This window comes from Gavia stellata, chromosome 2 (genome assembly GCF_030936135.1).
Source record: "Gavia stellata isolate bGavSte3 chromosome 2, bGavSte3.hap2, whole genome shotgun sequence".
In the NCBI taxonomy this organism is placed as follows: Eukaryota; Metazoa; Chordata; class Aves; order Gaviiformes; family Gaviidae; genus Gavia; species Gavia stellata.
The window spans coordinates 86,636,589-86,708,257 of NC_082595.1; the positions used below are offsets into that span (position 1 = coordinate 86,636,589).

Below are 71,669 nucleotides of genomic sequence, written 5' to 3' on the forward strand. Positions count from 1 at the left end.
TTCAGGATGACCTGAGTTGCTCCTTAGGCTTTACTGACTTTATTGGCTAGAGACAAGATTCACACATAAATGTCCAGCACTGGCTAAGCACTGGGAGGGTGTCCTGTATGGCATCCAGCCATCCCAAAAGGACATGGGTTTCCCTTCTGTTGTAAGTGTCAGCCACGTGTCTCGGACTTCTGAAATACTTCAAATGGCACCACCATTTAGGCAACTGAATTGAACCACCGGTCTCCACTGAGCCATTGATCTCCATAGTCAAAACATAGACAGCAAGCATATTTTTATATATACCTACATACAGACATGCTAATTTAAGGGCCTCCACCTTGAACTGAGTTCCACTCCAGATATTACCTATCTTTCTCTGCACTTGAAGATTTCATTGGCTTGAAGTTTTGTTTTGAGGCTGTTGGGTCTTTCAATTGTAGAAGCTCTCACGCTTTGTTTCACTCAACTGAAATACAGTTCAGCAACAGTTCACGTTCTTAAGCTTTAACAGGCTGGTACAGAACAAATACGTGTGCATACAGGTAGCTCAGCATTTAGAGACTGCTTTTGAACCTTCCTAACTCTGGCTTACTTGTGTTTTGCATGTAAGTCCCTGGAAGGCAGCCCTGTGGCCCTTCTTCAGAGTACAGAGGCAAAATAGTTGGGTAGTTATGGGTGAAGCAGGAATGAAAGTATGGGAGAGCACCAGAAAAAGCAGTAAAGTGAGGACAAAGGAATGGTCAGTATTGATAACCGAGGACATGAGTGGAAGCAGTCAGACTGGAAAATGCTGAGGAATGAGTTGTTCATTTACATTGTGACCAGAAGGCCTGTGCTCCCTCAGCAAGAGGATGGCAACAAGGATGTCACATGTGCCATGCTTCCTTCTGCTGTCCCACCAGGAAGATGAAGATACCCAAAGAGAGAAATCATGGACAACACAGAGCAACCTTGCTGGAGATGTATGGAGAATGAAGAGTTTGAGGATGAAATGAGGATCTGGCATTCACTGTTCATCATTCAGTGTAGGACTCTGAACCAAATTCTGAACAGCATTAGCTGGGGAGTGATTTTCCCAGTTCATTTGGTTTGAAGCTTTTCTCCCGGCCTGCATTACTTGTTTTTCCTGGAATGAAACACAAACAAAATCTGCCTGCCATTCGAACTGCGCTGCTGATGAGACACTGACCCACTCCATGGCTTTAAGCAAGCAACTAGCTCACTCACTATCTCAGTTGAGCCTTCTGAAAAACAGGGTAATGAGTTACACTTCGCTGATAATGAAAAAGTGAACATGAATGGAATAGTTCCCAGAAAGTAAATTACTAAATAAATATCCATTAACAAGTGATCCTAAGATGAGAACATGCTTGTGGGAACAACTGCATTTTCACTAAGGCCAGTCTTGAATAATGCCCTGTCTCATGAAATACTGAGAGTCACCGTGACAAAGCACAAGTTGTTACCATGGTTATTAAGTTGATGGTGACTCTTTTCATTCAACGATATCACAGGGATTAGCAGAAGATATGGCCATTTCTGGGGTTTTGTTTCCTCCTGTTGTTGTTGCCCATGGCTGCCCCTCCTGGAGGTGTGGCTCAATCCTGCTTCTCCATCTCCTTCCACAAACAACTGAGTGACTGAGCTTAACCAGGCAACTTTTTAGTGGGGAGTATATTTTAGAGACATTGTCATAACAAGTCCCAGACCCTTCGTTTTAGAAGGAATACCACCAACATTCACACATTCAGGACAGAACCAGTACAGTAAGGTATTCTCATTTATTTACTTGCATTACCATAAATTTTACAGACTCAGGTTTGTTGACTAAGGCTTTTAATGTGCACAACAACAAAACGCTATGACCCAAAGAACTTGGACTGGGAGCCATCAGGTGGAAAGCAACAGGAAACAGAGACAATTGGTCCTAGGCAGCAGTCTCAGCAAAGCAAGCGCTCAACCATCATCAGGACTTCGGCAGGCCTGAGGACTGTCAGAGAAAAGAATGAGGTGGTTCTGAGGTGTTTATAAAGACTTTTTCAGAGAAGAGCAAGTGGCTGTGGGGAAAAACACCAGAAGTGCTTGTTTTATCAAGTTGGAAACGGAAATTTGCATCATAAGCTGATCAGAGGTAGGGCTTGACCTCTAAATGCTGAAAGGGTTATTTTAGAAGTTGTTTTATCTGAGCAGTCACAGCACGCAGAGTTGTGGTGAGCTCATGGGAATAAGCAATTAATTCTGTGAGCAGTAAATCTGGTGAAGCCTTGTTTATTTTGAACTAGTGTCTTTATTTTCTTACCCACCCAACACAATAATCCTGACAGCTCGCCTGACCCTAAAGCTCTGTATGACTTTCTCCTCATCTCAGCAGCACAATCATCTTCTTCTCACGTCCCCTAAATACCAGCTAGGTGAAGGGCAGCATGAGCTCCCTCCGCTTCCCGACAAGGGACATGTGCTGGCTGGCAGCCTGATACCCACGGTGATTGGCCCCACCACTGCTGGTGAGCACACACTTCAGCTTTTTTCTCATTAAATTTCCTTTCCTATCCAGGGCCAGTCTTCAGAAGTCATGTAGAAAATTCCACTGTTCCACTATTCTTCATCTCAGCCAATAACCCTAACTAAGCAGTAAAGAGAGAAAGGCACTCTTAGTCCATGATTCATCCCATCCCAAAATAGACATCTAAATCAGGTCACTTGAATCATGGTTAAAGTGCCAGCTGGTCTCCACTAACTATAAGGACAACCTAAGGTGACTATCATCTCAGATTAAGACATTGATACTATAGAAGTCTAAACTTAGGTGAAATGAATCCTACCCTAATGCCTTTGAGCTGTGTGTCATACTACTGCATGAAGTGTGGCAGTTGGTTTAAAACTTACTGGAGTGAGACAGATGGATGGACGTTGTGATCACCAAAGCCTTCCTTCGTCTGGATGCTAGGCTGAAAAATCAAAAAGTATTGGGGAAGAGTGAGAAAATAAAAATATATTTGTGCACATTTCCACAGAGGAAGATGCTACATTCAATGAATAAACTATTTGTTGTGTCATTCAGTCTGTTCTAGATTCCAAGCCTGTACATCAGGTTTAAATATTTAAGGTCTGATCTCCCACCTAATAAACTGCATAAAGCTGGACCCAATAGTTCCTACATAAAATTCACAGCTGCACATTAAAGTAGAGAATATATGGAAAAAGATAGCAAATCTCAAATTGAGACAATTTTTTTATTTGAAAAAATGAATTCAGAAAATTACATTTATCCCTTTAACACCTTAAAAAAATTGAACTTCTATACAGCAGGTTTTTCAGTCTTCAAGCCATTCTCTGCCTCTTTTTGAGCTCTCTCCATCTGCTCAACAGCCCCTGTATGCGTGAGTGGTTAGAACAAGGCACCCCAGTGCTGGTGTCACCACCGTCTTCCCAGCAGTTAAAACCACCACACATTTTTTGACAGCAAGTACCAACAAGTTGACCTATTCTACAAAGGTGAAGGTAGTTCACTTACCTTTTTTCTTTTGCAAGCTTTTCCAGGAATTAATGTATATTTTTCCAGTCACATATAAAGAAAGAAGGTGATGAAAGAAAGAAGATGAAAGAGAAGTCACACAAGACATATTGGTTCCAACAAGATGAGAGTATTTAGTTGTTCTGTGTTGGAAAACAGAAAAAAACAGCCATTAACTTGTAAAGGACCTTGAAACTTTCTCTTGCATGCCCCCTTTTGAGGACAGTCCGAGTTTCCACATGCCTCTGTTTCTCCAAGCCTGGAGCTAGGCTGCAAAATCCCCATTAAGGGCTACCATGCAGATGCAGAAGTGCTCCACAACTCTGAATTGGTTTCTCAACACAAAAAAAGTCTCTTTTGTGCAACTTCATTGTGAAAAGGTACCCTGAAACACACAGTTGCACAATAAATGCTCACCACTTACCTCAGGAGTGAAATCCCAGGACAGCTGGGGTGGGGGCACCTCCCAGTGTCTCCTACACACCACTTCACATACGCATCCCAGGTTGCCACATGTCCATCTCCACAATTTTGGCATCCACTTGGCGCTCATGCGTGTGCCGTCCCTGCAAGGGGGAAGTGAGGATCAGAAAGATTTCACCAAGACTCACAAATTCCTGGTGGAGTTGAGAAGTAACAGCCATCCCCAGGCTCGGCCATCTCACGTAACCTCACCCTGTGAGGAAGCGCAAGCCCCCAGAGCCAGCAGAAGAGACCACCTTGCATCCTCCTCCCCAGTCCCCCCCAGAGGCAGCTCTCTCCATCCTCTCCAGCTCTGCCTCCCACTGGCACATGTGTCCATGCGGCTGGATGGAAAATCACATCACGACCCTGAGCCAGATTACAGCTTGTGGTTTTTTCCCGTTGGCTGAGATTTCAGCTGGATCAATTCCTCTGTTGTTCAGACCAGGCTTGTGCAAACTCAAAGGGAGAGGGTAGGAATGAGCAGGTGAGGGAGGCAGCGCTACAACTTTTAGCATGGATTCTGGGTAATGTCAGCTTGAAAATATAATTCCTACCCCTGAACCAACTTCTCAGCCCTAGCAGAGCAGTCCTTTTCAGCTTTTTCTCCATGAATGCGGAGGGCACGTGACTGCTGCTGTAACTGGGCCATGCAAGTCATACAGTTTGCAAATAGCAGCGGTTGTTTTGAACTGGAATGCAAACTGAAAATACCAGGAGAGCAGACTCTGAAAGTATTTGCTTCAGAAATGTCACCAGGTTTTTGAAAAGCTAAGCGAAGCAGTCAGCTGCCCGCATTGTATGGGGACTCCTCCTGGCAGCCCCCAGAGCACACGGGCTGTTCTCTGGTGGGACTGGCAGGCAGAGGGTGAGCCATAGCAGCCGAGCGCACAGGCTGGCCCCTCTGGATCCAAGCACAGACCTGCCAAAGCTTCTTGAAAGCTGGGGAGCTCATGCTTTCCACTCTTCCAGCTCTGCTGCAGAAAGCCTGAGCTGCCAGCTCACGGGCAGCCAGTGCGGCAAGGCTGTGTCCTGCCCACCACCCCAGCACAGCAGCCGAGTGACCTGCCACATTCCCGGGGGACCCCTCTGGTTTGAAGCATTGGTCAAAACTGGTGTGTGCCTATGAAACATTTCCAATGAATCTGCAGTTCCCCAGGAAAGCTCAATCTTTCAGAAAATTCCCCCGGCTGCATCCCCCAGAGCCCCAGCCCAGTGGCCAGGGTTTCTGTTCATGGAGGGATGAATGGGAGAGGGGAAAGCTTCAGTGATTCTCCAGCATCAGAGGGCCGCAGTGCCAAAGGAGCATCTTCTAAATCCTGGAGAACTGGCCCACAGAAATCCAGTTCAAGTTGCTGGGTCCACTAAGAGTTGCAGAAAACTGGCATTTTGTGGCAGTTAAGATTAAGGATTTCAAGAAGTTTAAACAGAAAAAAAGTAGAAAAAATGAGTGCATTCCTTATACTGTGTTAGAAAGACATGCAGTTTAATAAAATCAAGACTTTCTTCAATGTCTTCGGTACTGTTTCTTATTAGCCTGGTGAAGGAGTGTCAGTTTTCTTCTGCTGATAGCATAGCAGAGTTGTGCAATGAGGGTCTGTCCCAGTGCCACATGGCTCTAGGTGTTTCATGCTCAGTATATCGTGCAAATACAAAGTTACTGGTTTGCTAGCAAGTTTGCTCATGTGGAACGGGGCCAACAGAGGATGACTGGACAGAAATTATAGGGACCTTTCACATCATAGAAAGGCACATGGTACATGAGACGCACCATAGCGTGAGACCAGGGACACTCAGCAAATCTAGAGTCACGTTACAAACAAATTATGTTTTCAAATTTAAATTAAATTACCCTGAATTTTTATTTTTTGGAGAGGACTGTTGTTATTACATGTATAACAGCATATAGGGCTTTTTGCGCCATTATTTTAATTATGCTTCAAGTTGGTAGTGACTAAGCAACTTAACAAATTCTCTTTCCCCCCTCTGCAAAATGAAGTAGCAGATTTGGGATGTATCAGACCATGACACGTGTAAAAGGCACCTCCGTGTGTGCTGCTCATTGACATGGGCAGGAAAGACCCAGACAAGCCACTCCTCCTCTGAGAGGGCTCCTGGGCCAGCCTGGCCCCACGCTGGTGAACTCATGGGGAATGACGCCGCTACACTGCAACCTCCCCACAAGCACTTTGAAGGCTGCTGCCTCCTCTGGCTGTACACCCCCTCTCCCCACAAAGAGAAATGCACTTCAAAAAGAAAGTCACCTGAGTTTAATTACTGAAACTATTTTTTCTCCTGAAACTATTGTGCAAGCTGTGCTCCCTGGAAATACCAAAAACTGTTTACAGCTGCATTTTCCACTTGAAGCTTTTGGAAATAATTTACAGTGCAGAGGATTAAAATAAACCAACTCACTAGCCAGAAGAGAAAATATCAGTTGTCACAATTATCCCTTTTTCTGTTTTAGATTGTTTCCTATCAGTCTTGGTAAGAAAGTGGCAAAGTTGGTGGCAAATTTGGGCTATCAATCCAAATGAGGAATTAAAGTCATTGAGGAAGAACGGGTGCCATCTGGAAAACAAGCAGAGAGCTTAAAAATAATTAAAGCTAAATGTATTCATTTATTCGTATTCCAGAAGGCTGCCCTTTGGACTCTCCTGAAGTTAATACATTAACATTAGGATGAAATGTTGGCATGCTGTCCAAAATTTTCACCTGATATTCAAAGAATCACAGAATCAGTAAGGTTGGAAAAGACCTGTAAGATCATCAAGTCCAACCATCAACCAACACCACCACGCCCATTAAACCATGTCCCACAATGCCACGTCCACACATTCCTTGAACACCTCCAGTGATGGTGACTCCACCACTTCCCTGGGTAGCTTTATATCAGTGTCTCACCACTCTCTCATTAAAGAAATTTATCCTAATATCCAGTCTAAACCTCCCCTGGCGCAACTTGAGGCCATTTCCTCTTGTCCTATCACTAGTCACTTCGGAGAAGAGACCAACACCCACCTCTCTACAACCCCCTTTCAGGTAGTTGTAGAGAGCGATGAGGTCTCCCATCAGCCTCCTCTTCTCCAGACTGAACAATCCCAGTTCCCTCAGCCGCTCCTCATAAGACTTGTGCTCCAGACCCCTCACCAGCTTCGTCGCCCTTCTCTGGACACGCTCCAGCACCTCAATGTCCTTCTTGTAGTGAGGGGCCCAAAGCTGAACACAGGATTCGAGGTGCGGCCTCACCAGCGCCGAGTACAGAGGCACGATCACCTCCCTGGTCCTGCTGGCCACACTATTTCTGACACAGGCCAGGATGCCGTTGGCCTTCTTGGCCACCTGGGCACACTGCTGGCTCATATTCAGCCGGCTGTCAATCAACACCCCCAGGTCCTTTTCTGCGGGGCAGCTTTCCAGCCACTCATCCCCAAGCCTGTAGCGTTGCCTGGGGTTGTTGTGACCCAAGTGCAGGACCCGGCACTTGGCCTTGTTGAACCTCATACAATTGGCCTCGGCCCATCGATCCAGCCTGTCCAGATCCCTCGAGTTACAAGCTACAGATGCTGAGTCACTGATATTTTTATTAGCTCAGAGAAATAACATGACATTGCTTGATGATGGAGACCAGCCTAAGTTTTACAAAGATAAGAAATGGATGAATTTCCTCCCAAAAGAAGTCCGTATCTTTCGGCTTCATTTGGTGATACGTCAGCAGAAAAACAAAATGAACTGATAAAAAGGATCTGCGCATTTGTTTTCTTAAAGAAGATCTGATCTTTATAGATGATTCCAAATAGCATCATATTGGGTCTCTGACTACCAAGGAATTGAGGACCTGATTTTCATAGCACTGCTGCCACGTAGTGACGTAGCTTACCATGATAAACATGCCATATTGATTATATATATACCATAGTATGGCCAAACAACAACTACAAAGAAATGCATCCACAAATTTTAATTGTTTTCAACTCCAAGCGGTCCAAGATGGAAGCAGAAAGCTGAGATTTTAGGGGAGCAAAAGAACAGTTATTTGGTTTGGATGGAATTTGTCAGGTTGCCAGAAGTAACAGGGAACATGGCCTGTGTTTGCTAAAAGACAGCAGCTTATGGGATTGTTATGAAATAGCAGTGTTAAACTTTCAGAAGCAAAGATCCTACTGATGCGTCAGTAATTAAAGCATAGTTTGATCCAGGAGAGCTCCTCTATTTGGTCAGTGCTTGCTGGAAAGCAACTAAATATCTCCGTGGATTTTTGGCAATTACAATTACTTTTGGTACCATACCCACAAATAACAATGTTCCCTTTCAAAGCTGCTGTGTCTACTTGTAGATCTAGGATTTCAAAAGAATATTTAAAATAGACTACATCATTAGTGCAGTCAAGCAAACATTTCCCCATCAACTAGGACAGCTTCTGTCTTCTGATTCCTCTCTCATGTTTAATTCGATTTTGGATTCAGCTACTGATCGGCTGTGTGGGTCTTGGAGAAGTCAGTGTGCAAGTGGGACAAATTATCAAATGCAGAAATATGAGATGCGAAACTTGCTTCCTTCACAAATACAAGTGTAATATGCTATTGAATAGCAGCTATTATCTTTATTTTACAGTGGGGAAAATGAAGTAATAAACCTTACAGAAAAAGAACATTTCAATGATAAAATTGGGACAGAAACCAACAATTTCTGACTGAGTTCTGTTCAGTGTTTTCTGACTGGTACCATACACAGAACTGGCAACAGCATTTACACAAAGGGTGTTCAGCAGTTCACATCTGAAGATCCTCATCTGACTTTGCAAAACTTTCATACAGCTAAAAGTTTTTACCCTTGGTATCACTAAGAGTGCTCGTCATTAGAAAATGTTGACAAAAATGGTTGTCATTGCTGAGAATCAGGCAAGACATGAAATACGCCTTCTTTTTTTTTTGGTTCAGTCACTGTTGAGAACATGACCAGGTGGGGAACATGTCATGTTTCCTAGGTTAACAAAATCACAGTTGATCCTTCAGGAAGCTCTTCAGAGGCTACAAATTTGATGGGGAATCTCCCATTTGGAGAGGTGAGGGTTGTACTATATGAGAAACTCCTCAAATTCCAAGCACGCAACAAGTGTAGGTTGGAAGAGCTCAGGAGACCCTGCTACTCCAGTCTGTGGAGAACATTTCTGAACTCAGTGGGGTTTGATGGATGTGTCGTCCCCACGCAGCACCGCTGCAGCTCCTCCGGCTGGGCCAACCTCACACTCTTGTGAAGGCTCCAAGGTGAGGATCAGCACAAGGAGCCAACGGGCTGGCACAAGATACACATTTATCACAAAGAAATGATGAAAAGTGAATAGCCGGACAGTTCTGTGTTCAGTTAATCTCAACTTCTTCTGAAGCCGGGAATAAACAGATTTCTTTTATCAGCATATAATCTGTGAAAGGCAGTGAGAACACACATGTCTTAGCATCATTTTGGGACTGACTCCCTGGGGAGGACAGCCTATCTCTTAGTGCACAGGTTCAAAGGGCAGAGGTCAGTGCTGTGAATCAAAAACATCTTAACTTGCTGATGAATGCATAAGTGTCAACATGCATGGTGTATACACAGGAGGTCTGCATTTTCACCTTCCCTTTTGTAAACCTGGGAGGTTATCCACACACACCCCCCCAGCAAACATGGGCCTGCGCTGAAAGAAAATTATTATTGCAAAGTCAGTCCCTCTAATGTCATAAAATGCCAGAATTAAGCTTGCCTTTAATGCGGCACCCTGTTGTGTATATATTATGATACACTTTTTTAATGATACAACTGCATCATGCTCCTTTCAAGAGATCCCTGCTTCATTCAGTACACAGGAACAGCTGAGATTTCTTAATGAGAATCTAGGCAGGATTTTTATTAGCACTGTCCTTCTGCACCCTCTTTTGTTTACTGAACTCGTTCCCAGTACAGCTCTGAATAGAAAATTAAAAATGTAGTATTTTATGTCATTATTCTGAAAGTTCAACTCAGCTGCAGCTGAGTGCTAAGACTCAGTAGTCCAAGACAGGAAACCAAAAAATGCAGACTAAGCAAGCTGTGAAAATGTAGTTTGCAGGTCTTGTGTCCCCCAGGTTGTGTGACACAGCTGCATTCACTGTGGCACTACTCCTGCCCTCCTTCAAAGTTCCCCACTCAACCCTAAAAGCCAACCACATTCTGCAGCAAACACAGCAGAGACCTTTCAGAGAGCAGCATGTTTCGTCCCAACCCCATAAAATATGCATCTTTTACTCTTGCTAGGCACAGTTATGCCAATGTCCTCAAGCTGACTGACTGTAGGATATGTTTGCACAGTACAGAATCCTACAGAATACCTGAAGGTATCATAGGGAAATGTGAAGTTGAAAACCTGAAATTCCCTCTGATCTATCCCAGAATTCACCACCATATCCAATGCCTGCATGCACGCACACGGAAGAACAGACTCCTCTCTTCAATCCCAAAGGTGGACAGATTGACCAAAACTCACAGTATAAGGCAAAGCACCCATTCCTCCTGTCTCCCAAGAGGCAACATGAGTGATGCATTTGTGGCACCAGGAGCACTGGGCTGAGAGCTGCCTGTAAGGCAGTGGCAACTGCAACATGGGACCCCCCCACCTTCAGACTGCCAAGAGGTCCAATATGCTATGCCAAAGTAAAAAGCAACACAAATAGCCTGTTTCTCAAAAAGAAGCTAAAGTGGAAACCCATAATCCATTTAAAGGCTTCAGAGAATCTGTTCAGGAAAACCAGCAAGTATGCTCTCTGTGTGGGTTAGGTCTTTCACCCATGACTTCTTAACATACCAGATCTAGGGGATCTTCAACAAGATGCAGGTTTTCATATGTAGATGCCCTCTTGAGTACTCTAGGATATCCCACCCAGCCTCCAGCCACCAATGCAGAGGGCATGGGAGTCCAGTAAGTCCTATGTTGTACCTGCAGCACTCTGTGGATGTCTCGGCTACCCTCGGTAGCTTATGTCCAGGCATCTGCCTTGCTCCCCAACAGCTGAGATTGTCAGTGTTTTGGCATTCATAGCCCATTTGCTGCCATACAGCCGATGCTCCCACATACCTGCCAGCGGCACCTGCCTGGCCAAAGCAGGGTGCCAAAGGCAACAGTGAGTCATTGCGGTGTTCACCCCAAGATGCTGGAACACGGGTTGTTCTTGCTGTGTTTTGTTTTTAATGGGGCTGAAGCTGTACTTCCCACAGAGCTTAAAAAGTAGAAAAGAAAGCCTTAGGTGACCTTTCAAGGGAGGATAGCTTGGAAGGTGCCTTTTCTTTTAAACTAACCTCAGCAAAAGAATGAGGAAAGAGTCAGATAGGTGTTAAAATGAATGACGAATCCACACATCAGATAACTGACCCAGTTTTGAAATAATACCATACTTTATTATTTTAGATTGAAAAAGAGAACTGTTCAAAACTTAAGAGATTAAAACTGCTCCAACTACAGCCAATGGAAATACTATCTTCGACTTCAACAGAAACAGAAAATGTCTTGAGTTAATCTCCAAAAACTTTGCAACACTAGAGTGATTACTAGTTGCTACCAATCATTAGCTTTCCTCCTTTTCCTCCAACTGACTGATGTTAAATCTTTCGTAGGCAGTACATTTCATTACCATTTATTTATTTGCTGTCTAGCTTCATAGTTTCTCTACAGATTTTTGAGAGGAAGATGAAAAGTTGATCTGTTTCCAGAATCTATGACAGGAAAAATCCCAGCTAAACAAACAAACAATCAACAAACGGAGAAAGAGAGCCTACCTAGGTCCTACAGAGATGGCAAAAGAGATTGCTGTTATCTCTTGGAGGGAGCTGAGAGACGAGCTTACAAAATATGCAGTTATTACATATTACAGTATATTAAATATTACATATTACATATTACAGTATATTACACTGCTGCTGTCTCACTGGCTAATCTGTAATATTGCAGTCCCAGCTTTATCCACTTATACTCACTCTGTGAAAGACAAATCCATAATGACAAATAAAAGTAACACGTATAGTCAGGATGATGCTAAAGGTGGACTGTGCATGAACAGAACTTGGTTGTTTGTTATTCAGGGGTAGTGGTGCTTTACCTGAAAGTGGATTAACCATCTCGCCACTGCTATAAAGATCTTGTTTCCTTTTCCTCCTCTTCCTTTCCCTAGACCCAGACCCAGTCACACAATCCTATCCCGTCCTTTGCATTAGCTTTGGTGCTCTCTAGTATGTTCACGGTTTGAGTCAACTCCATAAGCCATCACAAACAATTCACCTTTGTATTGGGTTTGCGTGGCAGTGCTTTGGTAGCAGGGGGGGCTACAGGGGTGGCTTCTGCGAGAACCTGCTAGAAGCTTCTCCTATGTCTGATAGAGCCAATGCCAGCCGACTCCAAGACGTATCTGCCACTGGCTAAGGCTGAGCTAATCAGCAACAGTGGTAGCGCCTCTGTGATAACATATTTAAGAAGGGGGAAAAACCGGGAAGCGGCAGCCGGAGAAGAAAGGAGTGAGAATATGTGAGAGAAACAACTCTGCAGACACCAAGGTCAGTGAAGAAGGAGGGGGAGGAGGTGCTCCAGGCACCGGAGCAGAGATTCCCCTGCAGCCCGTGGTGAAGAGCATGGTGAGGCAGGCTGTGCCCCTGCAGCCCATGGAGGTCCACAGTGGAGCAGATATCCACCTGCAGCCCGTGGAGGACCTCACGCTGGAGCAGGTGGATGCCTGAAGGAGGCTGTGATCCTGTGGGAAGCCCATGCTGGAGCAGGCTCCTGCCAGGACCTGTGGAGCCGTGGAGAGAGGAGCCCACGCTGGAGTAGGTTTGCTAGCAGGACTTGCGATCCCGCGGGGTACCCACGCTGGAGCAGTCTGTTCCTGAAGGACTGCACCCCGTGGAACGGACCCATGCTGGAGCAGTTCGTGAAGAACTGCAGCCCGTGGGAAGAACCCACGTTGGAGAAGTTCGTGGAGAACTGTCTCCTGTGGGAGGGATCCCACGCTGGAGCAGGGGAAGAGTGTGAGGAGGAAGGAGCGGCAGAAACAACGTGTGATGAACTGACCGCAACCCCCATTCCCTGTCCCCCTGCGCCGCTCAGGGGGAAGAGGTAGAGAAAATCGGGAGTGAAGTTGAGCCCGGGAAGAAGGGAGGGGTGGGGGGAAGGTGTTGTTTTTTTAAGATTTGGTTTTACTTCTCATTATCCTACTCTGATTTTGATTGGTAATAAATTAAACTAATTTCCCCAAGTCAAGTCTATTTTGCCCATGATGGTGGTTGGTGAGTGATCTCCCTATGTCCTTATCTCGACCTACGAGCCTTTTCCTCATATTTTCTCTCTCCTGTCCAGCTGAGGAAGGGGAGTGAGTGAGCAGCTGTGTGGTGATTAGTCCGGCTGGGCTTAAACCACAACAACCTTTTTTCCAGTTTAATATTCTTCTTGATTCCAGTAAATTTAATTGGCTTGGTGCAGGGTCAGAAAACACAAGCCAGTGCACGTGAGGGGAGGAGGCCCAAGGCAGGAGGAGAGCAGGGAGAAGGGCACACAGCCTCTTCCTTTGTGTGGAAATGAGCTGTTAGACCATCTCAAGCCCAAACGCATAACTTCACCTGTGGCAACTTCACTGCAGACACTTTAATTCTTTGTTATGTGCCCTGTAGACTTGTCTTAACAGCCATCTGCAGCCTGTCAGTAATTACAGAGCCTGGCTCAGAGGATTGAGCAACACTGTAATATACAGTGAACATAAAGAACTCAGAGAGAAAACTATCTTGGAGACCAGATATTAAATATGTTTAGAGGCCTAAAATATAGAGTAGCATCTACTGAGGTGTTTCCAAAGCACTTAGCTATCCCTTGAGAGCTGTCTTTCTAGTTGTAGCATCTTTGTCTCCGAGCCCAGAGAGTTGTAGTGAATGGGGTGAAATCCAGCTGGCGGCCGGTCACAAGCGGAGTCCCCCAGGGCTCAGTTTTGGGACCGGTCTTGTTTAATGTCTTTATTGATGATCTGGATGAGGGGATAGAGTGCTCCCTCAGCAAGTTTGCTGACGACACCAAGTTGGGAGGGAGTGTTGATCTGCTTGAGGGTAGGAAGGCTCTGCAGAGGGATCTGGACAGGCTGGATCGATGGGCTGAGGCCAACCGGATGAAGTTCAATAAGGCCAAGTGCCGGGTTCTACACTTCGGCCACAACAACCCCAGGCAACGCTACAGGCTTGGGGATGAGTGGCTGGAAAGCTGCCCCGCAGAAAAGGACCTGGGGGTGTTGATTGACAGCCGGCTGAATATGAGCCAGCAGTGTGCCCAGGTGGCCAAGAAGGCCAATGGCATCCTGGCCTGTATCAGAAATGGTGTGGCCAGCAGGAGTAGGGAGGTGATCGTGCCTCTGTACTCAGCTCTGGTGAGGCCGCACCTCGAATACTGTGTTCAGTTTTGGGCCCCTCACTACAAGAAGGACATTGAGGTGCTGGAGCGTGTCCAGAGAAGGGCGACGAAGCTGGTGAGGGGTCTGGAGCACAAGTCTTATGAGGAGCGGCTGAGGGAGCTGGGGTTGTTCAGTCTGGAGAAGAGGAGGCTGAGGGGAGACCTCATCGCTCTCAACAACTACCTGAAAGGGGGTTGCAGAGAGGTGGGTGCTGGTCTCTTCTCCCAAGTGACTAGTGACAGGACTAGAGGAAATGGCCTCAAGTTGCGCCAGGGGAGGTTCAGGCTGGATATTAGGAAAAAGTTCTTTACTGAGAGAGTAGTGAAACATTGGAACAGGCTGCCCAGGGAGGTGGTAGAGTCACCCTCCCTGGAGGTATTCAAGAAGCGTGTGGATGTGGCATTGTTGCATGTAGCTTGATGGGCATGGAGCTGTGTGGTGTGTGGGGTGTGTTTGTGGTTTTTTTTTTTTTTTTTTTTTGGTTGGACTTGATGATCTTACAGGTCTTTTCCAACCTTAGTGATTCTGTGATTCTGTGAGAACCTGGCCCTCACCTCCACACAACTCCTCAGTCATTTAGGACCATGTCTTGCTTTCTGCCAGACAGTCTGAGAAACAAGTGTGGTAACACCACCAAAGACCCTGCAGCCCATGGTCCATGGCTAGTTCTTCCAATAGCAGTATTTACAGTGTGTGGGAGCAGTGGTGAGACAGCATCTGGCAGAGCTGTTCCCTCACACAACAGGGTTTCTCACAGGGAGAAAGCAGAGCTATTGAGTTCATGTTCCACCCATTCTTCAGGACCTGAAGTTCTATCCAGGAATACAAACTGCCAAAGAAAGATACAGGTGGGACATAAAATTACTTGACCACCTGAACTACTCAATGGAAGGCCAACATTTCCTTTTTTGATATAGTTGGTCTATTTGCAAATTGGCATTTCAGCTTCATTAGTATTTGCTGAGCTAGGTAACAGTGTGTTTTACTCTTGAGATGCCTGGAACACGCTTAGACTTATTAATAAATTTAATCTTCTGTTACATATAGTAATAAGCAGGTTTATACTTGGGATTTTGAACAACTATTACATGACTTAGTTAAAGACTTTTCCTTGGTGGAGTGCCACAGAATTATACAGCTCTTATGAAAAGGAAGATTAGAGCAGACTGGTGGAACTGTAGTCATGAGAAATTTGGGAAGAACAAAGGTTTCTCATGGGATGATCCATATGACCAAGAACTGCACACCTGCATACACTAAAAGGGAGGTTATAAGATACCATAAATCCCGTATCAAAGCCCCTCATAAAAATAACTAGCATTAAACTGAATTATTTTGAGCATGCGGTCTTTTGGCTGTATCTGCTGTTCTTCCTTCTAGCTCTGCTGCTATACGACTAGAACAGCCTGGGCTGAGCAAACCTTGCAGCCTTCTCTGCCCCTTTGCACCGTGCACGGATCCATGCAGGGCACAAACCCCGCCAGCAACGCTGCCTTGGCGCTGGTACTCTATGACCCTAGTTTTGGAAAGAACCAGCTGGCAGCAGCTAATCCCGTGGGAAAAACCCGGGAATCCTGGTGTCAGTGCCACGGAGCGTGGGAGCGCTGCAGGTTTGGCAGGCGGATGGTTGCTTTTATACAAACTGTGCAAAGTACAGTTCTTGTGATAAAACATTACAGTACATTACAGGTTATTTTGGGCAAGGGTTACATTTCCCCTAGTCTTATCTTGGTGCCTGATGCTTTCTTTGGCAGAAATGGGGATTTGGACAAAGATTAAAGAAGGTATGGATGTGAACAACTGGGTTACCACATGGAGGCTGTATTACTGTTACTGGCAGTATTAGCAAGGGTTAGAAATGTGAGGCATATAATCATTTACAGGCACAGGAGAGAAACCAGGCAGTTATTTTCTATAAACCTCAAATACTAGAACAATGGAGCCTTAGGGGATTTAATAATGTGAAGCATGGTTTGGGTTCCAACTCTTACCTCACCTGCTCAGCTTTAACTATTTCTTCATACTTTAAGTAAAAATCTTCCTGAATGCCACATGAAAGGCATATATATATTACAGAGCCTGAGCTGAAACAAGGAATATAAACAACTGAAATATGAACCTTGTGCAAAGCAAGGTTATAAACACAGACTTGATTATATAAATGTGTAGCACTATTTTAAAAGCTTTTTGCATATCTTTATTATTTTATGACCACAGCTTTAGTATCAGCTGTTGAATGGCCAGAAGAATATGGTTTGTCAACCCTCCCAAGGGAGCGAGTCTGAAAAGGGGTGAGGACACAGTACACACTTCATTTACCCACTCCTCCGACCTTCTGCAAGGGGAAATCAGTAGGTCACCAGGCCTCTCCGAGTCCCACGTGAGGGGTTTGCCAGGCAATATACAGCTCAGACCAATGGGTCCCTCAGCAGTCCTGACCTTTTCAACAGTCCTTTTTGACCCGGTGCTCTCCCCTGCACTTCCCACTCACTGGTGCTTCTGTCTTAAACTCCTTTCTGAGTTACAGCCCACCAAGGACACAGTTTCATGAGCGCTTAAAGGCTGGCTTAGGGCAGGGACGCCACTAACCAGTTCCTGGCTCCTGTTAGCTACCCAGATGCAAGCAGAGGGTACAGGATGAGACACCGTGTCTGGTGAATCACTGCCCGATTCACTGCCTGGGGGGCCTTGCTCAAAGCAGGTCATGGCAGTGTAGGCATGGCAGGGAGGGAAGCTGCGTGCTCTGCCTCTGAGCGCTCTGCATCCTGCAGGCAGCCTCTCCTCACGGGCAGGCTTGTCACCCTCCGCTGCCGGCATCCACGGGGTGCTGTCACTACTCTTTCTTACGCGGTCATTTCATGGCAGACCTTATGGGAAACTGAGCCTCTTACTAACTGGATAGCTGGATCAACCCCTGGAGCTGGGGGCCTACAGTTAAGGTAAGCAATAATTATTCTAGGTACTTATATTAAGCATCCTGTATCCCACCCAAAGCTCCTTGACATCTCTGCTCCTCAGCTTGTCTACCTGTACATTGGACCACCTACCAGCTCCTCAGAGGTGCTGTAAATAACAAAAACATATTAAAAAGTACTATAACTCTAAGTGCTAGGGCAACTTTTAAAATTGTATCAATTAGACCTCTTAGAGAAATTTCACAAAAGGCATTTTCAAAATCTTTTGTTTGACTGACTTCTCTTTGAAATGGGGTCTCCAAAACATTTCTAACTTCCCTCTGGAAGAGAGACCCTGAGAAGTACTTGTCTGGTGGAAACACCTTGGAGGTATGAATGGTGATACCAGTTACCTACAAAAAATATGTTTTAACAACTACTGACTTTCTCTCTCAAAGTTCTCCTTTTTCAAGGTTTCTTCTTACTATTTTGATTTTGCACTGATCTCTGTCTAAAACCTTTAGAAAATCACCAAACCACCAATTTCATCAAAGAGAAATTCTCCTTGGAGAATGCATTTCCAATATTTTTCCACTTTTCAGCAGAACTTTATACTCCATATAAAGTAGGTTATACACAATATACAATATGAAGTAGATGAGATGAAAATACTTTGTAATTAAAGATTTGGAGATAACCTTGCAACTGAGGAAGGCGTAATTGATCTCTGGAGACTATTCAGTGTGTGATTACTAGCAGACTATTTTCTCCACTCCTGCTACTTAATGTATCCTGGTATTTTCGATATATTCCTGAACAAAATACTTTGGTGTAATATTATGTCTGAAAATAGATTAGTCTCCACTAACTATCAAAAGCCAGAGGAACTAAGGTATGGCACTCAGTAGAAGTTTGAGATTGCTTTTCAATAGTTTTATAATGGCCGTTGCTAAGTAGTACTATCATATAAAAGTCTGGAAGTTATTATTTTTCTTGCCATGTGAAGAGTGGGTTAGTCTTTAAGGAAAATGATGTCCTGGTTATTAGAAAAGTACCAAAGGGTATTTGCTGACTGCCTCAATCTTTCTAACTAGATGCAGTTCTTGAGATTAAAGCTACTGTCTGGGACTTAGTACTTTGGACAAAAATCAATAGAAGAAAACTTACATGTAACCTTTTTGTGATCATCCCTGCTTCAAATTGACAAAAAGATTAAGTGTTCAAATCAGATCGGGTTTTGAGACTCTGGACTTACTTAGGGGTTTGGAAAGCTTTCACTATAGTTTTTGAAAAACTCTTTATCAAATCCTACTCTGCTATCTCGTTTTCTTCCTGAAGGTTAGGTTGTTTCCTGCTGCTGTTTTATCTAAGGTACAAACACCTGTATGTATGGCCATTTAAAAGGCAAGAGGATTATTCCCGTTTGCTTCATTGTCACATAACCAAAAGCCTACAGAATGAGCAATCTTGTAAATATTGACTACTCCCACCAGGAATCAATCCACCATAACTTGCACCGCAGTAACAATATTGAATGATGAAAGGAGATGGAACTGCAACACACAAAAAGCTGCCAGGCAATGAACAAAGTGGGGAAAAAACATATCCTGTCTTGGGAAATTTGTGATATTTCCAGCTCTGCAGATCTAATACTGTGGCAGTTCAGTATCTGAGCTGGACCTCAGCTGAATGCATGTGGGTACAGAAGAATTGGAGATTCATCTTAGGTATCTACATACATACCAGACGTCTGCTTTCTCTGGCAGGAAGACTTCACTACATGAGGACACATCAAACTGCTCCCAGGATGGGAAAAGCCTGTGGCTCTAGGTTGCTGCTGGGCAGCGGAACATACCTCCAAGTGGGACTGTGGAGTCCAGGCCACTCGCCATAGCCCACCCCAAGGCAGGAGGGCAGCATGCTGCTACAGCCACTTTGCCCCTCGGTGACCTGGGGTGTACCTGGCACAGCAGCTCACTGGCTCTGCTTTTATTTCCCTGTCTGGAAAACACTTGGCGCTGAAAATTGGTGTTAAAACCAAGGTAAGAGCTGCTGCTAACGCATCTTACTTAGGAATTCTGCTTTTTTTTTCCACTACAGATCAGTATTCTAGCATTAGCTGCTAAACTTCGCTGTATAAAATAAAAATGCTACAGTTTGTGTATGGCAAGAAAGATGAGGCAGTTGCTAGAGAGAAAAATATGATTCATTTATTTATTCTGCTTTTCAAATGACTTTTGAATGCTCCAACTAATAATCAACTAGTATTTGGGGGTTTGTGGGTTATTTTTGGGAGAAGTTGATCATGGAGTTAGGACTTTTTGGTGTATCCTCTTTCAGTGCAAGAAAAGCGCACAGACCTACACTCCTGCCTGTGGTGGGAATCCAAGTAACCAAGGAATTCAGTTGCTTTGTTAAGCTGCAAACATGTCCAAATTCAGTCCTTTGTAAAGCTTAGCCGTCAACAAAGTCTTTGGAAGGACTTTGCACACAGCCCCCGCTTCAGGTCATGCCTCTATTGTTTCTCCTATTTTATGCCTAAAAAGGAATTTTTTGCTTCTGATACTCATGATGAATAAAATGACATGTTAGAGAAAACAACTTGGCATGCAGAGAGGATGAGAAGGTAGTTGGTCTTCTGCTTTGTTATCGAGCACCTGGCATTCTTCTATTTTATGTTACACAGTTGTTATCTACTAAGAAAAAAGCCAATTAGGTCAGTCTGTGGAAAAGAATGTAAAGCTAATCCTACAATATAGACTCTCCAGCTTAGAAGATGCTGGGAAGAGATAAACTGGGAAATAATTTGGAAGTTCTTAACTTTCTTTGGAAGAACTTTGTATCTTGTGGGCATCACCAAAGAAGAGCCTCTTTAGCAGAGATCAGGACACAGTGACAGGTAAATTGGTAGAAGAGGGCATCTCCAAGGGAACAGGTAGGAGAAAAGGTGAACAGGATGCAACGGGTGTCAATCACCACACTAGACTACTCTGAGAGGTAGCGGCTCTGCAATTTGCGCACAGCAAAACTCATACACTGCAACCTCTGCTATTACCACCAACAGCATTCATGACATGATTAGAAATGCCAGAGTCAATCAAGGCACCATAATCATGTATTGTGCACAGTCACAGCAAAAGAATATGTGGGCTACTAAGAAACTAGAAATTCCAGTTCTTTGCAAAAGGAACATGCTGATACAGACCAAAGTGATAAAAAAGCAATGATTTTCACTTTTGAGATAAACACATGAAACTTTATAGACTGAAATGCACAATTCATCCTTACTGAAGTAAGTAAAAAACTCCAACCCTGAAAACCAATTATTTCATGAATGAGAAATCCCACAAAAAAACCTACAAATGCCCCACTCAGACTCAAGACAGAACTTAATCCTACTACAGTCATTTCCACACATCAAGCGACAGCAAAAAAGAAGTTTTAAAGCAATACTGAGAAATCATAACAGTCTTTCATACACTAATTGAGAAGTTAGCTTGGAGAGGAATCAGCATTATAACTTTGACAGGAAGTCTCTGTTAGTCATCTTCCTCACTGCAGAGCAGGAAGACCTTCACTTGAAGATCCTTCAGAAGATCCTTCGCTTCAATCTTTTCAGTGTCGTGACTCCACACTCCCCTCAAACAGAATATTTAATCCAAGTTGCCAGTCGGCAAGACTTTCTGCATCAAGAAATAATTTCCTGAGCACAGATCTCTCCAGTGCCTCAGGAAATGCCCAGAGGCCTCCTCGCTCAAAAGGAAGCAGTTATCACATCTGCTGCTCACCTGAGTCAATTATACTGGACACAGGTGCACACCACTAATTATAGACCTGGAAGCATAAAAATTTGATCAAAAAAAAGACAATGATCTTTTTTTCTACCACACATACCATTCCAAAACTTTTAAAGTGGATTTTTCCATCTGAAGTCTTTTCATTTTATTCAGAGAACAACACAATATTCAGCAATGTCAGCTCAACAATCACCTTGAACAACGCTGCTTTAAAAATTTTTGCAGATGATTCATGAAGAAAAACAAACCTTTCTTTCTTCCCTGTAACAACAGCCTCATCACAAGACATCTACTTTTTACTCATTACTTCTAATGACAGCCAGTAAAAGAAAGGATTCTGTAGGAGTAGTCTCACCCATGAGTCTACACATCTTTCATCTCTCCCAGCAGGTATATTCTCAAAGTGCCAAGCTACTCGATTTAGATTTAGTGGCAGCTGATGTGAATAGCTTTGCAGATACACAAAAGACGAAGTGAGTTATCCTCTGTGGAGGAAGGCAGGAACATGTGAACCTTAAGGGCAGCTCTTCACTTTTGCAGGTGCCATGTCATATATTCTCCTCCCACCAACTTACTGTCTCCAACTTAAAAGTACATGGGCCTTCTCCCTCAACTATTCCAACTGTAAAGCATTTCCAGATCCCTACCGGTCTTTATCTAAATTCTAACAGCTGATGGCTTTCTAATGGTTTTCAAGGCAAGGATCAGTAAGATCTCCTACGATTTCGTAACTTCAGTACATCTTTATTTCTTAAAAAATTTTTGTTTCCTAGCACAGACATTTCTGGGCATTGTCATGCTGCATCAACACTATTGTAAACAAATAGCTGAATCTCACCTGGAAACAATTTTTCCATCTCTGTAAAAAATAAATACTGTTTCCTTTTTACAACTTGATGCAGACAATTTGTGATCCTTTTCATACAAGGAAAGGCTTCTCCATTAAGTTTCTGTTCTAAAACAAAGCAGGGAGGAGAACAAAAAAGAAAAGCTGGTATTTGTTTAACTGGTCATACAATTTAATTAGAGAAATTATTCTAATTGCTTCAACTGAACACAAAGTTTAAAAAAAAAGAAAACAAAAAAACCCCCAACAGATTTGAAAATGTACTAAAGTCACACCCCCTGGTCACATTTCCCAAATAAATGCTGATTTGCTCTGTGATCGGTGGATACTACTTCAGGAATGGGGAATAGTCCCTACCTGGGACTGAAAAGCAGCTACTCAAGAGATAACGAAATAATAAAGTGGCGTAGTTATAAAACAGATCTTGCTGGAGCAAAGGGAGGGTTTAAGGGGAATTTGGGCTAAGCCTACTCTTATAAAAGTTCCACCTTGCTAAGTTTAGGCAAAGGATGTTTTTCAGGAGGAAATACTTCTTATCCACAAAATGCTTTTCTAGCAAGTATTTTTTTTTTCCAAGTTGAATCCAGAAGATTTTCCTTTGGACTGTCTGGAGAAACTAGTCAAGTCTTGGGGCTGAGGATGTTGGTATGGAGCTAAACTAATAATGCCATCCAAAGTACTGCTGTATGTTTAGAGAAGCTTTTTTTCATATTAAGTGTGCTGGAAGTAATTATACATGATACTAAGTGTACTGGAAATAATTATACAACATTATGCATGTAGGCAGATATACAATGGTGGTTTGTCTTGAAGTCATATTTTATGTGATGCACAAATAAACGCTTCTGCATGTGATGCTGTCAGCCTTAGAATGGCTTGTACTCCTCCGTGCCATAGTTCCCTGCAAAGGAAAAAGACTATAGATAGCCCCCACACTGCCAGAACACATACATTAGAACTGAAGGGAAAAAGCCTGAAGACAGTAAACACCTCATAACAGAGCTGACTTGTCATGCTGTTATGCAAAAGATTACAACGTGAGAAAACAGAGTTCACGTTTTTATCAGTTTTACTGGTGCAGAAGGAAAATATCTTGGATTTCTGTTACAAACAATATACTAGCTCTATAGTTGATAAGACTAAGTATGCAGGACTGGAAATAGAGCAGATAGTGGCACTGAAGTAACACAAAAATGAGCTGCGTTTAAATGTGTAGAAAGACAGACACTGAAAATGTGCTCTTGAATTTCAGATCAAAGAGTAGCATTAGCGGTCAGCTGAAGAGAAAGGACTGTGTAATAGCAGCCTGCTTTATAATAAACCTAATCTTAGTTTGGAAATTTTGTGTATGTTGCTGGAAATGTTTACAGTCAATTATACATAGCAGCACACTCAAAGCAGCTGGGATCATACCAAATACCCAATTCTTTCAAGAACGTCTCTCAGCAACACAACTCTCACTATCAGCCAAGTGAACTGGGAGCATGGATCCTAAATAACCCAGAGAGGTTTGCCCAGATTCATAAGATAACAATGTTAAGTTTGCTCTGACATAATAATGTTTGCTCCAAAACCAGGCTCGACTGCTCCAAGAGAAGGAAAGAGGCTAACACAGCTGGCAGAAAAGCCATTAGGTGCTACTTGGCCACATTTGTCACTGCTGGGGCTCCTCAGCTGCTCCAGCTTGAACTTAAAGCTGTGGAAAACCTGAACTTGGGGGCAGTGTGGCGGCATCAACGTTGAATCTTGATGTTCTGGTGCAACTGTCCTCAAATATGCAGGGTGGTGCAGGAAGTCTCTTTGTCCTCTCAGATCTGAAGCACAACTCGGCTTTCGCATGAGGGATACGCCTCATCAGACTCTGTTGCCAAGCGTGAGATTTTTTTGACCTCCTGATTTTTCAAAAAGGAAAAAGGCTGTGGGATTTTTTTAACTAAAAGAAAAGATTGCTTTCTTCTCCCTCAAACTAACCCAACAGGCCTTCTCCAGATCTACAACAGTACCAACAACAGCATTGCTTTCAGTTAGATCAGCCATTAAAATTTCAGCCAAAAACACGAGTTTTAAAAAAGTCATGAGCCCCTAAAACCAGCATATTATAAATTAAATGTTTGTAATTTTAATTATAATGGTCACTGCTTGTTCTTGTTCTGTCAATGCTGCCCTTTGTGTACAAATTTAGGTCATTAAAAAAATAAACAAGATATAAAACATTTCACTTTTGAGTGGTTTTACTTTAATATTTGATATTTTCCACTAATGCATTTTAGATTTATTATTCTAATGTGTTGGGCGCTTGTCCTATTCTTGAGGCACCTCATATCCTGGAAGAAAGACAATTAGGCAGTTCTTGTCAGTATAGTCATTCAGTTAATGAAATATCTAATAATACAGTTCATCCATTAGTGGGCTATACCACAATTTAAATATTCTACTAATTCTCAAACCCTTAGCTATGCAATCCTACTGTATACCAGCCGCGCTTGTCCCCGAGGCCCAAGAAGAAAGAGGTCTGTGAACATCACGAAAATGAGGGTCCACGCATAATGAACTTCAGCTTCTCAGAAGTGAGAGCCTTTCTCTTCATGTTAACGTTGTTCATTATTTTTCTCTCTTCATTTAGAAAACACTTTAAGTAGGACTGATAGGCCTTCCTTCTATTTGCATCAAATGTCAAATGAACACAACATGCCCCTGCTTCCTCCTTCTGGAGATGAAGGCTGTTCCAATTCCCTCCAGGACAACTCCCAGGTAACTAACTCATTTTTAACATCTTCATGAGCTAGGCCTTTTCCTGGCACAGCAGGGTGGGCTCTACAGCCTGAGCAGAGATGAGGGGTATCGCCCTGGAGTCTCACCCCACCCGCTCAAAGCATCTGTAGGCACCTCATTTTTTTCAGATGTGTGCTCTGTCTACAATAAATACACAACAGCTTTCAGTCAGGACCTTCCAGCTATGAGCCTTTATTTAGGCACTCTTAGTCACACCTTCGTCACACAAGGGTCCCTTCCCGGCAGGAACACCAGACCAGCAGCCGCGACGCCAGCGGACGCCGCCTCCTGCCCCGGCCGACCCCTCTGCTCCCACATCCCGGGGCGCGGTGAGGGCTGGAGTCGGGACCCAGGAGGACGCTTTGCCGCCGCCATTTCAGCGGGCCTTCCGCAGGAAAGGGACGCCTCCTCCCCCCGGCGTTTGGGGCGTGCTCCGGGAAAGTCGCGGGGCAGCGGCGCTGACACACACACGCGCGGCGGTCTGCCCGCCGTTTGCTTTTCCACAGGCGCCTCCTGCCCCCCGCCAGCTCCCGCGGCCGCCGGGGGCGCTGAGGAGAAGCCGCCGCCGCAGACCGCCAAGCCGGCGGCAGCCCCGGCCGCGCCCCGCCGAGGCCGGCTGCCGCCGGGGCCGCCCCGCCGCTAGGCAGCGCCCCAGCCCGCCCGCAGCGAGCCGCGGCCGGGGGGCGGGGCCTGCCGGCGGAAAGTGCTGAGTCACGGCCTGACGCGCCGCCGCCGTCACGTGTGGCGCCGGGCTCGGCTCCCGCCGCGGTCGCGGCGCAGAGCGCAGCGTGCGCCGTGTAGGCTCCGCTCACCTCCCCTCCCCTTCCCGGCGCCGCCGCCGCTGCTCCGCTCCGGGCCGGCATGGGGCTGCTGTCGCAGGGCTCGCCGCTGAGCTGGGAGGAGACGCGGCGGCACGCGGAGCACGTGCGGAAGCACGGCATCCTCCAGTTCCTCCACATCTACCGCGCCGTGCGCGACCGCCACAAGGACGTCCTCAAGTGGGGCGACGAGGTGAGACACCGGCGCGGCCTGCCGCGGCCTCCGCGGCCCCGGGCGCAGGTGCCGCGGCGGCGGGGTGGGCGCTGCGCCGCTCCGCTGCGGCCCGGGCCCCTGCCTGCCGCGCTGCCCGGGAGCGGGGGAGCTTCAGGCTGCCCGGCGGGGCTTTGTTTCCCCCACGCACGCTCTCGCTCACTCGCCGCCTCCGGTTGCCCCGGTATTACTAGCGTGTGATTTTTAAACGCTGAAACAACTTTCCGTCCTCCTGTCAGGCGTCTGTAAATCCGCCCGAGCAGCCCCCCGGGAGGTGTATTCTCGGGAGCGGTGACGCCTGGCAGGACTTGCTCGTTCCCGAGAATTTATTTTCTTTGGAGCGGGGTCTGATTAAAGCATGCGTGTGTCTGCACTCCAAGGTAGTGCCAACTGAGCCTCAGAATCTGTTTGCAGGAGGCGAGCGAGGGAAGCAGGGACGGGAGGCGGGCTCAGCAGTGGCAGCCCTCTCACCATGCACCAGGTCCTGCCGTGGTGCTGGCTTGCGCCTGTGGAAAGGGACCCACTAAGCCTTGCTTTACCCTAGAGTCTTCCAGGTGTCCGGCACAAGTCAGGCTGCCTTTTGAACAAGGATGATCGGTCAGGTCATGACTTGAACTTTATTAGAGGTGCTTTGTGCCTGGGGACCATATGCAGGCCTTATTCATGTCGCTGTGCAAACCTGCACTGAATGGTGTTCCAGCCTGACAGCACTCTGCAAGGAGCCAAGTCTCCCTTCTGTATTGATCAGTAGGCTTTCCCGAGGGTCCCGGCTTTCCCTGAAGACAGGGAGCAGCTTCGTGTGTGCTGCGCTAGAAGCTGTCCTTGATGGTGGTGTTGTCCAGTGTTTGTCACTTGGAGGTGTCTGTGATGTGATGTGGAAGAGCAGAGTAGGAAGCGAGCAATGTGGGAGCTTGGCCATCGCATCTCTGTCTCACGCTCCGGCAAAGGCATTTGTGAGAAAACTTTTATCCGGGTGGTAACAGTAGTTGTTCACAGATGCTCTTTGCTAGAGGAAAATGCTGTTCCCCTTGTGCACCTTGAGAGACCTTGTCTCTTAAAGTCTGTTCTTCTTTTAAGGAATTGCTGTCATACTTCACGTAACTGAGCAAGGCAAGCATCGGAGCAGAGGAGCTGCTTTCAAGAGCAGTGAGTGGGGACTTGGCTACTAAAATCATCCAGTGAAGGAAGCAATGCTGCCAGCATGTCTAGTATACACCGCAGGGTTTTGCAGCCAGAGTGGTGTTGATTCAGGAAATTTTAAATACACTTTTATCTATCCCTGTCTGACATCACTGTGTTCCTAAATCTCTTGTATGACTGCAGTTACGCTGACAGAAGAGCCTCACAAACAGCCTTAAGTTCAGGAATATAGACAGAGCAGAGTCTCCTTATTGCTCTGAGACTTAGCTTGAGGGTTTTCTCATTAAAGATGGGGTACTCATTTTTCAATGGGTGTTACGTTTTAGTTGTCCTTGCTTTCTCAGGATGAGATTTCACAAGACAGCTAAGGTTGATCTGCTAGCGAGCTGGTTCAGGTTCCCTCCTCTTGCTCCAGGCTTGCTTTTCTTCTGCCTTCCTTGTCTTGTTACTGGCTATGCGAGTTCAAGAAGTTAACCCAGCAGAAAGCTCTTCTCCCATTCAGCTTTCTAGGGTGGTTCGTTTTCTCAGCAGAGCTTCCACGGTTTCACTGTGAGATCCAACAAGTTCTGCTTAATGTGAGGAAAGTAGCAGGAGCGTGTGGAGGAAACGGGCAAGCAGAACCAGCCCCTGCAGCACCCACAGCTAGTCACTTGGTAAGCTTAGCTGTACAGGGAGACTGTACCCCAGGAGCCTTGTTCTTCCTTTGGCATGGGGGCCATACTGAAGAAAGTATTTATGCTTGGTAAGTGGTGGTGCCTTATGTTTAAGGAGATTCACAGTTTTCTTCTGTCATGCCCAGTGTGGCAACAGGCAGAATTTTAAGAGTAGTATGATTACGGCCATGATTCTGATAGGGAGGTAAGAGCTGTATTTGAAATGCCTGCGAACATTCGGAGAAGGTCGGGTAACCCGGTTCATCATCTACCTCAGATTCTAGCAAATGGTAATAAACTCAGGTGTCACAACTTACCTTTATTCTACTGTATTATGCAATTCATTTTTTTTACATAACACAGCTTTTAGGAGTGTGTTAATGTAGCAGATACTTGGTGCCAGTCTGCTCTTGTTGTGCAAACACAAAAACATACCTGTCTCCCTAACTTACTTCAGCTGTGCTGTAGATAGACTAGTGGGGAAAGCAGTAAATTTGTTTTCAGTTTTTCCTTTCAAATATCTAGTTATTAGAAAGTGGTGCCACATTTACATGCAGCTTAGATGAATCAACTGACTAATTGGACTATTTTCATAAAAAGCCTTCTGTGCACTTTGACCTTCATGTATAAAGTCATAGCCTGAGGGTACCTGATTGTTTTAAAAACCTCTTGAAGATGGAAATCAAGAATGAAGATGACAGCCCTCACATAATGGTAGAGATGCAATCAGAATAAACAGAATTACTTTTGTGTTAGAAAGGTGTTTCTGAGACTGCGTTTGGCGAAAGATGTAATTTTTTACTTTTAAGGAATGCTTATGAGGAAAAAACAACTTTCTTAGCATATGCTGAGTTTGTCTTTCAGGGCAGACATGAATACTAAAGATTGTCCCCATCTAGCTGATGCCATTGTGAGAAAGAAATGCTGTATTTGTTTGTGAGCGTAGAACCAGCTTTTGGTTTGGATCTGTTTTCAACAGGACTGCACTTTGCAGCATGTGTTGTAAGACTCGTTACAGAGCTGTGGTGGTCCTTTGGGGTGCTTATAACCTCGTAGAGACTCCATTCCCTGTGGTCCCAGGGAATGAAACTGTGGGGAATCATCATATGCTTTCTGTTTTCTTGGGTGCCAGATGCAAGTGTTGAGGCTACGTGCTAACAGAGCAGGATGGCGTCATTTGTTTTGAAGCGAGGCAGCATCACAACTTGCATTGCAGCGTAGTGTTCCTAGTGCTCCCATCCTCCCCTGAGTAAAAAGCTGGAAAGGTAGAAACACTAGTTCTGCTACCCCTTGAAAAGTCAGCTGTCATCTTGCTTGTAGGGTTAGTAGAGCCAAGGGGTTTACCAAACAGCTGTTTTTTCTTTGTGGGGCAGTTCCTTTTTACTCTGTTTTCCACAACCATGAAGTCTTTGCAATGGTAAAAAAAAAAAGCCTATAAATGTGACTGTAACAGAGAATAACACTTGCCTAAAAAAATCTTTCTAAAGGTCTCTTTGAACCTGCATTTACAGGTAAAGGTCGTTTGCCTCTTAATCATCCTTTTGCCTCATTTGAAACAACAGTTGGCCTGCCTCTTTATGCTCGGCTTCTCCTGACTGTGGAAAATACAAAACACTGAACTATCTCGTTATCCCTCATCGAACCCCTCCTTATTATCCTTGCCTTAATGCCCACAAAAGTTGGGCGACAATTAGATCTGCTGATGAGACCCCATCACGCTAACCAGCACAGTCTCCTTGTGTTTTCATCTTCTTCTGCCATCCAACAATGTATGCTTATCTTTGGGTTTGCAGAGTAGTGGTTATTAAGTTTATTTTTTTTGTGCAGCAGATGCAAAAACCTGCAACTTTTCAGTACTGTGTTTTGAAATTCCAGTAGAGTTAGTAGGTACTACATGAAACAATTAGTTTGTGCGGCTTGGCAGATATTAGTGGTACCAAAAGAGTTTAAAGGGTTTCTGAGAGTAAGGCAAAGCCTATTCTGCTGCTTCCCAGTTTTTGTCCCCAAAAGCTCTCTTCTGTGCCAGCACATTACCAGTCTCCTGTGCTGTTCCGTGCCTCTCGTCTGCTGATTGCATTCCTCTAGCTGACGGATGTTGCTTAAATTTCACTTTGCAGCTTAATGCAGACACTGGGATCAGACAAGTGGAATAGCTGGCCCTTGGCTAGGCTCAGTGCCATTGCTTTGTGCTGAGCATGCACATGAGTGTACAAATCATGGCACTTTACGCATAACTACACGTACGTATGTATTCATACACGCATGTAATGCTTGTTTTCTGTGGGCTGTTTTGCTGCTAAATGGGACAGGTTGATTGTTCTCCAGGCTGAACACCTATCTGGACTGGGAAGAAACAATATAAGCAAGAAGAGTTGGAAAAGGAAAATTGACGGGGACCAAGAAACAATAAAGAGTAAAGAGGAGCTGCTTCAGCATATGAAAATGTCAAAAAAGACACGCTGGAGGGAGATCCACTCAGAAGGAGGCGTGTAGAAAGCAAGCATGGGCAAAACATGACAGTTTTATTTGAAAGTATATGTGAATGAAATGGCAATCTGACTTGCCCAGCCTTCTTCAGTGAAATTGGACATAATGACCCTTTTGTTGTGTATGAGTCTCATTCCTGTCAGCGTTGGGCATAGCACACAGTAAGCATCTTCAGCTTTTAGAAAGTTGTTTTCTTCATGGAAACTTGAAGTGAAATTTGGAGGCCTTTAAAATAGGTTTGATAATGAATTGTATGAGGCAGCGTGAAAAATGTGCCACCGCACTGCTTACAAGTTGAAGTCTTCCCGACTTAATTCTGTGGGGTTTTTTTCCCTGCATGTTATCTTTTTCTCAGTCTTTTTTAACCTTCTTTTGGTCTGTCTTCTGTACTTTTGAGTCATTCCCTTCCTTATCCATTATTTTTTTAATTATACCCTGTAAATAAGTTAAATGAGAACTAAAATGAACATTTGCTGCTCAGCACTTCTTCATGCAAGAAGCGAAGTAGCCCTTCTTATGCTGCAAGAAGAGAGGCCAGAGGTTTCTTAGGGTGTCCCAAAGGTGTTGCTTCTAATTAGGAGATGCATGACTCTAAAACTTTCTCCTTTTTCCTAATGAAAGGCTGGGCTGTGAAAAGAGCTGCTTTTCCTTTTGAATGATTCTTCCCAGGGACCTAGCTATTGCATTGATGTCTTGCTGCAGTTTACAGCCTGTATGTTTTTGGGTTTTTTTCAGGGCCGTAGCAGTGTGTAAATGATATGATCAGTGATGCTGCATTACAGTCTGCAGAACTTCAGACTGGTAAAATAATTGCTACATCTTAAGGAAATGTATTTGTGTTCAGATGCACACAGTTTGAGGCTCCTGTTTGTCTGTCACCTATTAAAAAAATGCCCTAGACTTTGTTTCTGATTTTAACAACAATGAATCTAGCTCACCAGCTGCATAAAATGAGTACAGCTGCTATCCGTAAAAAAAACACAGATGAAGTTTTGGTCATCTCTTTGCTAAAAGACAGCAGTGCGTCTTGGTGAGACACACACGTGCGCATGGAAATGTTTAAATAGAGATAAGGAAGGACTGTGACCAACAAAAGGAGCAGTAGGTTCAGAGAGTATAACGGTGTGCAGGAAAGGTGGTCGTCTTTTCTCATTTTACAAGAAATTTGGCTAACCTGATGGAACAGAAAAGCAGCAGATGTCCTTCTAAGATAATTACTTACTTTACAAAGCCTAGATGTCCTGTGGAACAAGATGCCACATGATAGCTTTGAAGCCAAGATAGACACATGGATGATAAGAATAGACAGTTTATTATGCTTTCTTTAAAGTACATGTGCTGCAAGATGTACATCCCTTTATCCAAACCACTTGGATAATTGTCGAGTGACTCGTGGAGTTTCTTTTAATGTTCATCTGAAACTTTCTAACTAGCTTTTTACTGTATATGTTACAAATGAAAGAGAATCACAAAAAATAGTTGTTGTATTTTCCCGCTTGTAAATAACAGATCTTCTGGAAAAAAAAAAAAAATCGGCCAAGTCATTATACAGACTCATCATCAATATTATGATGATCTCACATTCTCAGTTTGTACAAACTGCTGCAATATACCGGTGTGCAGAAATGGCTTTGTTCTAAAGCTTTTCATGGGAATCTCGTGCTTATAATAAAGCTAACGTAGCCTGAAGCCTTACAAAATTGTTTTTCACATTTGAGCTCTTGTCATTCTAAGACAATCACTTTTAGTCTCCCCCTCCCCCAGCAAAATTCCGCGAACAGAATGCGGTTTTGAATTTCTTTCATGCAGAAATTCCTCATGATGGCCCCCTGCCAAACACGGCATGTGTGGATGCATCTGAATGGGAGCTGTCTTAATCGATGTACTCACCCGCTTGCCGCGTGGGGGGAAGCAGCACTCGTGAATGATTTGGTTCTTTGTCATTTGTCTGCTTGTTCATCCTTTTCTCTCTGAGCTTTATTTGGCTAAATAAAGGGACAGTGGCATTATTTGTTTACAAATAGATTCAGTGCTCCCTTAATATGTTTTGTAGCTGGACCTGCTATTTATCATAGTGGCATTTCTGGGGCAGGGTCTGAAGGTATGTAACGCATCAGCTCACACTGCTTGGCAGCCTTGAGTGTATATATGCAACCTCTAAAATGAGTAGAGTAATGCATGCAAATACAACTCCTTAAATCTTGACTTGAACAAGATAGGTGCCCTTGAAGAGTGTCCTTGTTTATTCCTTCCCTGGATGCTTTGGCTGATGGTCACGGAACTACTTTTTCTACCTGGCTTTAATCCTCGTGTCAGGGAAAGCCTAAACTGAATTACATTTAAACCCTTTAGCTCTCCAAATGTGCATGATGTGTTAACCTCCCCGATGACTGATTATTTTGCTCCAGCTCTCTCCCGTTCAGTTCTTCCGTGGTCAGGTAATAAGACGTGTAGGTTGTAGTGCAGCACCAGTGACCTGCCTGTGAGCCTTGCCACTGGATGCGTTGTGCATGTGACAGTGCAGGACTTGCTGTAGTTTATAGTGAGATGCTTTTTCAAAAGCTGATTTTGCAATTCATGGAAACCAGTTTAGAGGAGGTTTTTTTCCTAAACAAGCTGCATTTTATCATAAATGGTGACCAGCCCCCATGGTATGCATTGCTTTCCTCCTTCCCAATATCCGATCTTAATAAGAGAAGCTTAAATTATCTGCTGTTTGTATATTTCTGATAAAGAAATACTGTGTTCGCAATGAACTTCCTACTGTGGATGTCAAGTGAATTGCTATGGTCTTGTCATGGGATTGTTGTCTATTGTAATTCCTCTTCTGCCACAGGACTTCCTCTTCTTGCTGTGCAGACGCCTTATTTTAGTTAACAGTATGAGAAAGGGTGAGTTGGAAGGATGAGTACAGGAAAGATTTTGTTGTTGATGTTGCTTATTTGTTTGGGTTTTTTCTTTTTGCTTTCTGATGCAAGGGGCAATTTAGAAGCTTGCAGCATCTTGTTTCCCAGTTGAATAAATGGTCTTTCACTAGTCCATAAAAACATCTAGCCTGTATAGAATAGAAGATATAGCTGTACCAAAAAAACCTTGTTCTTTTCTGGTTTTAAATCTAAAAATTCATAAGTGAGTGTCTGAAAGTTGTCTTTGCTCTAGAAATCTAAAATTAACATTATCCTAGTCTTTTTTTACTAGTATTAACTTCAGGTGTTACATAGTACAGCAATCTAGAGAGACACTTCGTTCTTTAATGCGCCACATCTTGTTCTTTAGAAACAGGCGAATGGTTATAACCTCTAGATTTTAGTTTTCAATAACCCAGCTTCCTGCTTTGTGGTATGTGCAGCACAGGACATCCTCTAGTCACATTGTATCACGTGCAGAAGAAGAAAATCTGCAGCCCTGATGTGGGCAAGTGGGAGGGGGGAGAGGCAGGAGCACTTAGCTGGGGCTGGCTGTGTTGTCTGAGGTGAGAGCCCCTGCATCCTCTTCGTTCTTTATCTATGGTTGTCTTTAATGTGGCGTAGAAGTTCTTAATTTTTTGTTAATTGTCAATGTAATATAAAACATCAGTTGTGTTTTGTTTTTAGGGCACAGTTTCTGCAAGTCAGTTTTCTATAGAGTTGGAGATGGTGCTTTGTTCGTTGGATTGGCCACTTTCAATTTGCTTGATGGAATTAAGCATTTTGGGAAGTACATTTCAATCTTGGTTCTGCTGTTCATGGCAGATTTTTGAAATTATTTCTGTGGCAGAGAACACCCATGGTAATCTCGTGAGTGTGGAAGTGGTCTGCCTTGTGGCAGTGTGTGGTTTGGGGGCTTGCTGGCTAGAAATGGGGTAAGCAGCCTCTGTGGCACTTCCAGACTTGTTTTCCTCTGAAATTTGCTCCCTAGGGGGTTAGACGCACCTTTGTGGGTCAGTAAAGCGTACATTAAAGGTACATTACTAGCTGGTTATTACTGTGGCTCCATGTTTTATCACAGCAGTGGTGAGAAAATAACTGCGTTAAAAAGAATTCTTGAGTATTAACGCTCTACATCCATCAGAAGTACATGTACCTACGGAAAAAATCTGCTTTTTCCATCTGAACACTGAAAACCTCTGTGGCAGAGGTTCTTTAATGAACAGTCACATTATTAAAACTTTGTTCTCCTGTAGACTCTCATTTTAATGATACATGGTATTTTAATGATGTGTTAACTGACCAATAAATGTATGGGGGAACTACTTTTTTTTGCCATAATGGAGCTTAATAACTAGTGAAAAGGATTTTGTTTCTTTGATGCTCTTGAGAAGAAAGTTTACCTTGGTTTTTGTTTTCTACTGTATACATAAATACATGAGGCATACTGCATGAAAATACTTATACTAAGTGTTGTAGTTGCTTTTGGTAATAGTAAGCAAAAGCCATGAGATCTCATTGGGTGTTTAAGAAAAACTTCCAATTTCTCTTAAAGCTCCAGGCCCAAGGGAAGGTACATATGAGGAGACGACTAACAATCGCTCCAAGTACATGTGACAATAGTTGCCCAGTGGAAGGAGAAAGAAACCATCGATAAGATTGTCCCTGAGGAACAGCGGTGGTCCATGAGTTAGCCGTGATCAGGTTTTTTTAGAATCACAGAATGGTTTGGGTTGGAAGGGACCTTTGAAGACCATCTAGTTGAACGCCCCTGCCGTGGGCAAGGACATCTTCCGCTAGATCAGGTTGCTCAAAGCCCCATCCAGCCTGACTTTGAACACTTCTGGTGATGGCACATTCACAGCTGAGATGGATGATCAGGAGTGTGGTAAAAGGCGAAAAAGCAGGGAACTATTTTTCACAGGTAGAGAGCGTACAGACTTGCATTGCTTTCCTCTCAAAAAAGCTTCTCTTCAGACCATTCTTAACCTGTTTTCCTCTATTATATAAACTTCTCAGCACCTTACTTCTGAGCTTACCAAAGTCCAGACTGTATACTTAACCTGTGTTTTCATATGCGGAAATACCTTGTGGCAAATATTTTGAATGTTAAAAGGGTTTTAACATCAACTGTAGAGCAGAGGCTTTACTCTCAACTATTAGCTAGATTTTGTTCCCAGTGTACTTAGCATGATGGCGTTAAATTGAGTGTATGAGGAGGGGTTTTGATATTGGGAAGCAGATGACTGCCAAGGCAAGTATTTGGACGGTGATACTATGTGGGACGTGCATCGACTCTGGTTCTCCTTGCTCCTTAGAATTGTTACTGAAGAGTCACCTGACTGATACTTCTTCATTTTTAAGTAGTGTGCTTTATACAGAAATAATACGATTATGGTCAAATAACTCAGGCATTCAAACGCAATTTCAGACATACTTACGCATTTGCAGAGAATGATCATCTTTCACTTTGCCACTGGGCAAGTCCAGCACAATTGTTTGGCTTAATGCATGGGGAGTGGTTTGGCTCCTCCCCAGTTGAGGGGCTTCAGGGTCTCAATTGTTCTTGTACTTACAGAGGCGACTGTAAATAATTTTCAAAAGCCTGAAATTTCCTTGGTAGCCGACTGGAGGAATAATCGTGACAAGTGAAGTAACACCATTCTGGGTGCTGTTCTAACAGCAAGCTAATGGTACATACTCCTTCCCTACAGGATTTGGCAGTGGAGTGGAGCTGGCGTGGAAGTAGTCTGTAAATGCAGTAAATTGCAAGTCAGTAGTTGAGAGGAAGGAAGCCTGTAAAGAATAGTTTTTCTTTGTGTTGGCTCATGGTTAGATCTGTTATATGCAATTATTTGCTTTAACTGAGAATTTATTTGCTTTTTTTAATGCATTTAACTTTGAACAATTTTTTTTTAGGCTTGCTCTGTGCGTGTGGGGATTTACAGCTTTTGCTTTGCAACCTTACTGGCCAAGCTGTTGTTCCTTCTCCTGGTAAGGTGCCACAGCACTTCTACAAGCCAGGCAGACCTGGGTAGGTCGGAGAGGTTTGTCCACTGAAGCAGTGCTGAGCGCGTCTGTCTGCAGGGAGAAGCTGGGAGGCCGCCTCTTGTCCTTGGCAGCCTTGCAGCATGTGCTGGCCGGAGGATAGAGATGCATAGAGTCTGCTACAGAGCGAGAGCACCGGCTGGGCGCGCAGGTCCAAAGTGGCTGCCTTTCTTAAAATGGCAGGATGCGCTTTCCTAGCTGCCTGTTAGCAAGGCTGCTTGTCAGCCATCTGCATCAGTAATTTGACCTGACAGGTATTTTGCTGCTTGCTAGGGAGCCTAGTTAGAGAGAAGAGCGAACTCCTAAAGAGCTCAGCAAAATGATGAATGATGAATGTTGGGTGAAACCCCACATATTTGGCTTTTGGACTCGAAGCTCTGCCAGGCATGCTGATGCTTTCAGCTTGGCTGCAATCCTCTGAACTTTATTGTGGATAGAAAACATGTGAGAAGTCTGCGAGTGACGAGCTGCAGTTAAATGTAAAAATGTGTGAACTCTGAATTTGTTTCTCTCTTTCTAGCTGTAGGCTAAATCTTCTGATGAGCTTAAATTAAATTCTTTAAGGATGCCCATTCAGTCAGTCCCTCTGTTGGCAAGATGCTCTGTGGGTTACTTGGAATTGTTGGCAGCCATCTGAAGCTTTTTTTCTCTTTTCTCATTAAAATTAATGGCAGTTCTTCTGTGTGTTAAGACAGCTTTGAAGATGTAGTCAACGTTTCCGGAGGCAAGAGTAGTATTTGTTTCTAAAGCTAGATGCATAAATGCAGTATATTCACTACTGCACTTGGATTATGAAACATTTTCATTTCTTTGGTTTTGCATTCTTGGATTAATGTTTCGTTACACTTTTGGCTTATTTTCTTTTGTGAAACTTGTAATACAGTTTATAGAGAAGTACAGTGTTCTCCCCACCAGCTCATGGCAGTTACATTTGGAGAGGAATTTTTAAGACAGGAGGCTAATCACGGTAACATATTCATGTAACAGTGGACAAATGTTCAGCTCTGGGGTCTCTCGAAGGCAGCTGTGGTTCCTTTGCCCTCACTTCTGCTGCCAGCCCACGCAGGTGGTGTGGTGGGAGGCCAGGCGTGCGGTGGGCTTGATGCCCATTCACGTGTCCATCTGTATGACTCTCAGAACTGTACACTTGCGTACCTCCTCTGTTTTAGGCTGTGTCCGAGTGAGGGTGCTGCTTTTCCAAAGCAGGAGGAGATGATGTTGAACATGGTAGGAAACTGGAAGGTGTGAGAAGTCCCTTTTTCTTGCCAGTGATCATGGGTCAAGTGTCACTGGAGAGACCGGTGCTAAATGTGCTGGAATGCCTTCTGGTTGACTGCAGTCTGTAATTATCTCAAGAAGATCTTTTGTGGCATAGTACACACAAACCACAAAATATATCACAGAAAGAAATGCTGTCTTGCACAGAAACTAGAAATCATTATTTTTCTTCAGGGGATTAAAATTTGATCTTTAAAAAATAGAGAACGTCTATAACTGCTGAAGGAGTCCCTCCAGAGTTTGTGTCTAATCAGATTCTGTAGAATTACAAACACTCTTGATAACACTGCTTGTGATTTAATTGCAAATGCCACAGAGGATTGTATTTGTTGTTACGGTAGCAAGCAATAACTCTTCCATGAACACTGAAGCAACCAAAGAGCATGAAGCCCACAAATCCACTTAGTGTGCTGGAAAACACTGCACAAGTTCCCTATGTTTTGGCAAGCTGTTTTCCTGTGCACAACAGAGTTCTGTACAAAACAGAAGTTGCCATGAGTTGGTGTGCTGCAACTTTAACATCAGCATCTTGCATGAATCTGAACTCCCAGGACCGGAGCAGTGGTGTTTGGTAAGTACTGGTGGATGTGGCTCTACGCAGTGTCGGAAAAAAAAATTGAGGAGCACAGTGCAAAACCTCTGACAAGTTCTGGCTGTGGAAGCGCAGTCTGACTGCGCAGTCTTAACTGCAGGTTGATGTTTGTATTAGATGGGTTGTGGAAGTCTTGGAGGCAGCGGTTTGAGAGCCTCCAACAAAAGGCACTGTGTATCACCACTGGTCCAGCCAGGGGTTTTCAAAGCCAGTACCCTTGTGATGCATTTCCATGTACGACTTCTGCTTTTACATGGTAGGCAACACATTGCACTGGGGGGCTGTTTTGTCTTTCATGCTTCCCAGAACAGCACAAAGCACGCCCTGCCAAATAGCTGTTAGGAGGTAGATTGTATCAGTAAGTATTGAAGGGCTACGAGGTCCAGGTGGCTGTTAGGTTGCTATACTGGGTAGCACTCTAAGTGTCTTTAGGGGAGCTTTGATAGCAAGCAAGCATGGAGATTAGAAAGTTTGACGTGAGAGTGTTCCAGGTTTGGCTGCTTTCAGACAATATCTGTTAGGGAAACAATATTCTCCAGTGCTGGGATGCAGAGCCGTGGTTGTTAGTCGCTTGTTGGATCGAGTGTGTGTCACACCCTGGGGTAGGGACAGGGGCGAGGAGGCAGAGGTACAGGGGCAAGGTATGCCGCTGGGCAGGAGGGGAAGAAGAGGCGGCAGAAAAGCTGAATCAAGAAGGGATGGAAACCCCTGTGCTGTGCCAAGAGCTGGAGTGCGTTAATAGCAGGACTGATGCTTTCTGTAACAAACATGGGCTTTCCGTGGTGTAAATGAGGCTCTGTCGTGTGAGTCTTAAACAGCTCCAACAAGTGATGAGTGTAAATGGATGTCGTGTTTGTAGAATGACTCTTTTTTTGTTTGTCAGCAGCAGAGACTGTAACTCATGAGATGACAGGTGTTTGTTGGGGTAATAGGTTGCATGGGGTTTTAATTTTTTTGTCTGAAAAATAATGTGGTGGCAAATACAAATTCAGGAATCTTTTTGTGAAATATCCACAATTAGAAATGGAGGGAAAAATTTACAAGGCCCATTTCAAGGAATTTGAATTCTTGATTCAAGATGAAATAAGCCTGCAGCCATCTCCTCCGGTATTGTTTACTGTAGAGGTAAAGTTCAGTCTGACATCCCTTTTTTTTTTCCACTTGATGCTTAAAATTATGTGCCAACGTGTCTTTGTGTGAACAAAATCTAACCATTTAATTGTTTATTTTGTTTTTATTATTTGCAAGGTGGAATATATGTTAGTAAAATTTGACCATGAGAATAAGAAGGTGCGCTTGGTGCTCTGTGGTGAAGAAGTTCTTCAAACACTGCAAGACAAGGGGGAGAAGGTAAATCCCAAGTGAGTAGCTGTTTCTCTTTTTTAATTATTATTTTCTTCCCCTGTTATGATACGGTACAGAATTTTACAGACCTAGCTTAACTTTCAAGCCTGATGTCAGTAAAACTGTAAGACACAATACAGATACTTTCAGATCAATCTGAGGTGCGGGAAGTGAAAGATTTTGAGCACTCTTGCAGGCAGTTTGTGTACCTTTTGTGTTATGCCTTGAAAAAAAGGAGGATGTAATGGTGAGCCCATGGACGTTGCAGTTTGGGTATTTGTTTTGTCTTGCTCTGGTTTTGTGTATGTGTACACAATAATTGTGTACTAGACCTTCCCTGCTCCATAAAGCATACGTGTGTGTGCACTTGCCCTTGTATACCTGATCACAGGAGCAAGTGAGGGCTGTATAGGGAAGCCTGTTGTCTGTAGGAGCAGTCTCCCATTTTTGGCAGAATTTGGAAGGTGGATGTAAGGACAGCAGGGCAGTTCTTCACCACCCTCTCCCATGGAGTTTTCGGGAGTAATTAGATTATATCCCTATTTCAGCTAGCCAGAGAACTGTGAGTTACCTTTTAACTGATGGCAGCAGAGAAATGAGACAAGAGACAGCAAAGCTTTTTGGCTGAAGAGAGCCAAAAGCAGGTCACAGCTTACAGAAGGGTAGAGAAACTCTGCTATAGCAACAAAAAGCTTTTGTGCCCTGATCCTGTCTGCTGCTTTCTAGGTACCTTAACCTTGTCTTCCAGTAAGGCTTCCCTGTCTGTCTTCCTTGGTAGAGGGACTATTGAAAGCCTGCGAGAAGGAATCACTTTGCTTTTAGGCTCAAAACTGCTACTGCCAGAAGAACAGTAAGGAAGATTTGACTCTGCCTCTGGTAGAGTGTGCTCCATAGAGTTGGCATGGCTTCACAAGGGGATGAGAAGTTATTACTTTCCAGGGGTGACGAGGTGCACTCAAACTTCATTTTGTTTCTTAACCTGATAAATTTGTGAAACAGGACCAGGTATTCACAGGCAGTAGAAAGAAGTTGAGCATAACTTCTGCCTTGCCTTGTACTGTGGAAGCAGTTGAATGTTCTGTATTTTCCAGTTTCAGTTAAAACCCCAAGAAACAAAGCTTGAGGCAGATGCTAAAGGTGATTGCAATTTGACATAGGCAAATCCTACTTATTGCAGTATACAACAACACTTCCTACTGCCAAACTCTGTCTTACTTTCTTTTCACTGCCTCCTGGTGGTGAGGCACATTGGAAGGTACGTTGTGTTACTCTATCAGACAATCAAATTCAGGAGATTTTTCGTGCAAGTTGTAGTCATTCTCTGAAATTCTTGCAAATAATCCATCTTTTCTGAAGTTGCAGAAATACTTAAACGAGGCTATTCTTTTATTATAGCCACCCAACACTCTGGCGACCAGAATATGGAAGCTATATGATTGAAGGGACGCCTGGGCAGCCGTATGGGGGAACCATGTCTGAATTCAACACTGTGCAAGACAATATGAGGAAAAGACGGCAAGAGGCTGCTTCTGTGCTCAAAGAAAATGAGGCTGTTTGCACTGTGACGTCATTTCCAAGGTGATACAATTGTTGAAGTGTAATGCCGAGTTTCTATTCTCCTTATATGCTTTTTCTCCTTATTGTATATTGCTAAACTGTACAATGAAACAGAGCAAAATAAAATTCATTTAAAGTACTTTGACTTAACATTCTGGTCATGTTTCCTAAAATTTTTATTGCAGTAAGACAAACAAATAAGCATCTTTGGAAGTAACCTAAAAACATAAATCTGTGATGATTTTGTATTAGGAGAGAATACTGGAATATTTGTAACAAAGTATTGTATATAGAGTAGTCTGCCATCTTGAATTGATATGGCAAATCATATATAAAAGGTTTCTCTTTACCTATTTTGCAAGCTTTGATCTTTATAAATAGCAGTTTTGTAAAACGTGGCTAACCTGATCTATTTTTTAACACTACTTTTTCACTAAAGCACATGCAAACTTCTTTTGGTGGCTTGAAGCACACAGTAGAACAGGAATATGATTATCCTTACAAAATGAAGACTTAAAACTTCTGTAATACTGTACTTACTGAATCGAGAAAGGAGAGCACCTCTCCTTCATTCATAACAGCCTTACAAAGAGTAGATTTCCTCCTTTTTATTGTTGTAAAGAGACTCTTGAAGAAAAGAAATTCAGGATATACTTCATTACCTAGGAGAAACTGTACTTTGTGACCTTCCTTTCAAACATAATTCTAGGCAGGGATTTATTATGTTCGTTCTAACTAGCCTGGTCAGTCAAATGAATGAAGATAGTTATGCTTAAAATTGCTCTGCAGTTGAAGAGAAGCAGATGGCCTTACTGTCTGGTTTCTTGTATAGTACAGAATGCAATGGCCCTAAATTCTTGCTGAGAGCAGGAACGGTACAATATGTGACTTAGCAGTGAAGTTCAGGTACCAAAATGCCTGCATTATGCCCCATGAATGCTATTTTAAGAATACACTGTTGACAAAATATGCTTCCTCTTTATGGGAGCTATGCTAGATATCTTCGAAGTAGTAAGAGTTTATTTGAAGTCCAATGATTAAGTAGTTCTCGATGTGTTACAGAAATGGGGTGTTTTTGTCCTGCAACCTTACAAATAGATTATGTCATTTAATAAATTTTATATACAAACATTTCAGACCCAGTCTTGCAAGGAATAAAGGGAGAGGAGTTGTTCATCACTTTGTAGATACAGATAAATACTTTTTACATCGCTGCAGGAGCAATACATTGGACTTCAGTGAAAGCCAGTAAATAATAAAATTAGTTTATTACTTACGAATCATCCCAAACATAGTTTCATCTGTCAGAGACTGCTCTCCCTAGGCTATTTAGTTTCTTATTTTCTGCCTTTTGCTATGTTGCCATTCAAGTCTCTCTTGGTTTGACTGAAGTCTTGCTAATGTGTATTTCTGAGGTTTTGTGGGTTTGCGGTTTTTTGCTACATTCTCTCTACAATAATTTGTACATATGTCTGTGTGCGTCTGTGCATATGCATGTATGTATAATATAAAAAACGGTGCATCTGAAAAGACAAACTTGTTAGAGTGCTGACAGAAGAAAGGTAAAGAAGTAGGCTTATTTAAATTAAAATAAGTCAGTTAAAATGAACAAACCTGAAAATGCTTAAATATTAAAAAATGCTGGCTTAGAAGCCAAACGACTATCCCTAGTTCTTAAATTCGTGAGCCCTTGCTACTGGACTGGAAAGATGTTTTCTTTCTTGAGCTCTGGAGTGATGCAATTTACAATGTTGCATTTACAAGCATGAAGCTGAATTTTCATGTTGTAGGACAACTTGTATACTTAAGCCAGGAAGGAGAAACCAATAGTGAAATACATGTTGAGCATAAATAATATTTCCAGAAATGTGTTTCCTGGTATTTTGAATAGTTCGCTTGTAGTTATGTTGGCTAACCCTTTCTACATATCCAAATACTGGGGGGGGGTGGGGGGTGTCTGTTTTAACCACTACGGAAGCTGGTTGTTGGCAAGCGCTGACCTTTTAACAGCAACTGTTTTAAGACGCCTTTCTGGCAATTCCACATACATAGGTAGCAGTCTTGAAAAACGCTTCAGAAATGCTCATGGTAGATACAAGGTTTTTTTTTAAAAAAAAAAAATCTCTTTTTATTCCTTTGTCTACTAGAATCCTAATCTCTGATTATCTGACTGTTTTAAAATCACAGTCTGTTTTCATTACAGCTTGGATCTCATTGTTGTGTTACATAGGTTAGGGTGTCCTGGGTTTACACTGCCGGAATATAAGCCAACACCAGTAGAAGGAGGAGCTTCAAAATCCCTCTTTTTTCCAGATGAAGCCATCAATAAACATCCTAGATTTAGGTAAGGGTATTTGGGGAGTGTGAATGAGAAACTGAATATTTTTCTGTGCCTAAATATCATAGGCATATCTGCAGCTTCTTTACGTTACTGGAATGGAGAGCTATGTGGCTAGCTGCTGTGGATATCACAAGGACTTGGACAAAGATGGTTGTGATGACATGTATTTTCTTTCAAAGTGATTTAAGAAAGTAAACTGTTAAGTTCAAGTAACTTTATATAGTAGTTCATGCCATTATGGGGCAAAAGGTGTTGATTATGCTACTGCAAAATTGTTTCCAGTTTGAAATCCCATGGCTAACTGCTCCCATCACAGTTAATCCAGCTCTCACTCAGGTGTGTCACAGCAACATCTCCGTGTACTCAGTAACTTGCCCTAGTTACTCTGAAATGGAGCATGGTGTCAAACTACTTGTATAGTCTGAGAGGGGTTTTCATTGTTAAGGTGAGACTTCGGAGGATGAAAATCATTCTATTAAAAACTAAGCATACCTTTTCACTTGTCCTTGTATTCTTCAAGTCAGTAGACTTTTACTTCTGCCTATTCTATCAGCATAATACTATGAAGTCCATCAGAATAAGACTGACTTTACTGAAGAAAAATTCAATGTTCTATCTGTTATAGTCTATCTTAAACTAGGAAAAGAAGTGTCCTGAAGGAAAATGCTTAAAATAAGTAGAAAGTTGACATTCTGAAACCCTCAGAATTGCTGAAAACTTAACTGCAAAAACATTTGCATAAAGAGAAACTTTCAGATATTTAAGCAAACTTTTTTTTTGTTGTAGTACACTGACCAGAAACATTCGGCACCGAAGAGGAGAGAAGGTTGTGATAAATGTACCAAGTGAGTAAATTCTATCTATCTTTTTTCTTTTTCAAAATAGTTTTCAATCTAATGCTCTGGGTTACTGAGTACCTGCATTTTCCACACAGTATTTAAAGATAAGAACACGCCATCACCATTTATTGAAACATTTCCTAATGATGATGGAGAAGCAGCAAAGGCGTCTAAGCCGGACTATATATACATGGATGCTATGGGTTTTGGAATGGGAAACTGTTGTCTTCAGGTAAAGCGCTTTCAGGTTGTTACTGAATGTTGTCTTCCCTAAACACTTCCCTTTTTAAGTCTTGCCTTATTAATTTTTCTAGCTTAATTCAACTGATGCATTTGCAGAGTGACAACAAGGGGAATAAACCAACAAATTTGGTTTCTAGTACTGGTAATCTAGTCTTAATGCAAGCAAACAAACGTGAATTTTATGTTTATTGTCTGCTAATATTCAAATGTAACTGGATGCCTTGCTGAAAGGGTTTCTTGAACAAGTCAAACCCCATTTGATCAAGCACCTGCTCCTGGAACCCAGCACTTTTCAAGTGTGAAAGATCATCTTCCACTGTGGTGGTCTTTCAGGCATGACCAAAGGACACTGTGGGAATGGAAACTAATCTGTCTGGTAGGAACGTGTGGGGTTTTTTGGTTATTCAGTTTGTGGTTTTTCCCCTCTTCCTCATTCTTAGAACAGCAAAAGCAGGGAGTGACAAGAAGTCATTGCAATATCTTTAAAAATAAGTAGCTTTCTCTTTATGTGTAATTTCATTTTATGTATAATTTTATAGTTAGAAACAGCATGAACTCCTGTATAAAATTTCTCATTCTTAAATATTTTTATCTATCTGCTAAGAAGTCTTCTCACTGCTTGTGCCATGATCCTACCATATCCACATAAGTACCTATCTTCTGTTGCTGCGAGCTGGGAGACATTCTTGGATCTGTTTTCTCCCATTAACGCATGCCCACTTCTTACTGTTTTCGTTCGTTTGCCTGAGTTACTCCTATCTTACAGTATCCTCCGTTTAAATCCAGGTGCCGTATCTTGGGAGTGCTTTAATCATTTCAGTATCTATTTGTTTTAAATGTTTCTCTATCATAGTAACCTGATGCTTGGGGCTGATGCCTTAAGTAGTAGCGATGTATTTGACTGTTGATAAAATCTGCCTGTTGCCACCACTGTTTTGGAAGCAGAGCTAGGAAGAAGCTAGTGTTAAGTCCCTAGGGGATTAGAGGAAATTCTCCAAGCTTTTCTTGTTTCACAGCAGTGGCAGAAATAACCTCATTCAAAGCACTTCCCTTTGAGAAACTACAAAAGCTGAATAAATAAAATGTTCTTGACAGCAGCTAAGTATGATTTCTTGTCACTAAGGGTATACTAGGGAGAGTCTGAAGTAGTAAAGTATACATAATACTGCATGGTTTTAAAGGTGTTAAGTTTGATATGGTCTACTTTGTACCATCTATTTCTTACTTAAGACCAATAAAAGAAATACAGCCTTACTGTTCAGTCACTGTATGAACTTGTTTAAAAATATATTAAATTCCTTTTTAAGGAATACCATTTTTACTATTCCCCATTCTTGTAATCAGTGGTGAAATTCAAATTTGATAGTCTTGTTATCATCAAAGGGAGAACAAAAACAAGGCTGGCAGGTGCTGTAAGCAGCTGCTTGTGTATCAACTGATAATTCTTGATAACCGACTAGAAGAAAACATGTTTTCTTCACCTATTTTCTGTAAGGTAGTTTGCAGTATGTATACTTCCTTTTGGTTTTTTTCTTACTACACACCAAGCTACAACTTGGTTTGATATATTTCCAAGGTTAAAAATAATGTCCTAATGAGCTTGGCTGGGATAGCCCACAGTGACGGTGGGGTGGGAAGTGCTGCTCCTGCAAACAGCAAGGCAACCCCTTGTGCTCCTGCCCCTCTTGAGGCTTCACGTCCCTGTGCCTTCTGAGCCTTGTGCTGGTGGCTGCTGCTTTCCGCAGCCCTTGCGGTGCCTGCAGCCCTCCTCTGGAGAAGACTGCCATGCCCTTTTCCTCTGTAATGGGATGTTTGTCTAGAAACCAGTTTGAGTCCCGGATTTAATGTGATTTGGAATAAACATCAAAGGGAAGGGGAGGGGATACCACTGTCAGGGGAAAGAGTGTAGGTGTGCTGTCACATACCTCCCCTGCCCCAGGGCAGGCTCCCTAGTGCTGGAAGTCCAAAATTAGTGATGAGAAATCATACTTAGCTGCTTCTCTGCAAGAGCATGAAATAATCTTGTCTTTTCAAAGTGTGTTTTCTTTTTTTTTCCCCTGATAGCCCCTTGAAGGATAGACACAGGAGAAATATTTTCTCTACCACACACCCTTTTTCTGACTTGAGATGTTTTAATGAATGTTGGCTGTGCATTTTAAAAGACAAACAAAACAACTGCAAACAAATCCCATATTCCTCCTATACCCCCCCACCCCTCCACCACTGAGCCCAGCAGTGAACTCGGGAGTTCTGGGTTTGGGTTTTTTTGGGTTGGTTGTTTTTTTTAAGGCTTACTTTGGGGTTGGATCAGGCTTGAGTGGCAGGCTGAGAAGAAACTGTGTTTTGTGGCACTCTAGTTGTAATCTGTGGAAGAGGAAAATCTGTGTTTGGCTGGCATTATTCCGGACAACAAGCAGCGATGGTGATTAGAGCTGAAGTTTGTTGTACAATGTTATAATAGTGGTACAGGGGTACACTCCCATCTCAGTTATCCTCTGATCTATGAATATGTAAACTGAGAAGGAGGAGAGAGAGGCCTTTAATCTGTTTAGTGTCTTTTAACAGTTTTGAGATGATTGATCCTCCTCTGCATTTTTAAAATGCATAAAGTGTCAGTTTGGGAAGTCTGGAGGGTAAGGTCTGCTACTAGAAATGCATCTCATATCTGATACTGCTCTGGGCCAATTTCACCGAAAGTTGCAGAGAAGTTTATATTTTTCCAGTAGCCTATGTGTGGTAGGGCTTCCACATCATTAATGGCTTCCACAAATAACATTTCTTGTCCATCTTTTGCTGTGTCCTGGCCTCTAATACAGGCAAAACTTGACTTTTTTTTTTTAAATAAAAGTCACGGTAGATACAAAGATACTTATTTTTTGCAGGATCAAACAAAGGTGTCTTGAAATGTTCTTAAAAACAGGATTAGCTGTCGCATAAAACAAATGTTATATCTACAATAGTTTCTGACTGTTGGTCTAAGTAAGTAGGTTCCTGGCTTATTTCCTGAAGGTGCATTACTGATGCATGTGTATTGTAGATGTTAACTCAGTTTTCTTTGGTTCTGGCAAGTGCTTGTATATTTAGCCTCACAGCTGAAGCATTGTGGTCTGAAATCTTTCAGTGAACATGGAAATGGTGTGGAAAGAAGCTTGAGATATAAATGCTGCTGATAGATGGGGCAAAAGTTTGTCCAAGAATTGGGGGGTGGGGAGGGGAACCCACAGGAAAAAAAACACACAAAACCAACCAAACAAAAAACCCCCTTAATTCTAAATTCTAAATTTAAATGGGTTTATTATATCATTGATTCTAAATCTAGGAAGACTGTGCTTGCGCTGTGATATAGCAATTGTATTTCTTCCAACAGGTAACGTTTCAGGCTTGCAGCATTTCTGAAGCAAGGTATCTCTATGATCAGCTAGCCACAATCTGTCCCATTGTGGTAAGTAATGGACTTCTATCACATCAGCTCTTTGTTGTGTGAAAGCCACTACATGTTAAAAAAAAGAAATCTAAATTAAAAAAAAAAAAAACTTGAATGCTACTCACAAATTTGGTACTCTGGGTGAAGTGTCAGTCTCTTGCTAGGTTGTCACATGAGCTGTGTAATTTATTTAATGTCCAAATGACCCCACAAAACAGATGATGTCTTTCTTCTCCTCTCCCCTCCTTCCCACATGCATGAGACTCTTGTTGAGTGGTTCTAGAAATACATTTGGGGCAGTTTTTCACAAAAACAAGACAAGCTCACTCCTTAAAACAATTTTTCAACTCTGGTCTGGTCTTACAGAGGGTTTCAGCTTAAGTTGTTTAAATCTGTCCCTTTTGTAAGCATGTGGTTATAAACAGGTGTTTATAACAGGTGTTATAAAAATAAACTATTAGTCTGGTCTAGCTGGTGAGCAGATCCTGCTCTGAGTGAGGTATGTTCCAGCTGTGTTGCTAAGGTGCTTGGACAAACAAAAAACCAAAATGATTGCCAGGTGAACTTCTGGAGTTTGGGAGTATGTGAGTGATTACTTGCTGATTTGCCACGAAATTGCTTCTACCTGTATCATCTTTGTGTTCCTTAAATGCTGATCTGTAGAGGTAATAAATTTGGAGAGTGTCAAGATTCAATAACACTAACCCTTCATCTAGGCATTTTCTGGTGATAGCAGTTGAAAGAATTGTGGTTGTATGGGCTGTGGCTGTATGTTAAACTGAAGTATATACTTCAGTTACTTCTGGACCAGCTAGTTTCCCTTTCCAGTGGGGTTGTATTTTGCTTTTGGTTCCTTGGCTTGTCCTTTGTTTTCATATCAGGCTGTTTTATTTTAGATGGCGTTGAGTGCTGCATCTCCATTCTACAGAGGCTACGTGTCTGATATTGACTGTCGCTGGGGAGTAATCTCTGCATCTGTAGATGATCGAACACGAGAAGAGAGGGGGCTAGAGGTAAGTAATGTTAGGTAGTAGATGTCTGGGGGTTTTTTAGGCAAAAAAGTTAAATCTCCTTTAGTATCAAGTTCTGTTTGTCCTCATCAGAATCCCTAACAAGGGAACATGGCAGTCTTTGCGGCCAATATAGGAGAGATGGTGCAACCATTCACCTTGGTTGTACGGTTTACGTTAGCAAATGCATACTTTTAGTTAGGAATGGAATCCCAGTAGAATTCCACTCACTCCTCCACAGCTTGCTGAAAAGGTTCCCCTGTGATGAAACTTTCCAGTCTGTGCTTGACCCCAAAAAGCAAAAAGTGCTTTGGATTAAATGGCAGGTGCTAATGAGTAATCCCAGTAGTATAAACTAGAACTATGTGATAAGAGCCAGTTGTCAGAACTTGAACTTAAGGAGTTTCTCTAAGCAGGAATTGGCATTCAAGGCACTTATAAAATTATAGAAAATAAAAAAATAATTAAAAAAAAATCTACTTGAAATAATTCTTGAACTACCCATTTTAAGAGCATCTCTAACAATGTCTGCGTAGTGAAACTGTATTGGTATGTGTTGCAACAGGTGTAATAATGCTTTCCAGGTACTTGGGGTAATGGTATGTTACATCAGGAAAATGATTCCACTTTTAGAGAATTCTAGTCAATGTGTGGTGACTGGTTTTAGCTCAGATAGATACATCTGCAAACAAAATAGTCATAATTCCAAGATTGCTTTCTATTAAGCCTATTTAAAACTTGTGCTTTGAATAATTTTAATTGTGGCTGTAGGGTTTTTTAAACAGGATAATAATTCTCACATAAGTGTCATTAGTGAGCAAAACTTAGGTAACATTGTTAACAAGCTGTTAAAATATTGTATTCTTAAATTATATAGCCACTGAAGAACAACCATTATAGAATCAGTAAATCCAGATATGATTCCATAGACAGTTATCTATCTGAATGTGGTGAGAAATACAATGACATTGATTTGACAATAGACAAAGATATCTACGAGCACCTAATAAAGGAAGGTAAGTGTTTGCTTCATTATGAGCAGGTTAAGAATTATGCTTGCAGTGTGTGGGGATATTTTACGTTTTCATTCTTATTTGTTTAATCATTGTGCATCCCTTAGAGCGACTCCTACTCAGGAAGTATCTGTGTAGCGTGGTCTTGAGTTTTTAAAAAAGTATTCATTTGTAACGGAAACTGTCCTTAATTCCAGCTTGAGAAGCTCAGTGTTGAACGCACTAATGTTTTGTCTTTGTGGAGAGAGCAGAACTGCTTTAGGAAACATGGCACAGAGGTGCATCAGAAAACAGGAAGAAAGCCACACCAATATTAAGCTGCCATTTCCAAACAAGAACCTGTTTGTTTGGGTTTTTTTCTCTTTAATCATTTCCTTCCTTCCCGAAGTCATCATTCACACTTTTAACAGGATGTGGTGGGTTGAGGTAGCATTGCAGAGTTGGATGTTTTCAGTCTTGTAAAAACAAATCGTTTCCTAGAGCTTGCTTTGCTATGTGTGAATTGTTTGAATTTTCATTTTGTAGGTATTGACCACCTTTTGGCACAGCATATTGCACACTTGTTCATTCGAGACCCATTGACTTTGTTTGAGGAGAAAATACATCTAGATGATGCAAATGAATCCGACCATTTTGAGGTTGTGTCTGATTTAGAGGAATTTAATAAATATATACATAAAAATGCTTATCCTTTATAGTACTGCTTAATTGGTGGATGGCTATATTAGCTAAGAATTTTTTTCCTGCATTTTTCACTTCAGCTAGTTCTTTAGCATATGACTTTGCAGTTATAAGCACATGTATTTCTTTGCTTTAACATTTATTTAGGAGAAGGTGGTGGCTTATAATTTAAACCCAATAAAATATGAAGAGCAAACTATAGCTATGTATATAAGTGTTATGGAGAATTATCTATTTTTATGGCTTCCTGAAAACTGTTTTGCATGACATTTATGTATAAATGTCTGTCTTATACAACTTCGTGAAATAATAGCTATGGTAATATTAAGTATTTTTAGTTTGGGATGCATCAACCCTTCATAAAAAAAGTCAGCTAAATCTCAGCCCCCTAGTATCTTATACGTAATCCTCAAACAAAATAGCGTGAGAAAGTGTAACGTATTTGCTCCTAGGATGGGTAGTTATACTGTGGTTTTTAGGAAGTCATGCCAGTTAGTTTGGAAGTGCTTCTTTAACCTGATGGGCTGTTGCAGGGTCAATATTAGAACTCTAGTTATCTGCATGTTTTTCTTTGATTATATTATAGAATGATGCATATCTCGGTTGTGATAGATTATTTCATGTGCTTTGCAGAATATTCAGTCTACAAACTGGCAGACAATGAGGTTTAAGCCACCACCTCCAAATTCAGATATTGGATGGAGAGTGGAATTCAGACCTATGGAGGTAAGGAAGGCATCACATTTCCTTGTAAGTGGAAAAGTACCAGGCATTCTGCCATCCAGTATCAAACCCTTATTACTTACGCTGTGTTTTCTCCCCTCTGAATTGCTAGACGCAAGTGAAGTGGACAGCAGTGTTTAATAAGACATGGACTGTGGGAATGTAACTGACAGGAGAATCCACTGCAGCACAGCAGAGCATGCTAATGGATTTGGGGTGGTGGGGAAAGGAATTAGGCTTGTATTAAAACAACAGTAAACAAAGCTCCATTTAGCTTCTAGGGACTGTATTTCTCCAGTACGTTTCCTGGTACTGAACATTTCTACTGTTAACTGTTTTGTTTTTCACAAGTGCTTTTATTTTATAGCTGTCCATTTCTGAGCTCTCTGAATTTAATCCCTTTAAAGTGGAAATTTAAAAGCTGTTATACATTTGTAATTACACAGAGAGCCTGAAGGTACAGGTTATTAAATAGTCTTTTGAAGCACAAGTGGGTTTTGGCACTGGATTAAAGGATTGAGTTTAAAGTGTGTGCATGTATTGTGCATTTGAAGTTACTGCTGATGATTCCAGCTCGTGCATCACCATCTGTGTTAGTAGAGTGTGTGTGAATACAAGTACCAACATGAACATTGGAGTCAAACTGTTTTAAACTCTCCCAGAGATTTACCTACTTCCATGAGTGTCTTCCCACTAAAGTAATTTAATCTCTAATCCTTTCATGTCTAGGTCCAGTTAACAGACTTTGAGAACTCTGCATATGTTGTGTTTGTGGTATTGCTAACCAGAGTGATTCTGTCATATAAACTGGATTTTCTCATTCCTTTGTCCAAGGTAGGTGTGAAAGATCACATCTATTAGAGCTAAATGCGCAATGTATTTGCATAAAGTCTGATTTTTATCCTATGCAAGCTAGGAACTAATACTTGTACACTTACAGAACAGTCATTTTTTGTCTTTCAGTCAGTTTTCATTTGTACCAGTACTTTGAATCAATTTTAACTCTGCAGTACTAAACAAATATTTTACTGCTGTCTCATGCAATTAAGCTTATAGACAAATACTGTGGTAATTTCTGTGGTGCCTAACAGTGTCAGAGTACTGCAGAAATGTTGAGAAATACCATTGTCACAAGACTGTTTTGAGTCTGGGGAAGGGCATGTTTCCACTGTTTTACATGTGGGAAGAATAACCTGTGGATGTCAAAATAAAAATTTTAGATACTTATTTTAACATGGCTGTTGCCTCTGTCTCATGTTCTTATTCTCTATTTTGTTTGTATCTGGTGGAGAGGGAAAGGAGGAGTTCAGCATGCTTAGTGTTTCACTATTTGAGTGAAAACAAATACTGCTGATTCTGGTCACAGCTGTGACTTGTGTTTAGACCGGCCAGCCATGCAAAATGTGACTTTTCCTTAATCTTGTCCTCACAATTGTTGAACTGTTTTCGGTGAAACTGTCCTTGCACGTCTTCTTTCTGAGGCACCTGACCAGAAAATGTCTTTTTAAATAGATAGTCCTGCAGTGTTACAGGTAACTTGAAAAAACATCTTTGTAGTGCAGAAGGCTTTTGACAGACTGTATACTGGAAAATACTGCCAGTGCTGGCTACAGCATAGCAGTAGTACCCTGCAGCTTTTCTTAGTGTTTTTAATTAAAATGGAGGAAAATACTGAAGTTGTAAAATAACGGTAATCTTACCATACAGTTGGTATGATTCCTAAAAGGAGAAATTATCTTCTTGATGTCAGGGAGTTCAGACTTCACAAATAACACAGCGATTCAACACTTACAGTGCGTAATTAACATTGTTATTTGGAATGTCTCAAAAGTGCAAAATTTTTAACAAATGAATACTAGTTAAGACTGAAAAAGAGTGCTGAAAGAACCTGAACAGAGTTGGGGGGCTGGGGGAGCATAAAATAATTTGAGCTTGCCAAGCAGTTTGGCAGGAAGTGGGACACAGAATTGCACCATTGGTAAGCCTGCCTCTTTCAGGTAAAATAATACGGGTTTATGGGGCTAATCTCACACTAATCTTTGCTGTCTGATTTGAGTGTGGTTGTACTCCCATCAACTAGGACTGGAGTTCTTTCAAACTTTCAAAACAGCCTGTTGTGTAAATAGGTTTCATAATATAAAATAAATGAAAACAGACTTCTGAAAACAAAGCTTTGAAAGGTAAGAAGTGTAGATTTTGCATTGCCCTTAATTAAAGGTCAAACAATTCAGCAAATCGTATCCCTTCTTCTGAAGACAATACAGTAAAGCTAAAGTCTAAAAATTGTGTGATGTTAATTCCCTGAGAACATAACGACCAAAGAACTTGCACAAAATCTTCTGTCCAGAAAGGCAGAGCAACGCTTATGTCATTTGCAGGGTGTATGGGCAGTCCTTTGTAGACTTCTTGAGAAGCCTACAATTTAGAACTTCTTTACTAGCAGTCTAAGTTTATCTAACTATCTAACAGATGTTTGGGTATGGAATAGATATGATTCCCATACAAAGTTACTGGAATTCTATTTCTGACAGTTTGTTTAATACAGTGATAACTCTTCTAAAGACTTCAATGATTTTGTTAATAAAAGCAGCAAACTATGACTAGGGAAATGGCGATTTTCTTGTTCTGTACTCATTTAAGTTGCATCTAAATATGCAAAGAAGTCTGCCAGATGGGATGCAACTTGTTAATCACAGTTGTTCCTGTGTTTTCGTCCAAACTTTGAAGATTAGCGTAGCACGTTCTAACGTGATACCATTGCTGGAGACCTGTTTCATAGAACATCATCTCTTTGTGGTTTTGCCCAGGATGCCTGAAGAAGGAAATAAAACAGTAAATGAGTAATGAGTAAATAATGAATAAAACAGCAAATGAGAATGAGTAAAACAGCTTGGCCTTGTGTGATGAAATAATAAGAAACATCGTAAATGTTTCAACTAATGAGACCAAAATGTGAGGGTTTGGGAGAATCCTTATTTTCTAAAATGTCACAAATCTCTGAAATACTTCTTTTGCCAGGTGGATGAAAACATGAAGATGGCCCAGAAAAGAGATGCTGTCCGGCAGGGAATGTTTTACTTCAGAAAAGATATTTGCAAAGGTATCACAACAAGCAATCTGATTAACACTGCTGTGGATGTTTCGTCTGTCTCTTGCCTTCTAACCATTTCTTCCTTTCCCTTTGTCACCCATGAAGGTGGAAACGCTGTTGTGGATGGATGTGGCTCTGCACAGAACGGGACAGGCACCGATGCGGAAGAGTACAGCTTAATGAGCATTGATACAATTATCAACGGGAAGGTTATAGCCTCTTCTACCTGGAACACACAACTTTCCCCTTCATTCTGCCCTCCCAGAAACCCGATTGAGCGTGTTTTATGCTGACTCTGTTCTCTTACACAGGAAGGAGTCTTTCCTGGTTTGATCCCAATTTTGAATTCCTATCTTGAAAACATGGAAGTGGATGTGGACACAAGGTGCACCATACTGAACTACCTGAAGCTAATAAAAAAGAGAGCATCTGGTATGTTTGACACTTTTGGACATTGATTTTCCTGGCATTTTTCTAGTTAGTAATTGGGCTGTTCTCTAGTTTTCAGTTGGGTAAAACTGGTGGTAGCTGTGGCTGCCTCGTTAAGTGCTGAATCATACGAGCAAAGGGCTGAAGTGTGTTCTCTGGGTTAAATCTGGTCCTGTCTAATTCTGACTACAAATGTTTCGTGAACCATTTTAGAACTTAAATTAGGAGTCATTGATATGGTTACACTACCCTCTAAGCTGTAAATGTATCTCCAATCCAAGATTTCTCTTTTCTGTGCCACTTACTGCTGTTTTTGCCAGTGTATTGTCCGCTTTGTAGTAGTTTTCACATATACTAATCCCCTTTGTCTGTCACTTGAGTGTTGTAAGAGTGTGTGAAGCTGGGTCTGACAGGCTGGTGTTATTGGTGTGACTCCAGTGCATGCTGCTCCAAAGCATTCATAAGTCTAAATTCTGGTATGCTAGAGCATGGGACCTAGTCTTTTGCTACTTACAGAAGGGCTTTTTTATCAGGGAGCTAAACTCCTTCAAGCCAGAGTAAACCAGGCTCTTCCCCTGTCCTCCCCATGTTGCAGTGTTTCTGAAGACAGGCGGTTTAATGACTCTTTATGCTCTTTTTTAAAATGCAGCCGTATAATGAGTAAAAGATGCAGGCTAAACTTCAGTTCAGAACTGGGCGTGTAGCACAGTCTGCAGCAGCTTTATACCTTTCTGTAAGCAAATCCCTTGTATGCCTGACTTGCTGTAAATTTAGCTAGACACTTAATTTTAGTCTCATAAGTAGACATCTTTTTTTGTTTTCTCCCCAATTTTAAACTAAAGCGTTGCATTCCTTTTTAATTCTTGAAAATTGCTGTAGAAGTTTCTAGGTAAAGACCTTTTTAAAGCTGGGGTGGAAATGAGGACTGTCTCTCGCCTGGTAATTCAGTACTTTAGCAGTACTTCAGAATGGTAACAAGTTTTAATTAATTACAGCTTTCACTGTAAATGTTCTTTCCTAAGGCTGCTTGTTTGTAGGAGGCTACTGTCCCCAGGTAACATAGACAGGGATTTGATGCTTGGCTTAACTGAGAGAAAGAAGAGAAACTGGCAGGAAGAAAATGTGAGGCACATCAGCCCTCAAAATAGCGGTGCATTCAAAATATTTTGTTGTTTGTTGTTGGGTTTTTTCCCGTCAGAAAAATCCTGTTGAAAAAACAAGGAATGCATAGGTCTTTATAGAGGCTTTTTCCCAAGACCTAATGACCTGGGCTCAACCCCTTGAGGCAGCTGTTCCCCTTCCAAAGAATAACTTCGCTACCTGGGGTGAAGTTGCAGGCGTTGCAAAAGTCAGCTTGTAAATTTACACAGACCTAAAAGGTGTGAGAGTGAGGTAGATAGAGTCTAGGGTTTATATCTTAACTCTGATGAACTGAAATGACTTTTAAATGATGCTTCTTAAGAGCCAGAATTCAAAGAATAAAAAGCATTAGGTATTGTATTACTGTGCCATGATGTTTCTCAATTGTGAGCTTTGGATTATTCCAGTTCACTCTCAAATCAAATGTTCCTGAACTGCAACCTGTCTAGCATGAGATGTGTCCACAAAGAGTGTCCATTTTTCAGATTTCTTTCCTCAAATGGTGAACACAGAGCACTCTCGTGAGAGTTAAGCACTGGCACCTTAGCTGCCGTGGCTTTAACCTTGCCCTGACATAGTTTCATCTGTGCTTCAGTCGCATCTTCTCTTGCAGCACAGCCCTCCTGGTCTCTAGCTGGTGTGCGACTGCCACCACTCAGTGAGACTACAGATTTGCTAGGCAGGCAGCAGCTGCTGACCACCACCAAATATTAATGAAAGCAGTATTAAGATAACAGCAACAAGTGATCGTTCTCCTGGCATGCTCTCCTGGTCCCTGGCTGTCTGCAGTGTAGGCTTTTCTCAGCCAAAGGTGGTGCAGTAATCAAGGTACTTGATGACCATTCACAAACACTTCCGTGATTGTTACTTTACCCTTTTTGAAGCAGTTACACTTTTGGTCCCCATAAAGTCATACAGTAAGAAATGCCACACTTCCATTTTTCAAAGAGCGTATAATAAAACTCCTGTAGTTTTGTGTGTTTAAATGAACTTTCCAGTTACTTCATGATACGCCTTCTAGTTTCTGCATTGTAGGATAATGTTTCTCTACTCACTTCACATCAACATTCGTGATTTTGCAAACTTCTCGAGTATCTTCTTGCTTTCAAACTTGTGATTCCCTTTGTCTTGTCTCTCCTTGTTTGGAAGTTGTCTCACACCTTTTGTCAGTCTGTGGTGCCTTTTCCCGATACTCGTGTGTTCCTTGAGAGCTGCACGCTGTGTTCACGGTCAAGGTGCTGCAGCTTTACAGTGGTGGAAAGGATGGGGAGTGATTGGGCTGCCTGACCACTAGATGTCTGTGTTGGTGTGAGCTGGGCTGCTGTCCCATCTCCTCCCGCACTGACAGCTGCACTGGCAGCCTGCAGCGGCTTTTAGTCCAAAAATGTGTGTCTCTTTATGCTCTGCTGATGTCCTGGCCCAACTGATTTTCTTGCAGGCCCCCTGCTTCTCATTGGTTTGAGAAAGTTTTTGTGAGGTTTTTAGTGTCTTCAACAAATAACACTTCCTGGATAATTTTTTCCTGCCCTCTTTTTATATAGAAGTATAAACTCTGGCCTCATATCTTTTAAACATGACTTCTGGTTTTTGAGGGATGTTTTTATTTCTAATAATCTTTTTTTATTCTGCTTTACTTTCCTGTACTACTTGCAGTTTTTCTGATTTGTGTTCATGTACTTCTGTTCAAAACCACTGATAGGATATCTTTAAACAGTCTCAGATGCTTCTTACTCTTTATTTGTGTGTTCCTACTTGCCTTCCCTAACTTGATTCCTCTTGCTTTTTATAATATTCTTAAACCAAAGATTTCTGTAGTGCAAGCCCTCAGCTCTTTGTTTTCTTACAAGGAAGCTGAGGTTCCAGTAGCAATGAAAGTTTTGCCAGGCTCTGAGAATCCTGTCAGCCTACCTTAGTGTCTTACTGTCAGAGTTACCTTCAGCTTGTTGAGGTTTGCTTGCATATGCTGCATTCAGGAGCAAGATTCAGTAGCCTAAATGCTGGTGTCCAGCTGGTCTCCAGCTGCTACTTCACAGGGGTGCAGATCTCCTGCAATTGGTGAGTGTCATTTGATGACCCTTTCTAGAAGTGTCGGGGACCCTTAAGCACCTGCTGACTGTCCCATGATCAACTGTACCCTGCATAGTGAAGCAGAGGCAGTGTCTACAAGGCAGGACCTGGTATAATCGGGGAACCTGCTTATTTTTGCTAGGGAAGCTGCCAGAGGAAGAAGGAGTAATAAGTCAAGGTAGACAGAACAAAGCTAGCAGCTGAGTTGGATGGATCAACTACAAAATTATTTTATATATGTGGTTGTTGTAGAGGTGTCTGGTTCATTTCAGCCAGATTCTCTGTTAAGTGACATGTTTAATACCTCTTGCTATAAAGTCTGTTGGTAACACCTGTCCCAGTAGCTACTTCTCTCTGCACTGTCTTGTTACAACATCTGAAAGTTTGAAGATTGCACTAGACGAGTGGGTTTTAGACTATCAACGATATGTCAGCTTAATTATGCCTGCAATTTATCCACATTTAAAAAAACTTATGTTTAGGAATGTGTTTCTCGTGAAAGCATGGACTAGTCATTAATTGCGTATGTAATGCATAGAACTTTAGGTGTCATACTGCTAAATTATATGTATAAACTATGAAATTTGACTTCCCCTTACTCACAGGAGAACTAATGACAGTTGCTCGATGGATGAGGGAATTTATCGCACAGCATCCAGACTACAAGCAAGATAGCGTGATAACTGATGAAATGAATTATAGCCTTATTTGGAAATGCAACCAAATCGCACAAGGCCAGGCAGAGTGTCCTGAACTATTGGGGGTAGGATTTAATAAGAAACAAAGTGGAAACAAAACTGGCTCTGTGTAATGAATGAATGTTTCTTAAATAATAGAAAGTTTAAGCCTTTTAGCAAAGCACTAGCAGAGATACTGTGAATCTGGTACAGTTTCATGGTGTGAAGACCAAAACAGGGATACTGCACTATAAAATGGGCCAATCTGCCTAAATATTTGTTAAGGCATCCTAAAATGGGCATATTCTTATTATTAAGGTTTATACAATGTACATGTAAATAGTAAAATATTTTTATGATTAACATCAATGTATTTTAATAACACTGTATCTAAAGTTATTGTGAATTAGCTTGTAACTTTTTTATGCTTATTCTAGAAAGAAAAATTGTCCTGAACAGCTTTGTAAATGTAATGGTACTTGTATATTACATGCATTCCAGTTACTGAATGTTTACTGTAATTTTTTTAACCTGGAATGTGCTAAGTAATCTACCTTATTGTGTAAGAAAAAAATAATCTTCTGGACCTACCTGAATCACAGATACTTCTTCCTTCCATTTGGGTTTTGAAAGTATATAACAACAGACAAACACAAGTGCATCCTATTTGTTAATCTTTCCAGCAGTTTCTCAGTTGCCACAAGACCTGCATCCACTCATAAACTGTAACACTGAGAGCAACAGATCTGTCTTCATTCAGATAACCTGCTTGTCTCCTGGTAACTGTAGTCTTAGGAAAGGTCTGCCATATTTGCATGTAAGCTGCGTTTCCTGGGAAAAAAAAAAAAGGACAAAGATGCATCTTTTCCCAGATGCATCATTATTTTTTCCCCTCTGAAGTAAATTTGTACGCTGTCGCAGTTCAGAAAACTTGATTTAACAAAAAAGCAGTACTGGGGAAGAGGTGAAAGAGAGGAGGAAATGAGAGCGGAACATAAAGCTCTCTTTACAAAGGAACCAGAGAGACGTGATCTGGATTGCAGCACTCCTTAACTGCTGTTTCTTCCATGTTGCTGCTGTTCCCACAGTCGACAATGACTGCAGCACAAAACCAAGGACCTGCCCATTCTTCCTAAAGGTTGTTTCTCATTTGTCATTCATTATTATAAATATTTTTGTCAGCATGTTTATTTTCTATAAGGTACTTTATGTAGATAGATGAGGTGCCTACATAGCTGTAGGTATGGGCAACTTAATCCCCTCTAGCAAATAGTTATAAAGAAATCATGGAATGCACTAATCCTTTGAATTGGGAGCCAGTGCTGGGAGTGACTGTAAAGTATTTAAAATTTAGCCATTGCAACTGTAAATAAAGCAAACTTAAGGGGCCTTTTTGATTTAGCTTCTTAACTGACTTCTAGAAGTGAATTGCATTATGGATAATTATGCAAAGCTTAATGCAAGCATATATAAATACCTAAGGTGTAATGATTTTCTTTAAAAAGAACTAATGGAGAAACTGCAATGAAGAGGTGCACTAAGAAGAAGCTTTTATGTATTTTATAGACTTTGTTCTGTGTTCACAGGTGTGCTTTAGAGAATAAAAAGAATGCTTTTTTTTCTGCAGTGGTGAATTTGTTCTAATCAAGATGTAGGCATATGCTAATTTAGTTTCTGTAATAAGGAAATAAAAATAAAATTTGCAGTATGTGTTGGTCACTTGCATGACTTGAACCCACATTTTCAGGTTCAAAAAAGGAAGAGTTGTGTACCTGGCAAGTACAGCTCATCTTATCCAGACTTGCTTTGTTCACAGTGACACGTCTCAGGGCTAATGGCAAATGGTCAATTACTCCTGCAACAGCACAGTCCTATCATTGTCATGGTAGTGTCTGTCTGATTGCACAGTATCAGCTGCTATGCTTGGAAGACCCCTAAAGAAAGCTAGAATGCTTTCCTGATGGTACTGCATCAACATGTGTCCTTTTTCCCTTTAAACTGACATAAAATCACCCTTCTGGACTAGTAGGTGGCTACTGTCCTGTAAGTGAGGACAAACTTCGTCATCATACATAAAAGCTATGGCTGGCAGTTTCCCTCATGTGTTCTTATACGCATGTTTTCACAAAGGACAGGGATGATTGAACACAAAGCTGCTGCTTGTTTGTTGAGGTGTCCGTGGTTGTGGTATCTAAGCAGCTTACATTCCCCAGATGAAGAGTTAAGGTATGTGCTCCAGCCTGTTCTTGATTGGTGTGGCATGGTGAAGGCTCCTACGGTAGGCAAACTGGAGCTGCTCCAGGGAAGGGTAAACTTTGCTACTAGTTTTGAATATAGCTTAGAGGTGGCTATGTGGTATTTTGCACCTGCTCCAAGGTGGAGAAGCAATCCCTAGGCCAAGCCTCAAGGTCTGGCTGACCTTCAGCAGAGAGCATGAGAAACTCCCTTGGGCTATGAATTCGGGATTTTTGATCCTGCAGTCATGAAGTGCTTTCATGGAAATAATGACCTTTCCAACAGCCATGTGAGCAAGGGAGGGGAAGAAGCACCTGAGGTGGAATGTGATTGATTCATTGCCCAAAGACCTTAGTAATGCATCGGTCATGGTACTTCCCGTGATCGCTAGTGTTCTGGCCCCACTTCAACCCCAGTTATTTGCTTCATGCCTTCTGCTCAGTTTTCAGCCAGAAGATCCTGTTGTGATTTCCAGAGGTCTCAAGGCAACAAACAATACTCTTGATGCCTGGTTTTCTTTTGAGTCAGAAACTGCTTGAGTACAAGTGTCTACTTCTGGATTGTTTTAGCTATGCTTTTTATTATGGCCTAAATTTGTGGCTCCTTTTGTGTGTGCAGGGAGCTGTGCAAGCAGTTTGCCTCCCTGGGAGTGGTGCAGCGAGAGCTGTGTACAATCCTTTGGTCCTGCGTACTTGTAACCTGACGGAGGAGGGGGACAGTGTGGCTGCTGGGGTGGGCAGGTGGTGGAGTAGGAAGTTTTGTGACTGTCATGTGAGCTAAACCAAACCTATCTGCACAGTGGTGTTAGTCTTGCTGTAACCTCTTCATTGTACCCCAGAACCGAAGGGCAGCAGAGTGCATGCAACTGGGAGTGGTTTGCAGGAATAAGATCACGTTGAGATTAGAGGAGAGCTGATCCGCAATGTCCCGTACCTGTAACTGAACCACTAACACCAAAAGGAGTCAAGGGCCCCAGTTCTATTGCTGAGCATGATGCCATATGGTATGGAGTGTACCTTGGGACAGCTGGGGTCAGCTCTCCCGGCTGTGTCACCTCCCAACCTCTTGCCCGCCCCCAGCCTACTTGCTGGGGGGCAGAGTGGGAAACAACAATGGCCTTGACACTGTGCAAGCACTGCTCAGCCACAGCCACAGCCCCGGTGTGGTGTCAACACTTTTAGCCAGAAGTGCAAAGTACAGCGCCGCGCGGGCTGCTGCTGCAAGGAAAGGGAAGGCCGTCCCAGCCAGCGGCACTCCTCTGCAGCCAGGCGACTTCACAGTTCCCTCGTCTGTCCTCCTGCAGCCTGCACAGCGTCGCTGTGAGCAAGAAGATGGCATATTGGGTTTTCCCCCCTCTAACTATGCGCACTTAGTGTTTTCTCTATCAGGATTCACTGAGCTGCAAATTAAGAATTGAATTGTGGTGTCCTTGGCATATAGATGATGAGATGGGAGCGGGTGCTGGCAGCCCTGGATGTATTCCCCGGGGACAGCCACCTCCTGCGTTCCCCGCTCCTCAGGTGAGGGGATAGTGGCAATTAGCCTTTTCTTACATAAAACGTCATATGATCAAAATACGTTGTACTGACACAAAGTAAGTGGAACACCCCGCAGCATCCTGAGATAGCAAAGCGCTTTCCAAATTATACAGAAGAAATCAGGAAGGAGGAAGGGGCAATGAAGCAAAGAGAAATAAAACGGCTTGTTTAAGGTTATGCAGTACCAAAGAAGTAAAAATCCCTCTGCAAACACACCTGAAAGTCTTGTCCTTCCCAGAAATGTGCTGGAACCATGGGCCGACACTGGCAGAGGTGGTGCAAGGATTTGGTGCTGGATGGGACCGGATTCAGAGGGCTGCAAGGAGAGCCACGGCTGCTTAAACCCTAGGCAGACCTAGAGCTCCAGGGGCTGCAGATGGCAAATTTAGGGCGATAATCTCCAGTAAGAGCATCCAACCTCAGGATTTCTCTGTTTTTGATCCAGCCTGTTCTCCCTGTAACAGGGTTTTCCACTGCTTTTTTCCATCACTTCATTTAGGAAAAAATTTAAATGTTAACTGCACTTTCTTTTGAAGGCCACAAAAAATCCTGTGTGTACTGGATAAAACAACTCAGTGAATCTCAAATCCTTGTGGTTGCCACAGAGTTACCTTTACTGACTGCTGCAGGCCGATATTGAGATGTCCCCGGGTTTCGGTGTGTGGGTGCTTGCCCTTGGTGCCTCTCGGCGGCAGTTCCCGTGGCTGCTGAGCAAAGCCCTGGGAATGGCATCAGCAGAGCTCATACCTCTCCCTGCCGCTGGTGCTAAAACCTGCAGGGCTCTGCTCTGCTGTGCTCTTCCCCAGAGTCTGGAAGTTTAACGTGACTTACGATGTTTTTATTCAATGCAAGCTGCAATGTCCCAAGCCCCTGGTCCCAGACCAGGTCTGTTTGCGCAGAGAGGGTCGCGCTGGGCACTGCCGTGGGCTCCTTCTGCAGGTGCCCATGCATCATTTTGGTTGTGATTCTCTCAGGGCCACGGTGTCACCAGCCATGGCTGAGACGCTGCTGCCTGTACTTTACAAACGCTCCTCTTTTTCCGGGTATCACTATGGTGGCAGCACAGCCCAGCTTTTCCAAATGCAGTTAGCGACATATCCCAGCCAGCTCCAGAGAGCTGGCTTCCCACACGGTTTCTCTAATAAACAAACGTTGAAATTGCACAGGAAAAATACGTTTCATTTAGAAATCTGCAAATATTATTTATTAGAAAATCTGAAGCTAATGCAAATTTCCTCCTTTTCTGCTACATATATTTGCATGCAATATAATGTTTGCATTATATTAGTGGTCTTGCCTTCTCTCGTCTCAGGGGCAATTTCTTGGTTTCTTTAAGGTGACCACTATATTTAGTGTTTAGCCCTGGGGTCCTTCTGAGCTTGAGGAGAACAGCAGCAGGTATGCCAGTAGAGCTCTAATAAACTTCTGTGAATACGGGGAAGCCAGTGACCCTCCAACCTGCAGTTTTGTAGCTAGCAGCACTCTGCAGAGCCTAGTAAAAAAGGCATTTGAAGCCAGTATTTAAAGTGGGAACAACCAGATATAATAACTGTTCCCTGGAGTAAGATTCTCCTAGAAAGGAGAATCTCCTTCTTACCATAGTCTCCTAGAAAGGTGAGGTCAGGAAGGCTTTGCAGGCTTTGGGCTCTCTGTCCATTCCCTCTCAGGTAAGAGGATTCACTCTGTAAAGCAATGGGAGAAGTAAAATGCAAGTTTCCACAGCTTGCCTAGCTGTAGGTCCGAGACATGCGTCTTCCCACCACTTTGCCTGCAGCCCAAATTAAAAAGGCAGCTGCAGTGCAGCTAACGGTGCTGCTCAGGCAGGAGTGCCCCATCGGTGAGCGCATTTCCAGCAGAAGCCCACCTGGTTCCTGGTAGGACTTTATCAAACTTGACACATGCGATATTTATTCCGACCATATCAGCAAATTACAATGGAAATTGTTTCCTGAAAATGTCCCTGATTTATTTTATTTATACCCTCCTAAATCAGCTCAGGGAGTGTAAAGGCTGTAAGGTGGGTAGCCCTAAAGGTGAACCTTGCTGCAGGCAGCACTGCTGAGCTACACTCCACTTTTGGGTGTTTCTGGGTCCTCCTCGCTGAGATACCACCGTCCTAGACAGAAATAACAGGGTATCCACTAGCACCGTACTTCCAATAGGTTACAAGCGTTGGCAGCAGCCCCACCGAGCGCCCCGCGGCTGGGGGGGATTCCTGCTGCCTGCACCGCTCGCCCTGCCGTCCCCACTGCAAAAGCTTTGGGATGGGAGTGACAGCATGTCCGGTCCCAAAACCTTTAAACAATGCAATGTCTTTCCGGAAGAAAAGCGTAACTGCCCGTAAATGCTGGCTACATGTTGAGCAACTGGGTGAAATCCTATGGCTTATGTTGAGCAAGAAATGGCTATAAAGTCTTTCCTAAGTCTAACTTAGAAAACAGTGTAGTAGTCTAACTGATAATTTAGCCCTTGAATTTAGTTATGTATCTCAACGATACTCCAAAAACTACCCGTTACATAGACCTAAAGGGAAAGCTGTAATCTTGCTGGCAGCGAGAAGGTGAAAATGACCCCAGTGAAGCAATGTGAGGGTAATACCCAGAGATACGTTCTGCTCAAAAATCACAAATGGAAGTGTTGGTGTATGATGGCTCCTCACCATTGACTTCCAAGAGTTTGTGTTCTGGCTGGAAAAATGCTAGTTTATAAAATATTTAAGCAACGACAACTGTTCTTACTCTGGAGAAAGTCCAAGCTCCTATTAAATGCAATTAGATCAAAAGAAAGCAGGTTTTTATGAGGATGACGGTACAGATTTTGATGAAGGCATCTTAAAGAGTGCCTTGTTACCTGAGTACAGCCAGTCTGTGTGGAAGTGAGGAGTTGCTTTGTATATGTTGCTCTGGCAGGTCATGTTCAGAAGAAGAGGCCAGGGAAGAAAGCGTAAAGGAGGGAAGCCTATTACTGTCGAGTCTCTGAAACGTCCCACTTACTCCCCACTCTTCGATTTGCTCTGGGGAAGCAGCTGTGCCAAGATAACCTCAAGTTCTCCAACAATTTTCAGTTAGGTTTATTCTTTCCCTTAAACCATTTGCTAGGTTGGAGTATACGCCTTCCCGTCTGTTCCCATCCATGCACGCACACGCAGTGCTGGACATCTAATCCCTGCCAGTTTACTCACAACATGGGCATTCAGAGGCCAAGAACTTGCAGCATTTTTCTTGGCGGTGTAAGGGAGTGGGACTCCTTGCCCAGAGACCGTCACACAGCTGCCTAATGAAAAACAGGAAAGCCTTCCAGAAAAAAACCCTCTCCACCGAGGGGAAGCAGGGATCGTCATCACCAACATTTCATACCCTTCACCCCACCCTGCAGCGTTCCTGTGCGTTACTCATCCCGCTGGCATCTGCTAAAGTGCATAATTCGCAATAGGACAGAGGATCGCCAGGGATGTTACCGGAGAGAGGCCAAGCCCGCAGCTGGCTCTCCAGAGCCCCTCTGACTTCGGTGAGCAGGAGATGTGGCTGCATTGTACTTGGTGTTGCAGACACAAAGCAGACTACGGAGCACAAACCACTTCTGCTTGTAATTCCTCACCCCGGCAGGGTGAACGACAGCAATGCAATATAAACTCCGATCTGATCCCTGAGCTACGACAGCGTTAACGCTGCCAGCAAAGCGAAATAGCCCTGGCACGGAGAGTGGAAAACCAGCCAGGGTCCTCGCCGGGGTGTGCTCATGGTGCAGGCAGGGATGAGGTCGGGAAAAGCTCATTGCTAAGCCCCGGGCCAGCCCTAGGTGGCCTCCGAAGTTAAGAGGCAACGCAGTGAGCTGGAGAGAGAAAATAACTGTTCGCAGGGGAATAAAGAGAAGAAGGAGCCAGAACCACAAGGGGATTTCAGGTCCAAATCCTCTGTGGATTTTGGCCCGTCTCTGCCCATGGGCTTAGCCCCAGCCCACGTGTCCGGTGCAAACCTCTTCATGTCCTGGTGTCCCAGGCACCGCTCGGGGAGCTCCGAAGAGCAGCTACGGTGACTTTGCCTCCCTCGCCTGCTGCTTTCCACCGGGGAAAGGGCGGAGGGTAGCTGAGGCCGGTGGTGGGGCTGCCCGGCGGACACCCCGGCCAGGAGCCCTCCCGGCAGAAGTGCTGTGTGTATGTTCTATGAGCAGCGCAGACCCAGTGCGTGTTTTTAAAGGGTATGCCGTAGCACAGACTGGAAAACAGGCCAGCCTGTCCCTTTCAGGCATTCAGTTCAGCTGCACAATTGCACTGCTGAGAGCAAAATTGCCACTGGCTGAATTAAAATGTGTAACATTCAAGTGCTGCTGGACATGACATATCCTGAACAGCAATGTGAGACAAACAGGAGACCTCCCGTTTCAAATACAGTTAGGTCTTGCTCTTAAAGTACTCACTTCTAGACAACAAAGTTCACTCACCATTTTAAAAAAACTGTCTGAGCCTCCTCAGCGAATGGCACAAAACAACATATTTCAAATTTTTGTCTTTTCCCCTTTATTTACGGCGCAGCCTGACTGGCACAAGTCCCACTGCTTCTGCTGGGTGAGGGATGGGACCACTTCCAAAGGCACATGTGAAAAGCAGAGCTCCGGAAGGGAGTGTCCACATGTTCCTGGAAACTCATTCTGACCTTCCGATTCCCAGTCATCCCAGCACATGTGGTGTCGTCGGTATGTGCCCATTCCCACTCAGGCTGCGAGGGTTCGAAGACGTGGCATGGCTAGGAGGGGAGAGGGCAGTCCCGCAGCCCGCTTTGGTCCCTCCAGCTGTGACTCCGGCTTCCAGCAATGTGGTGTGTTTGGCCTTGCCGTGAGCTGATAAAATGTGATGCTTGCCCTGAATCTAAACCCAGCGCTAGGACAAGATGTTATTTCTCATCCTACCTTGGAAAAGTAAAATCCATGCAACAGAAAGGAAACTTGAAAGATTCAAACTGTGCAACAAGAGTATCCAGGGAAAAGCTCTGCAGGCTGCTGTGTTTCTCACGGGCTGCCTTCTGTGCTCATGTGTTTTTACAAAGCTTTGTAATGTTTTTCAAGATATACCAGGGCAAGCTGTTCTCTGGGGGAGAGGAATGCTTCCTCCAGGACCATGCTGTCCAGAGGAGGGGACAATCTGCCAGGGGCATCACTGGCCAGGACATCAGCACAGCTCTCTTGTGTTTCCAGCTCTGCTTCCATCCTGAAAGGGAGGTTTTATCTCCCTTTTATCCTAATGCAGCCAACAGAGTTTTGTAGTGTGAAAACTTTGGTGCCAAATACATTTGCTGTTGCAATAACATGCCACAGCACCGCACAGTTAGATCCACGCATTTTAACAGGCAGTGGTCTAGATGCTGATCTAGAAGAGCCTGTGGGATGATGTGGTGTAATGAGTCTGATGCTCTAATTGCAATTAAAGTGAAAAGCATTGTGATCCATTTTATCATCAAGCCACTCTGTCTTTACATTTCCCTGGCTGTGCCCAGAGTTTGAGAGAGATGGCATAGTGACAGCCTCGCACACCTATTTCCTATTTTTTATCACAAACAAATACAGAGCATGTATACATTTGGTCTGTACTAGCTACTTCCTTGCAAACAACTTTTAGAAGTGGAGCCCACTGGCAGTAAGGACTGATAATCAGTCAGATTTTGTTTATGTGATACCTACTGTGACAAGACATCTGTAGGATGTGCCCTGGGACACCACAGGCTGCATGTGCCTCCCAGGGGACACTGCAGATAGATAGCACTGAAATCGCGAAATACTAGTGCTGTGTCTTCATGGCATACCTCCAGTTGGAGATCAGCTGCTATGACAGGCCCTACAACAGGAGCTGGTGATTTAGCAACCACCTTCAAAAGCTCTTTAGATGGGGTAGGAAACATTGACGTGACATGAAGTTCCCAGTTTTGTGACCTGCTTGATGATTTCTGTCTGGACAGGAACGAGGGAAAAATCTGAATTCCCATGTACCCAGCAAATCCCAGCCACTATGTTCTAGTGCTCCCATGAGCTCTGCCCTCTTCAGGAAGCAAAGCCAAACCTAGATGGCTTTCAGGGAAAAAGGCTAGTTTCATCATTACTTCCCTCTTTGCCAGCCTTACGTTCCCCTTCAGGACCCCCCCGCCTCTCTCCCTCTCTCTCCCCAGGTAGGACATCTCCGTGGTTGAGTCTCCTGTCCAAATGCTTCTTTTGCTCCGGCATAAGCTCTGCCTCCTGATTTTACCCTGCCTGCCTGCCTCAGAGCAAGGCAGCTGCCTGCCCCCCTGCAGCTGCACGCCAGCAACCCCAAGGATGCAAAGTGGGAGGCTCTGCCTGCTTCCCACCACCCAAGTCGTGGAAGAGGCAGAAAAACCTGTGCAGCACAGGCATGAGACACCCAATAGTCCTCTTAAAATGCCTCATTACTTGTCATTACGGAGGAAGACACTGCAAGGCTTAGGCAGCCTGGACGTGGGGAACAAGTGCCCAGGCTACAAGCCTGTGTGTGGCTTTTTTGTCCATGGTTATCCAAAAAAATAAAAGGAAGAAGGAAAAGAGGGAGATACTGAAGAGCTCCAGTTTGGCCAAGCTCAGCTTATCTGGCAGCTAATCTCAAAGAAACAAGGTGAGATTTCAGTGTGGGCAGAAGGCGGCAGGTCTGGCATAGAGAGTGAGCTGCAAATTGCCTGCAAGGAGACACAGGCAAATGAAATCCTTATTTTATCCAGAGACAGGAAAACAGACAGCAGAAATGGAGACCCTCAGGCCATGTAAGAGAGGTGAAAAGATGAGGAGAACTCACCAAAGGCAACCTGATAAAGGGAAGAGATAGTCAGGAGGGAACCCAAGAGTGGGCAGAACAGGAGAAAGCTAGGGAAAATTAGATAGCGGGGAGAGTTCAGCAGTGTCTGTGAAGCCTGATGGTCCAAGGGAGATAAGGCTGGCTTGTTATTTGGGATGGAAGGCCTTTTTGTTTGACCTTAAAAAGAAAATGTAAAAAAAAAAAAGAAAAGCTCCTCCACTTTTGAGCCACTCCTTGCAACTTAGACATCCTCAAATGATTGCCAAGGAATGCTTTCGTAGTCTTACTTCGTTAGCTTTGGCACACGGTGAGGCAGGCAGGAACTCCTCTGCATCTGGCTACCGTGGAACCGGTTTTTGACATGCAACTGGCAACTTTTTTACAGAAATCCTAGCTATTCCTTCTTCCCGAGAAAAGCTGAGGTTTCCATCCTCCCTCTGCTTCTTTCTGTGTGGCGGATAGAAACCGAAGAAGAATGAAGCATTTCTGGGGTTAAATGGTACTTTTAGAGGGAGACCGGGCTGCTGGCCATGCCTCAGATGAAATGTCAGGACTCGGCACTGAGGAGAGGGAGCTTCTCGCGGAGGAGGCTGGAGAGCATCTGGGTCCAACGCAACCGATGAAGCACTGCAATGATGGCTGTGTGTCCTGCTGCCATGGGACAGCGGCTGAAGGTTTATATCGCTCATGGTAGCGATCCTAACACAAACTTCAGCTTTTGTAGGCTTACAGCAATTTTTTATCTAGATGGGGAGTGATAAAAGTCTGTTTTTGCAAACATTTTTCCAAGATGAGTTGAGGCGTCAGACCCTTGATCATTTGTTGTCTTCTACAAGGGTCTAAGCTCCAGAATCCTCTCATGTTTGACCTCCAGTTTCTCAGGTGTCTCGGCACACACCCCTCCAGACAGAGGGGAGCAGCAAGAGACCTGTGTAGGTCCAGTCACTGCCCAAACCAGCAATGCCCAAGTCCCAGAGGGACTCAGTTTGGAAGGTCAGCAACAGGCAATGGCAATCCACAAATTGCAATAGTGGCCACTTTCTTTTTTTTCAGGAAGGGCTTAGCAGAAAAAGATATTGTCTCAAAGTTCATATGAGACCCTCGTGGTTAGGGCACTTCTCAGAGAGTGGAAGGTCAGATGCTCTGCTGCCTCAGAGGGTTCAAATACACATAATCTCCACACAGAGTTCCTTAACATATTTTCTAAGGGGTCTCTGGAAAGGATGGAAATTTTCCATCCTCCTTACTGGACTTTGCTACCACAAAGAACAAAACAGAAGATATTTTTAAACCTCTGCATAAATCTGCAGTGTGCTGACATCTTCATTACTGTGCAGTGTTCTTCCTGCCTAATCTCAAAAAGCGTAAAACAGAGCAAGAGATGGCCAAGACCAAAGGGGATTTCCAGAAAAGCAGAGTCTTTCACAACAAGGGCGACAAAGTAAGTTAGAACTTGTTCTCTTGGAAAATAAGCATCTGGGCGTGGGGGGTAACATGATAGCAGTACATAAAATTAAATTATCTAAGTAAGTTGTGGAACTGATCCTTGCAAGATGTTACGGAGGCCAAAATATGAAGGGTTCAGCAGGTGATTAGCCAAATTAATGGAGAAGATGTAGCTACAGTAGCTAGATAGTAGCAGCAGCATCATCATCATTGTCATTACTCTTATTGTTATTATCTGGTTTAATATTCAGAGTTATGGTTGCTATGGTCTGGGTGCCATCTCTGTCTGAGGAAATCCCCAAGCTACAGCCAGGCTGGATGGATGGGCTGAGGCCAGTGGTATGAGGTTCAACAAGGCCAAGTGCCAAGTCCTGCACTTGGGTCACAACAACCCCATGCAATGCTACAGGCTTGGGGATGGGTGGCTGGAAAGCTCCCCCGCAGAAAAGGATCTGGGGGTTGTTGATCGACACCCGGCTGAATATGAGCCAGCAGTGTGCCCAGGTGGCCAAGAAGGCCAACGGCATCCTGGCCTGTATCAGAAATAGTGTGGCCAGCAGGAGCAGGGAGGTGATCGTGCCCCTGTACTTGGCGCTGGTGAGGCCGCACCTCAAATCCTGTGTTCAGCTTTGGGCCCCTCACTACAAGAAGGACATTGAGGTGCTGGAGCGTGTCCAGAGAAGGGCGATGAAGCTGGTGAGGGGTCTGGAGCACAAGTCTTATGAGGAGCGGCTGAGGGAGCTGGGGTTGTTCAGTCTGGAGAAGAGGAGGCTGAGGGGAGACCTTATCGCTCTCTACAACTACCTGAAAGGGGGTTGCAGAGAGGTGGGTGTTGGTCTCTTCTCCCAAGTGACAAATGACAGCACAAGAGGAAATGGCCTCAAGTTCTTCCAGGGGAGGTTCAGGCTGGATATTAGGAAAAATTTCTTTACTGAGAGAGTGGTGAAACACTGGAATAAGCTGCCCAGGGAAGTGGTGGAGTCACCATCACTGGAAGTGTTCAAGGAACATGTGGACGTGACGTTGTGGGACATGGTTTAATGGGCATGGTGGTGGTAGCTGATGGTTGGACTTGATGATCTTACAGGTCTTTTCCAACCTTAGTGATTCTGTGATTCTGTGTTTCTGTGATACTGGTACGTGGAAAATATGTCAGGGAAGGATCATTTTGTACCGGCTGTTTCTCATGTTCTTTCCCTAAGCATCCACATCTGCCAGGGAGAAAACATTGGCTCTCTGGT

General features: G+C 43.3%; 1 protein-coding gene across 2 annotated transcripts; it reads left to right on the forward strand.

Annotated features, from left to right (window-relative positions):
• The first annotated feature begins 25,568 nt into the window (after positions 1-25,568).
• On the forward strand, positions 25,569-60,127 carry GCLC (glutamate-cysteine ligase catalytic subunit). 2 transcript variants are annotated; one of them, XM_059829050.1, is made up of 16 exons: positions 25,569-25,718; positions 39,089-39,201; positions 40,580-40,762; positions 42,972-43,085; positions 43,869-43,927; positions 44,017-44,153; positions 47,532-47,606; positions 48,485-48,601; positions 49,476-49,614; positions 50,137-50,249; positions 50,926-51,018; positions 51,745-51,849; positions 54,034-54,115; positions 54,212-54,315; positions 54,418-54,538; positions 58,348-60,127. In XM_059829050.1, the coding sequence occupies exons 1-16, from the start codon at positions 25,569-25,571 to the stop codon at positions 58,551-58,553; spliced, it is 1,911 nt and encodes a 636-aa protein (XP_059685033.1). In that variant the 3' UTR covers positions 58,554-60,127. The 2 variants fall into 2 exon arrangements, with proteins under 2 accessions (XP_059685033.1, XP_059685038.1); XM_059829055.1 differs by lacking the exon at positions 42,972-43,085.
• Positions 60,128-71,669: the final 11,542 nt, after the last annotated feature.

Excerpts from the sequence above, each read along its gene's own strand:
- GCLC (XM_059829050.1), top strand. The coding sequence starts at position 25,569 with ATGGGGCTGCTGTCGCAGGGCTCGCCGCTGAGCTGGGAGGAGACGCGG. Across the intron at positions 39,202-40,579 it reads GGGGAGAAGGTAAATCCCAA|CCACCCAACACTCTGGCGAC; the intron begins GTGAGTAGCTGT and ends CTTTTATTATAG. Across the intron at positions 50,250-50,925 it reads ATGAATCCGACCATTTTGAG|AATATTCAGTCTACAAACTG; the intron begins GTTGTGTCTGAT and ends TGTGCTTTGCAG.